This window comes from Hyla sarda, chromosome 8 (genome assembly GCF_029499605.1).
Source record: "Hyla sarda isolate aHylSar1 chromosome 8, aHylSar1.hap1, whole genome shotgun sequence".
Lineage (NCBI taxonomy): Eukaryota > Metazoa > Chordata > Amphibia > Anura > Hylidae > Hyla > Hyla sarda.
Window position 1 is genome coordinate 222,831,740 of NC_079196.1, and position 66,818 is coordinate 222,898,557.

The 66,818-nt window shown below is 44.8% G+C and overlaps 3 protein-coding genes across 6 annotated transcripts in view; all 3 read left to right on the plus strand.

The window, feature by feature from the left end:
- The window catches only part of RABEP2 (rabaptin, RAB GTPase binding effector protein 2), an 18,406-nt gene extending 4,344 nt beyond the window's left edge, over window positions 1-14,062 (plus strand). For all 3 annotated transcript variants that reach the window (XM_056533744.1, XM_056533742.1, XM_056533743.1), the window contains 8 exons: window positions 2,070-2,186; window positions 2,269-2,367; window positions 4,193-4,324; window positions 5,781-5,919; window positions 8,861-8,916; window positions 11,308-11,406; window positions 11,882-11,998; window positions 13,723-14,062. In XM_056533744.1, coding sequence (XP_056389719.1) covers window positions 2,070-2,186; window positions 2,269-2,367; window positions 4,193-4,324; window positions 5,781-5,919; window positions 8,861-8,916; window positions 11,308-11,406; window positions 11,882-11,998; window positions 13,723-13,824 — 861 coding nt within the window. In that variant the 3' untranslated portion in view covers window positions 13,825-14,062. The remainder of the gene's footprint in view (window positions 1-2,069; window positions 2,187-2,268; window positions 2,368-4,192; window positions 4,325-5,780; window positions 5,920-8,860; window positions 8,917-11,307; window positions 11,407-11,881; window positions 11,999-13,722) is intronic.
- Window positions 14,063-29,775: 15,713 nt separating this feature from the next.
- On the plus strand, window positions 29,776-36,948 carry LOC130284045 (uncharacterized). Of its 2 annotated transcripts, XM_056533971.1 has the most exons (5): window positions 29,776-29,999; window positions 31,386-31,506; window positions 34,367-34,440; window positions 35,171-35,586; window positions 36,879-36,948. In XM_056533971.1, exons 1-4 carry the CDS (start codon window positions 29,786-29,788, stop codon window positions 35,542-35,544), a joined length of 783 nt encoding a protein of 260 aa, XP_056389946.1. In that variant the 5' UTR covers window positions 29,776-29,785; the 3' UTR covers window positions 35,545-35,586; window positions 36,879-36,948. The 2 variants fall into 2 exon arrangements, with proteins under 2 accessions (XP_056389946.1, XP_056389945.1); XM_056533970.1 differs by lacking the exon at window positions 36,879-36,948 and having other exon boundaries at window positions 35,171-35,815.
- A 1,498-nt stretch (window positions 36,949-38,446) lies between these two features.
- LOC130284046 (uncharacterized) lies at window positions 38,447-60,721 on the plus strand. Its single transcript, XM_056533972.1, has 4 exons — window positions 38,447-38,844; window positions 46,188-46,311; window positions 46,508-46,581; window positions 60,108-60,721. Exons 1-4 carry the CDS (start codon window positions 38,532-38,534, stop codon window positions 60,446-60,448), a joined length of 852 nt encoding a protein of 283 aa, XP_056389947.1. The 5' UTR covers window positions 38,447-38,531; the 3' UTR covers window positions 60,449-60,721.
- The last annotated feature ends 6,097 nt before the right edge of the window (window positions 60,722-66,818 follow it).

The following is a 66,818-nucleotide window of genomic DNA, read 5'->3' on the forward strand; positions in this document are numbered from 1 at the left end:
TGGCCGGGGGGGCATTATCCTCCTAAAAGAGGCCACAGCCATTAGGGGTCCGGCTGGTGTCCTGTGGTGTCTGCACCAAGAGCAGAAGATCCTGTAAGGAAGTGATTCCTAACCAGGGTGCCTCCAGCTGTTGCAAAACTACAACTCCCAGCATGCCCGGACAGCCGAAGGCTGTCCGGGCATGCTGGAAGTTGTAGTTTTGCAACAGCTGGAGGCACCCTGGTTGGGAAACACTGGTATATCAGTAAGAATTAGAAGACCGATGGAAGGGAATGTGACTGCAGGATCAGACTACAGAGCATGATTGTTGTCTGTTACCACGGAATGGAAACGTATAGTCTTGTATAGGAGCTGCAGATGGAGAATGATAGGAAATTGTTAGTTAAAGGGGTACTCCGGTGCAAAACGTTTATTTTTTATTGAACTGGTGCCAGAAAGTTAAACAGATTTGTAAATGACTTCTATTTAAAAAAAATCCTTACCCATCCAGTACTTATTAGCAGCTGTATGCTACAGAGGAAATTCTGTTCTTTTTGAATTTCTTTTTTTGTCTTGTCCACAGTGCTCTCTGCTGACACCTGATGCCCGTATCAGGAACTGTCCAGAGGCAGGAGAAAATCCCCATAGCAAACCTATGCTGCTCTGGACAGTTCCTGACACGGACAGAGGTGTCAGTAGAGAGCACTGTGGACAAGACAAAAAAGAAATTCAAAAAGAACAGAATTTCCTCGGTAGCATACAGCTGCTAATAAGTACTGGATGGGTAAAGAATTTTTTTTTTAATTTTATTTTTTAATATTCAAAAAGGGTTTTTATTATAGTAAAAACAGGAAAGTACAAACCACAATATAACAAATCCAGCGCAGTGGAATCGCCATACACGCGTAGAGTTGCTCAACCAGGAACAATACAATATCAAAGTAAAAAAAAACATCCATGGCGAGATGAAACAGCAGTCAACGTCCGCAGTCAGGTAAGTGAAGTGAGGGAGCAAAACTGGGACTGTTTAATGGGCAGCACTGGAGTATAACCGGAAAGGGCAAAGATGGAGGAAGAGAGAGTAGTCACTAGGGGAGACCGTAAGGGGGACAGGAAGGGGGGGAGGCTATGAGAGCCGAAAGAAGGGGGGGGGGATGGGAGGGAGAGAGAAGGGGACAATAAAAAGTAAGTATGGGCAAGAAACTAACCTGTCGGACACCAGCCACCATTGCCTCGGTCTTGACCATACGCCAACTCCTCGCAACTCCAGCGAACAAGTTCAGAGAAGAGATCCATGTAATACTAGTCATCATCCCTCTCTATACAGGGGGGTCTCAAGGAACACTAGCCAAGGTCTCCAGGTCACCACATATGTTTCACAGCAAACTGAAGAGTCAGCCATTAATTCTTCCATGCGGCAGATGAAAAGAATTTCCTGGTACCATTCTGAAACTGTGGGGGGGGAGCGGTTCCTTCCAGTGCCTAGGAATCACCGATCTTGCAGCCATGAACATAAACTGCTAAAGCTTTAGACGGTGATGTCCGAGCTGCTGGCATGATGGATAGTAGGACGATCTTCGGGTCATTGAGAGAGGTCACAGTCATAATACGGGAAATCACCACCAACCAAAATGTCTGTAGAGCTGGGCAGGACCACCAGATATGGGTCATATTACCCTGGCTCCCCCGCATCGCCAGCACGGTTCCGATACCTGTGGGTACATTTTATGTAGTAATGCTGGGACTCTGTACCACCTCTGTACCACTGGAGGAGGGCCGCAGACCAGTCTGAGGGCGCAAAGGAAGTATGTAGCTCCCTCTCCCAGGCCGTCACAAACTCAGGGGGGCTCTGAGCTGCCGGGTAAAGATTTTTTAATAGAAGTCATTTACAAATCTGTTTAACTTTCTGGCACCAGTTCACTTATAAAGACCCAAAAAAAAGTTTTCCACGGGAGTACCCCTTTAAGACTATTTGTTAGACGCACTGAACCTTGGTTGTGATCGGTATGGGGGGGGGGGGGGTGTGGATGGGGGCACCAAGAGCAGCATTGATAAGGTCCGTTGCCCTTTTCTTCTTCTTCTTCATGCAGTTTGCACAGCAGAAGGCGGCTCTGCAGATCACCACGGAGCGTCTGGAGAAGGTGACGCAGGAGAAGGAGACGTTACAGGAGGCCCTGAGATGCAGCTCGGAGGAGTGTGCTAACCAGGTGGGACATTACATCGCTGTATCGCACCATATATATATATTTCTGTATATTCACTTGTTATAAGCTGCCGGGTCTCATGCAGGTGAATCAGCTACTGGAGCAGATAAAGAATTCTGAGGAAATCCTACAAAGCCTGCAGAAAAACCTGACCGACACGCAGCAGAAGACCGCACAGAAAATGGTGAGAATTATTGGAATCACAGTTTATATAAAAGAACAAACAAGAGTCCAGCGTGGTAGTTCAAGCAATGCTCAGGAATTTATTCAGCCATTAGCCAACATAGATAACAGGTGACGCGTTTTGGCGACGGTGTGCAGCCTTAGTCATACCTAGGCATGACTAAGCTGCACACCGTGGCCCAAAACACGTCACCTGTTATCTATGTTGGCTAATGGCTGAATAAATTCCTGAGCATTGCTTGAACTACCACGCTGGACTCTCCTTTGTTCTTTGCTATTTTCCTGGACTGGGGTCCGGTCCCGTCCGTGTCGTGGTGAGGGCGAGAGGGTGAGCTGTGTCTACTACATCTGGCGAATCACAGTTTATATAGTATCAATTAACCCTTTCCCATCGTTTTACATTATGGGGCCGCCAGGTTTGAAGCAGGATGGAGTCAGGATTCCGCTCCATACTGGGCGACCCCCTGGCTGATTTAAGTATTAGCAGCCATTTCTAGTAGCCGGCATGCACCATCTTAACGGGCTTTAGAATGTTTGTTGGTGTTGCAGAGGTCTGGATCGATTTCCCCTTCCTAAGGGCATTTTCGTGGGCTGAGGGTGATTATATATTGATAATTAAAGGGGTACTCCGGTGGAAAAAAAAATTTTTTTAAATCAACTGGTGCCAGAAAGTTAAACAGATTAAATCTTTTTCCTTCCAGTACTTATTAGCGGCTGTATACTACAGAAGAAATGCTTTTCTTTTTGGATTTCTCTTCTGTCACGACCACGGTGCTCTCTGCTGACCTCTGCTGTCCATTTTAGGAACGGTCCAGAGCGGGAGAAAATCCCCATAAGTAAAAATATGCTGCTCTGGACAGTTCCTAAAATGGACAGCAGAGGTCAGCAGAGAGCACTGTGGTTGTGACAGAAGAGAGATCCAAAAAGAAAAGCATTTCCTCTGTAGTATACAGCTGCTAATAAGTACTGGAAGGATTGAGATTTTTTTTTATAGAAGTAATTTACAAATCTGTTTAACTTTCTGGCACCAGTTGATTAAAAAAAAATAATAATTCCACCGGAGTACCCCTTTAACCCTTTTCCACCATTGACGTATATTTACATTATGGGACTGCCAGGTTTGGAGCAGGATGGAGTCAGGATTCCGCTCCATACTGGGCGACCCCCTGGCTGATTTTAGTACCACAGGCCACCTCTAGTAGCCGGCATGCACCATCTTAATGGGCTTTAGAATGTTTGTTGGTGTTGCAGACTCTGGATCGATTTCCCCTTCCTAAGGGCGTTTGCGTGGGCAGAAGGTGATTATATATTGATGATTAACCCTTTTCCTCCATTGACGTATATTTACATTATGGGGCCGCCAGGTTTGGAGCAGGATGGAGTCAGGATTCCGCTCCGTACTGGGCGACCCCCTGGCTGATTTTAATACCACAGGCCACCTCTAGTAGCCGGCATGCACCATCTTAATGGGCTTTAGAAGGTTTGTTGCAGAGGTCTGGATCGATTTCGAACCCTCAGGGCCTTTGTGTGGGGTGGGGTGATCTGTTGCCTTGGTAACCCCCAGAATACCCCTTTAACCCTGTAATGTCTGGTTTGCCTCCTGGATTGTCACTGCTAATTTGATGCTTTACACTGGCTGCCTGACATTGAGCTGATAATCCAGAGCACTATATTTCTTTGAGAGTTATGTCAGATAACCGTGACCATTTTTGATAATTTAGCAGTGGGGCACAAGGGATGAACCCCAATAATTAATCTCTGCCATTTATTATCCATTCTCTTGTTTTCTGGGTTTCCTGCTGTTCCTTATCGTGTCTTATCCCCAGGCAGCCCTTACAGCCTCCTTCAGCCGCCTGTGTCAGGAGGTGAACTGTCTCAGTGAGGAGAACGAGAAGCTACGGACACTAAGTTTACAAGTTCCTCCCCCAGGACAGACCTCACAGGTTTCCTCTCCTCAGGTATACAGAGAGATCTTCTTACTGTATGCACAGTGTCAGTCAGCAGCTACGCAAGTCTGCAAAGTGTTAACATGTAGAAATTATATAGCAGTGGTTTTACTTTGGCTGTCCGGGCATGCTGGGAGTTGTAGTTTTGCAACAGCTGGAGGCACACTGGTTAGAAAACCAGTGCAATATGGGCTTTAAAAATATAACTGCATTCTTCCAGGAACAGCGCCGCTCTTCAGTTTGCATGCAGTATTGCAGCTCAATTTCAATGAAGTAAATAGAACATAGTTGTAATACCATAGACATCCTGAGGACAGGCGTGGCACTGTTTTTGGAAGGAAGCAGCTGTGTTTTTCTAATCCTGGATAACCTTTATAACCCCCTTAAAGACACAGTCAGATTAAATGTTTGCATTTTTGTTTTTTCCTCCTCGCCTTCAAAGAGACTTAAAATAACATAAAATAACTTTTATTATTCTATCCACAGAGCCATATGAAGGGCTTGTTTTTTTGCGCGACCAATTGTACTTTTTAATATAACCTTTCATTTTACCGTGAAATATGAAGCGCAACCCCAAAAAATATTTTTAGGGGGAAATTGAGAAAAAAAGAAAAAACACAATTTTTGCTAATTTTAGGGAGTTTGGTTTTAGGCAGAGCAATTTGGCCTTTTAAAATTTTTATTTTTTTTACATTTGCGTAATTTACCTTATGGGATCATAAACATTATGTTTGAATAGTTTGGGCATTTCCACACGCGGCAATACTAAAAATGCGTTACTAAAAATGTTTACTTTATTTTTTCTTTATGGTAAAACTGACATGTAACTTTTTTGACAAAATCAGTAAAATTGTCCTCTTCTGACCCTATACATTTTTTTATTTTATATATATATATATATATCAGGAGTTATGAGGGTAATTTTTTGCGCTGCGATCTGTATTTTTTATCGGCACTATTTTTGTTTTTATTGGATTTTTCAGTGTTTTTCTGATAAATGATCAGCAATTTGGCCTTTTTTAGTATTTATTTATTTTTTTTTTTTTTTACCTTTACATAATTTACCCTATGGGATCATAAACATTTATATTTTAATAGTTTGGGCATTTCCACACGCGGCAATACTAAAAACGTGTTCTTTATATTTACTTTTTTTTTTTCTTTATCATTAAATGTAATTGTTTGAACTTTTTAAGCCCCTATAGGGAAGACTATTATATGCAATCATTAGATAGCGTTACTCATTGTTATCGGTGATCGACTGGTACAGTCTGGTTCAGCAGATAGGACTGGGGACCTGCACGGAGCATTTACATCCCATGTCCCTAAAGGGTTAAAGATGGCCATTTTGGTTATTATAAAGCAGTGTAATACTTGGCATTTTGTCATCATCCTTGGAGCTTTGGCAGGAAGTGTTCCTCGGCTTTTTCGCCCTACAGGAAGTTTTATATTGTTTTTTTTTTCCCAGAGAGCCGCACAGCACAGACAGGAGCGACTGTGTATCGAGATCGTCTCCCTGCAGGAGGAGCTGAAAGCCGAACAAGTGGCCAAACAAGATCTGGAGGAGCAGCTGAGGAGGGCGAATGATTCCCACACCGAGGAGAGGGGTGAATGAGAACAATCTGTAGGCTCGGTCCTGATCTCCACCTATAGGAAGGCTTTAAAGCTGATACGTTTCAAAAAAAAAAACTGTGCCACCGAGTCCTCAGGCTGTGTGTGGTATTACAACTTGGCTCCATTCAATTTAGGGCAACTGATATGCAATGCCACACACGACCTTGATAACAGGGGTGGCGCTGTTGTGAAATAAACTCTGTTTTTCTAATCCTTGATAACCCCTTTAAAACTATATCTATATTTACATATATATTTTTTTGTTTTTGTACTACTCAAGTCAAACTTTTTTTTTTGTCTTTACAAAATCAGGAGGCTTAACCCCTTAAGGACTCAGGGTTTTTCCGTTTTTGCACTTTCGTTTTTTCCTCCTTACATTTTAAAAATCATAACCCTTTCAATTTTCCACCTAAAAATCCATATTATGGCTTATTTTTTGCGTCGCCAATTCTACTTTGCAGTGACATTAGTCATTTTACCCAAAAATGCACGGCGAAACGGAAAAAAAAATAATTGTGCGACAAAATCGAAAAAAACCCGCCATTTTGTAACTTTTGGGGGCTTTCGTTTCTACGCAGTGCATATTTCGGTAAAAATTACACCTTATTATTATTCTGTAGGTCCATACGGTTAAAATGATACCCTACTTATATAGGTTTGATTTTGTCGCACTTCTGGAAAAAATCATAACTACATGCAGGAAAATTTATACGTTTAAAAATGTCATCTTCTGACCCCTATAACTTTTTTATTTTTCCACGTACAGGGCGGTATGAGGACTCATTTTTTGCGCCGTGATCTGAAGTTTTTATCGGTATGATTTTTGTTTTGATCGGACTTTTTGATCACTTTTTATTCATTTTTTAATGATATAAAAAGTGACCAAAATACGCTTTTTTGGACTTTGGAATTTTTTTGCGCGTACGCCATTGACCGTACGGCTTAATTAATGATATATTTTTATAGTTCGGACATTTACGCACGCGGTGATACCACATATGTTTATTTTTTATTTTTTTTACACTGTTTTATTTTTTTTATGGGAAAAGGGGGGTGATTCAAACTTTTATTAGGGAAGGGGTTAAATGACCTTTATTAACACTTTTTTTTTACATTTTTTTTGCAGTGTTATAGGTCCCATAGGGACCTATAACACTGCACACACTGATCTCTAATGCTGATCACTGGCGTGCATTAACACGCCTGTGATCAGCATTATCGGTGCTTGACTGCTCCTGCCTGGATCTCAGGCACGGAGCAGTCATTCGTCGATCGGACACCGGGGAGGCAGGTAAGAGCCCTCCCGGTGTCCGATCAGCTGTTCGGGACGCCGCGATTTCACCGCGGCGGTCCCGAACAGCCCGACTGAGCAGCCGGGTCACTTTCACTTTCACTTTAGAAGCGGCGGTCAGCTTTGACCGCCGCTTCTAAAGGGTTAATACCGCACATCGCCGCAATCGGCGATGTGTGGTATTAGCCGCGGGTCCCGGCCGTTGATTAGCGCCGGGACCGACGCGATATGATGCGGGATCGCGGCGCGATCCCGCTTCATATCGCGGGAGCCGGCGCAGGACGTAAATATACGTCCTGCGTCGTTAAGGGGTTAAAGGGGTACTCCGGTGGAAAACTTTTTTTTTTGTTTTGTTTTTTTAAATCAACTGGTGACAGAAAGTTTAACAGATTTGTAAATTACTTCTATAAAAAAATCTCAATCCTTTCAGTACTTATTAGCTGCTGATTACTACAGAGGAAATTATTTTCTTTTTGGAACACATAGCTCTCTGCTGACATCACGAGCACAGTGCTCTCTGCTGACACCTCTGTCCATTTTAGGAACTGTCCAGAGCAGCATATGTTTTCTATGGGGATTTTCTCCAACTCTGGACAGTTCTTAAAATGGACAGAGATGTCAGCAGAGAGCACTGTGCTCGTGATGTCAGCAGAGAGCTCTGTGTTCCAAAAAGAAAATAATTTCCTCTGTAGTATTCAGCAGCTCATAAGTACTGGAATGATTAAGATTTTTTAATAGAAGTAATTTACAAATCTGTTTAACTTTCTGGCACCAGTTGATTAAAAAAAAAAAAAAAAAAAAAAGTTTTCCACCGGAGTACCCCTTTAAAATCACCCTAATATGCCACCTATAACTTTTTTTTATTTTTCCGTATACGGGGCTGTATGTTTTTAGAGTACTGCTCCTAAATGTTTGCTCAGCCAAAAGCTATTTCTCCTACTTCCTACATACACATGCACGCTCAGCTTGGTTGAGTGTGCGTTAATTCTGAATGGGGACAAAAGAGAAAGTGATGTGTCTGGCAGTGGCTTATAGTCAGGCATCATAAAATCCAATTGCCCCATCCTTATCGGGATTCCCTCTTGCACGATATATAGACGACGTATTCGTGCATATGACTAAAATAGGGGTCAGTAGAGATCCTATCTGCTGTACAGTAGACTGCTGCTATATGCTGCTCACCCATACAGGAGCCGTACTGTTTCGGATCCTCACACTAGAGATGAGCGAATTTACAGTAAATTTGATTCGTCATGAACTTCTCGGCTCAGCAGTTGATGACTTTTCCTGCATAAATTAGTTCAGCTTTCAGGTGCTCTGGCGAGCTGGAAAAGGTGGATACAGTCCTGGGAAAGAGTCTCCTAGGACTGTATCCACCTTTTCCAGCCCACCGGAGCACCTGAAAGCTGAACTAATTTATGCAGGAAAAGTCATCAACTGCCGAGCCGAGAAGTTCATGACGAATCGAATTTACTGTAAATTCGCTCATCTCTACCTCAGACTTTAGTGAATTAATGTTATCTTTTCCTTCTCTTCCCCCTGTCGTCCTGACCGTGACATTAGAGATTATGGAAGGTAAGTGCCGTGTTCTGGGCAGGGGCCGTCTATGGTCGAACGTGGCTTATTGTTTTTGGTTTTTGCAGCCACCCTCTCCAGCCTGAGGACAGAGATGGAGCGGATACAGCAGGACAGGAAGCAGGTGAGCGGAGGAGGATGGGAGTGAAGCGTTGGCCTTCACACTGTGTTCGCTCCTTGGTTTCCTGTCGGTCATCAGTCACACATGGGCCACCAAGGAGTTACATCTATGTATATGCTCTACAGCAGTGGTCTCCAAACTGTGGACCTCCAGCTGTTGCAAAACTACAACTCCCAGCCTTTGGCTGTCCAGGCATGCTGGGAGTTGTAGTTTTGCAACAGCTGGAGGTCCACTGTTTGGAGACCACTGCTCGACGTAGAGGTGACTTTACTGTTTATAAAATCATTTTAACTAGTGCACCTCACACTGAGCCATCATATTTAACATTTTGAATGTGTTTGTTCCCCCCCAGTCCCCTCATCTCTCCCTGTGTCACAGTTATTAGTGTCCCCTTATGTCTCCCTGTGTCACAGTTATTAGTGTCCCCTTATGTCTCCCTGTGTCACAGCTATGTGTCCTCTCATTTCTCCCTGTGTGTCAGTCATTAGTGTCCCCTCATAGCTTCCTGTGTCACAATCATTACTGTCCTCTCATCTCCCCCTTAGTCATATTTACTGTCCCCACATCTCCCCTGTGTGTCAGTCATTAGTGTCCCCTCATCTCTCCTGTCATTATTGTCACCTTATGTCTCCCTGTGTCACGGTTATGTGTCCTCTCATTTCTCCCTGTGTCACAGTCATTAGTGTACCCTCATCTCTCCTGTCTGTCATTAATGTTCCCTTATGTCTTCCTGTGTCACAGTTATGTGTCCTCTCATTTCTCCCTGTGTGTCAGTCATTAGTGTCCCCTCCTCTCTCCCTGTGTTACAATCATTAGTGCCCCCTCCTCTCTCCCTGTGTCACATTCATTAGTGTCCCCTCCTCTCTTCCTGTGTCAGTCATTAGTGTCCTCTCATTTCTCCCTGTGTCACAATCATTAGTGTCCTCTCATTTCTTCCTGTGTCACAATCATTAGCGTCCTCTCATTTCTCCCTGTGTGTCAGTCATTAGTGTCCTCTTATCTCTCCCTTTGTCACAGTCATTACTTTCCTCTCATCTCCCCCTTGTCACAGTCTTAACTGTCCCCACATCTACCCTATGTGTCAGTCATTAGTGTCCCCTCATTTCTCATGTCATTAGTGTCCTCTCAGGTCTCCCTGTGTCAGCCATAAGTGTCCCCTTATCCCTCCTGTTTGTCTCAGTAATTAGTGTCCCCCTTTTCTATTCCCTGTGTCTCAGTAATTAGTGTCCCCCTTTTCTATCCCCTGTGTCTCAGTAATTAGTGTCCCCCTTTTCTATCCCCTGTGTCTCAGTAATTAGTGTCCCCCTTTTGTATCCCCTGTGTCTCAGTAATTAGTGTCCCCCTTTTCTATCCCCTGTGTCTCAGTAGTTAGTATCCCCCTTTTGTATCCCCTGTGTCTCAGTAATTAGTGTCCCCCTTTTCTATCCCCTGTGTCTCAGTAATTAGTGTCCCCCTTTTCTATCCCCTGTGTCTCAGTAATTAGTGTCCCCCTTTTCTATCCCCTGTGTCTCAGTAATTAGTGTCCCCCTTTTGTATCCCCTGTGTCTCAGTAATTAGTGTCCCCCTTTTCTATCCCCTGTGTCTCAGTAGTTAGTGTCCCCCTTTTCTATCCCCTGTGTCTCAGTAATTAGTGTCCCCCTTTTCTATCCCCTGTGTCTCAGTAATTAGTGTCCACCATCACTCTCCTGTATGTCTCAGTCATTAGTGTCCCCCTTTTCTATCCCCTGTGTCTCAGTAATTCAGCAGCAGATATCACATGACTGCTGCAGCCAATCAGCAGCCTTGAAGATCAGGCTATGTACTCCGGAGAGCATGACCGCCAAGGCTGCTGATTGGTGACCTGGTGCTGGGATTTCTCAAGCCCTGGATTTCCTGCTCTCAGTCCCACATACTTTACACTTCAGCTTTGCTTTTTTTTAGAGATTACCTGTTAACTACAAATCTGCTTTAAAGGGGTACTCCGCCCCTAGGCATCTTGACTGCGGCACCCCAGAAATCCGGCGCACGGAGCGAACTTCGCTCCATGCCGGATGACTGGCGATGTTAGGCAGAGGCTCGTGACGTTACGGTCATGCCCTGATTGTGATGTCACGGCCACGCCCCCTCAATGCAAGTCTATGGGAGGGGGCGGGACGCCCCCTCCCATAGACTTGCATTGAGGGGGCGTGGGCGTGACTTCATGAGCAGGGTGCGACCATGACATCATGAGTCTCCGGCCCTGCACCCGATGCTATAAACGAATGCTGGGTGCAGCAGGGAGATCGTGGGGGGGGGGGGGGGCCCCAGCGGTGGGACCCCCATGATAAGATGTCTAGAGGCGGAGTACCACAAATACAAATAAAATTGCAGTTGCAACAAAGTTTGATAGCACTTTCATTCCTTTACTCTCTTCAGGCCGAGGTTCAGCTGCAGGAGTCGGAGAGTCAGGTCCAGAAGTTGTGGGAGTCTGCTGGAGACCAGGAGAAGATTCTGCAGAAAGAGCGGGAGGAGAAGGTACAAGAAGCTATACATCCTCAGTTGACTACTTATGCCAATATGGCCGCCATGACAGGAGTTGTCATCTAGCTTTCCTATAATCCTGATGCTATTAAAGGGGTACTCCGGTGCTCCAGCGTTCGGAACATTTCGTTCGGCCACACGCCCCTCGTGATGTCGCACCACGCCCCCTCCATTCATGTCTATAGGAGGGAGTGTGTCGGCCGACACGCCCCCCTCCCATAGACATGAATGGAGGGGGGGTGGCGTGACGTCACGATCACTGGCGTTTATTTAGAATGCCGGGTTCTGCGGGAGACTGCTTTAAAGGGGTACTCAGCCCCTAGACCTCTGAGGGGATAATATGTCTAGGGGCAGAGTACCCCTTTAAGAAGTGATAGTTCTAGATAGCTCTACGGACTACAGTGTCCGTCTGACCCAACTTTCCCAGAAATAGATATATAAAAGTAATTTGTCTGTTCCTTGTCCCCAGGCCTCTCTCGAGCTCGCCCTGAGCGATGAGAGGAACAAGGTGTTAAGATTACAGGCCGAGCGCAAAACCACTGAGGAGGTGCAAAGGGACTTTGTCCGGTTATCACAGACGCTGCAGGTAATTTACCATAAGGGTGTGTGAGTGAGGACTGAGAAAGGACTGCAGGATCTACATAATAACCTTATAATAGTGCCGGAGCGTTATAAGAGGATATCAGTCATATATGATGTAATATATAGAGGATATATCAGTACTGGAGCGTTATAAGAGGATGATATCAGTCACATATGATGTAATATATAGAGGATATATCAGTACTGGAGCGTTATAAGAGGATGATATCAGTCACATATGATGTAATATATAGAGGTTATATCAGTACTGGAGCAATATAAGAGGATGATATCAGTCACATATGATGTAATATATAGAGGTTATATCAGTACTGGAGCGATATAAGAGGATGATATCAGTCACATATGTAATATATAGAGGTTATATCAGTACTGGAGCGTTATAAGAGGATGATATCAGTCACATATGATGTAATATATAGAGGATATATCAGTACTGGAGCGATATAAGAGGATGATATCAGTCACATATGATGTAATATATAGAGGTTATATTAGTACTGGAGCGTTATAAGAGTCACATATGATGTAATATATAGAGGTTATATCAGTACTGGAGCGTTATAAGAGGATGATATCAGTCACATATGATGTAATATATAGAGGTTATATCAGTACTGGAGCGTTATAAGAGGATGATATCAGTCACATATGATGTAATATATAGAGGATATATCAGTACTGGAGCGATATAAGAGGATGATATCAGTCACATATGATGTAATATATAGAGGTTATATCAGTACTGGAGCGTTATAAGAGGATGATATCAGTCACATATGATGTAATATATAGAGGATATATCAGTACTGGAGCGATATAAGAGGATGATATCAGTCACATATGATGTAATATATAGAGGTTATATTAGTACTGGAGCGTTATAAGAGTCACATATGATGTAATATATAGAGGTTATATCAGTACTGGAGCGTTATAAGAGGATGATATCAGTCACATATGATGTAATATATAGAGATTATATCAGTACTGGAGCGTTATAAGAGGAGCGGATGATATCAGTCACATATGATGTAATATATAGAGGTTATATCAGTACTGGAGCGTTATAAGAGGATGATATCAGTCACATATGATGTAATATATAGAGGTTATATCAGTACTGGAGCGTTATAAGAGGATGATATCAGTCACATATGATGTAATATATAGAGGTTATATCAGTACTGGAGCGTTATAAGAGGATGATATCATCATATATGATGTAATATATAGAGGATATATCAGTACTGGAGCGTTATAAGAGGATGATATCAGTCACATATGATGTAATATATAGAGGTTATATCAGTACTGGAGCGTTATAAGAGGATGATATCAGTCACATATGATGTAATATATAGAGGTTATATCAGTACTGGAGCGTTATAAGAGGATGATATCAGTCACATATGATGTAATATATAGAGGTTATATTAGTACTGGAGTGTTATAAGAGGATGATATCAGTCACATATGATGTAATATATAGAGGTTATATCAGTACTGGAGCGTTATAAGAGGATGATATCAGTCACATGTGATGTAATATATAGAGGTTATATCAGTACTGGAGCGTTATAAGAGGATGATATCAGTCACATGTGATGTAATATATAGAGGTTATATCAGTACTGGAGCGTTATAAGAGTCACATGTGATGTATATATCTACCGCACTCTTCAGTATCCTGTGATCACATGACAGGTCAGCTTGGAGAAGATCCGACAAGCTACTTCTATGAAGGACGTCCACGACATATTGGAAGCGACTTGTCTCACAGATGTCAGCCGGCTGAGCGACACCTGACGGTCACCATTCACATTGTGGAGGAGCGGCGATGACATCGGAGCACATGTTGTATACTGTGTATATAGAGTGTGATATATAGGACACTAACCAGTAGTGAGGAACGTAAGCACCGCGTCCTCATAGATTCTATAACATTACTGATCTGCACTGGGAAAACTGGAATAGAAGAGAACGTGTTATTTTATGTTACTAATGGCCACTTACTGCTCATATACTTTATTAAAGCCTCTTTTATGCTAGATGTATACGTGTCCTGTGTCTTGCATAACATGGGGCCATTGGATACTTTTATAACCTTCATGTCTATGGGAGGGGGCGTGACGGCTATGGGAGGGGGCATAGACATGAATGGAGGGGGCGTGGCCTGACGTAGCATCCCCAGTCCCGGAAACCTGGAGGTTTCCGAAACTGGAATCGCAGCCCCGCATAGAATGCGGGTGCTGCAGGGAAAACGTGGGGGGTCCCACCAGCGCCCCTCCCCCCCACGATCAGACATCTTATCCCCTATGCTTTGGATAGGGCATAAGATGTTTTTGCCCGGAATACCCCTTTAATACAAGTTATTTAATAAACTTATGTAGCCAAAAAACATGCCACTGAAAAAACGAATGGATGGTGCACAACATTGAGTCACTCAAGGTTATACCCTGTTATCACCCTCTGTCTAACCGCCTAAATTAACCCTTTGTTAAAAAAGCTTCCCTTTTTTTTTTTTTTACCCCTTTTCGTTTTTTCACTTTCGTTTTTTCCTCCTCCTCTTTTGAAAATGACAACGCTTAAAATTGTGCACTTACAGACCCATATAAGGGCTTGTTTTTTTGCGTCACCAATTGTACTTTGTAATGACATCAATTACTTTATAACAAAATCTGCGGCGAAACAAAAAAAAATTATTTGTGGAGTGAAATAAAAAAAAAACATGCCATTTTGTAAATTTTTGGGGGCTTCTGTTTGTACACAGTGCACTTTTTGGTAACAATGACACCTTATCTTTATTCTGTAGGTCCATACGGTTACAAGGATACCCAATTCATGTAGGTTTTATTTTATTTTACTACTTTAAAAAAAATTACAACTACATGCACCAAAATTATTATGTTTAAAATTGTCATTTTCTGACCCCTATAACTTTTTTATTTTTCCGCATGTATGAGGGCTCATTTTTTGAGTAGTAGATTTTATTGGTACCATTTTTATTTTGATGGGACTTTTTGATAGCTTTTTATACTTTATTTTATACTTTTTTTTTCATTTATTTATTTTTTGGTATATGAAGTGACCAAATATTCACAATTTTGGACTTAGGTATATTTTTTTTATGTGTACGCCATTGACCATGCAGTTTAGCTAACCTTTTTATATTTTAATAGTTTGAACATTTACGCATGTGGCGGTTCCACATATGGTTATTTTTATTTCTTTATTAAAATTTTTTTTTTAAATAAGAAAAGGGGGGATTTATACTTTTATTAGGAAGGGGTTAATTTCACTTTTATTAACACACATACACATATATATATATATATATATCTCAAAGGCTGACTTGTGAGTCGCTCACCCTGTGCACGCCCACCTCGCCACCTGTGCCGTAGACCATCCAGTACCGCTCACTTGTGAAGGAAAGAACACGGTCCGGCACTAGGTTGCAGGTAAAAACTTCTTATTTCTTTATTTGAAGATTCTGCAGTACAGGGTAGAAAGTCTGACGCGTTTCGCTAAAGAGCTTAATCATAGACTCAGTCTACTATTAAGCTCTTTAGCGAAACGCGTCAGACTTTTTACCCTGTACTGCAGAATCTTCAAATAAAGAAATAAGAAGTTTTCACCTGCAACCTAGTGCCGGACCATGTTCTTTCCTTCATATATATATATATATATATATATATATATATATAATATTTTTTTTTTTTTTACACAATTTTTTATAGCCCCCATAGGGGACTATTACATGCAATCCTTTGATTGCATACACTGATCAATGCTACGCCATAGCATAGCATTGATCAGTGTTATCGGTGCTCGCCTGCTATGCGGTTTCCCCGCTATGATCCCAGCTCCGCTGAGCTACTGGGAAACTTTTACTTTCGGTTTAGACGCCGCAATCAACTTTTAAAGGGTTAATGTCAGCAGTCGTGACCCATGGGGTTTGAAGTGTGCTCAGCTCGTGAGCGCTCTTCAAACCCTGGTAACGGGACCAGGGCGTACATGTACGCCCTTGGTCGCCAACAAGTTAATAGTAGTACAATAATTAAATAAACTATGTAAACATGGGTATCATTGTAATTGTATTGACCCACAGAATAGAGAGATGTCAATTTTACCATAAAGTGCACTGCGTAAAAACGAAACCTCCAAAAAGCTGCAAAAGTGCGTGAGGTATGTACTGTCTGTATTATCTTTCCAACCTAGTCTGCCCCTTTTTTTATTTCATTTTATCCAACAAACAAATTCAGAGTCATGGGAAGCCAATACATCAGGTATTAGTTTGCTTGTGTTATATTCATTTCCGCTTTTATAAACACATTTTATTGAATGGAAATAACTTTATTAACAATCTGTCGTCATAAACATTCAAGCAGCGCACAAGCATCAACTGGTGCCAGAAGGTTAAACAGATTTGTAAATTACTTCTATTAAAAAATCCCAATCCTAGTAGTACTTAACAGCTGCTATATACAGTGACCCCCCGACCTACGATGGCCCCGACATACCATATATATACAGTGACCCCCGACCTACGATGGCCCCGACATACCATATATATACAGTGACCCCCCGACCTACGATGGCCCCGACATACCATATATATACAGTGACCCCCCGACCTACGATGGCCCCGACATACCATATATATACAGTGACCCCCCGACCTACGATGGCCCCGACATACCATATATATACAGTGACCCCCCGACCTACGATGGCCCCGACATACCATATATATACAGTGACCCCCCGACCTACGATGGCCCCGACATATCATATATATACAGTGACCCCCCGACCTACGATGGCCCCGACATACCATATATATACAGTGACCCCCCGACCTACGATGGCCCCGACATACCATATATATACAGTGACCCCCCGACCTACGATGGCCCCGACATACCATATATATACAGTGACCCCCCGACCTACGATGGCCCCGACATACCATATATATACAGTGACCCACCCGACCTACGATGGCCCCGACATACCATATATATACAGTGACCCCCCCCGACCTACGATGGCCCCGACATACCATATATATACAGTGACCCCCCGACCTACGATGGCCCCGACATACCATATATATACAGTGACCCCCCCCGACCTACGATGGCCCCGACATACCATATATACACAGTGACCCCTCGACCTACGATGGCCCCGACATACGATCATTTCAGCATACGATCACTCTCAGAGGAGATCACATGGTGAAGCTTTTGTATGTCGGGGCCATCGCATAAACGGCTATCCGTCAGCGCAGACTGCTTCAGCTGCCACCGGATAGCCGTTTACAGTGCCCCGTGTGGCCCGCTGACGATCACTTACCTGTCCTCGGGGCTCCGGCGCGTCCTCTTCGGGATCCCCTGCATCGTCGGCGCTCTCCATCGTCGTCATCACGTCGCTGCGCACGCCGTCCCGTCATCCAATAGGAGAGGCGTGCGTAGCGACATGATGGCGGTGATGTAGCGCGAGGATGCCGGGGAAGCAGAGGCCTTGCCGGAGCGTCGGGGACGAGGCGACAGCGATGGAAGGCGACATCCAGGGCAGCGGTGACGTTCCGGAGCGGCAGGGACAGGTGAGTACAACGTCCTCTAACAGTGGTCTACAACCTGCGGACCTCCAGATGTTTCAAAACTACAACACCCAGCGTTTGCTGTCCGGGCATGCTGGGTGTTGTAGTTTTGCAACATCTGGAGGTCCGCAGGTTGTAGACCACTGTCTTATACTTTACATTGCACGGATCCCTCAACATACGATGGTTTCAACAAACGATGGTCCGTTTGGAACGGATTACCACAGTACTACAGAGGAAATTCTTTTCTTGAATTTCCTTTCTGTCTGACCACAGTGCTCTCTGCTGACACCTCTGTCCATTTTAGGAATTATCCAAAGTAGGAGCAAATCCTCATAGCAAACCTATGCTGCTCTGGACAGTTCCTGACATGGACAGAGGTGTCAGCAGAGAGCACTGTGGTCAGACAGAAAGGAAATTGAAAAAGAAAAGAACCTCCTATGAGGTAGATACCCCAATGAAGTACTTTCCCTAATAAGTACCCCCCCCCCCCCCCCAAAAAAAAAAAAAAAAGAAAATAATAAAATTCCCCACTGAGGCTCTGCATCTGGATATTGGAGCGAACGATGAAGAGGTCTCAGCAGCGCGGGAGGGAAGGGAAGGTGAAAGGGATTTTTGAATGGTCTGCAGGAGGTAATGGGGATGGGTATTGGGGACATTTACAATAGTACAAGTGTCTGTACTGGGACATCCCTATTTTTATACAATGTATCCATAAAAACAATATAGTAATAAATGATCACTCTAATGCATGTACCTATCTGTGACCAGGGAAGATCTCTGTGTTGTCATCACATTTCTTGTTACCAGGCGAGGTTATTGGCAATGTTATAACGGGAAATTCCAACATTCTAAGTAGCGGAGGAAATGTTTTGTTTTTATAAAGATTAACCCTGAACAGCGTCACCTTAGAGTTCACAGATTAAACAATTCTGAATAAAGGTGTACAACGTGATAGGATAAACCACTCAGTGAGATACACAGGAGCTGAAAGGGTTAATGCCAAGTAACCAGATCATTTTCACTTTCGATCTGAATCAGTTTCCAGTAAATAAAGTCAGAACAATTCTAGGTGGGTCCATGACCTATACAACAAGATGTTTTGTGAGGACAAAAAAAAAAAAAAGCCAAAACACTGGTGGCAGAAAGTTAAACAGATTTGTAAATTACTTCTATTTAAAAATCTTAATCCTTCCAGTACTTATCAGCTGCTGTATGCTCCACAGGAAGCTCTTTTCGTTTTTGAATTTCTTTTCTGTCTGACCACAGTGCTCTCTGCTGACACCTCTGTCCATGTCAGGAACAGGAGAGGTCAGACAGAAAAGAAATTCAAAAAGAAAAGAACTTCCTCTGTAGTATACAGCAGCTGATAAGTACTGGAAGAATTAAGATTTTTAAATAGAAGTCATTTACAAATCTGTTTAACTGTCTGGCACCATTTGATTTAACAAACATTTTTTTTTCCAGTGGAGTACCACTTTAATACACATGACGCTCACAAAAGAGAAAATGAACCTGGCCGCACATCCACAACTGTCACACGCTGTACCCTTTTAATATATTAAGGCCACACACTGTACCCTCTGAATATAAAACTGCCACACACTGTACCCTCTGAATATAAAACTGCCACACACTGTACCCTCTGAAGATAATACCACCACACAACTGTACCCTATGAATATAATACTACCACACACTGTAACCTCTGAATATAATGCTACCACACACTGTACCCTCTGAATATAATACTGCCACACACTGTACCCTCTGAATATAATGCTACCACACACTGTACCCTCTGAATATAATACTGCCACACACTGAACCCTCTGAATATAATACTACCACACATTGTACCCTCTGAATATAATACTGCCAGACACTGTACCTCTGAATATAAAACTGCCACACACTGTACCCCTGAATATAATACTACCACACACTGTACCCTCTGAATATAATACTGCCACACTGTACCCACTGAATATAATACTACCACACACTGTACCCTCTTAATATAATACTACCACACACTGTACCTCTGAATATAATACGGCCACACACTGTACCTCTGAATATAATACTGCCACACACTGTACCCACTGAATATAATACTGCCACACACTGTACCCCTGAATATAATTCTACCACACACTGTACCTCTGAATATAATACTACCACACACTGTACCTCTGAATATAATACTGCCACACTGTACCCCTGAAGATAATACTACCACACACTGTACCTCTGAATATAATACTGCCACACACTGTACCCACTGAATATAATACTGCCACACACTGTACCCCTGAATATAATACTGCCACAAACTGTACCTCTGAATATAATACTACCATACACTGTACCTCTGAATATAATACTACCACACACTGTACCCTTTTAATATATTAAGGCCACACACTGCACCCTCTGAATATAAAACTGCCACACACTGTACCCTCTGAATATAATACTACCACACACTGTACCCTCTGAATATAATGCTACCACACACTGTACCCTCTGAATATAATAATGCCACACACTGTACCCTCTGAATATAATGCTACCACACACTGTACCCTCTGAATATAATACTGCCACACACTGTACCCTCTGAATATAATACTGCCACACACTGTACCTCTGAATATAAAACTGCCACACACTGTACTTCTGAATATAAAACTGCCACACACTGTACCCCTGAATATAATACTACCACACACTGTACCTCTGAATATAATACTGCCACACACTGTACCCACTGAATATAATACTACCATACACTGTACCTCTAAATATAATACTGCCACACACTGTACCCCTGAATATAATACTGCCACACACTGTACCCCTGAATATAATACTGCCACACACTGTACCCCTGAATATAATACTACACCAAACTGTACCTCTGAATATAATACTACCACACACTCTACCTCTGAATATAATACTGCCACACACTGTACCCCTGAATATAATACTACCACACACTGTACCCACTGAATATAATACTGCCACACACTGTACCCTCTGAATATAATAATGCCACACACTGGGCTCCTGGTATATTACTGCCACATACTGTACCTCTTAATATATTACTACCACACATTGTGCCCCTGAATATAAAACTGCCACACACTGTGCCCCTGAATATAAAACTGCCACACTGCGCCCCTGGTATATTACTGCCACACACTGTACCCCTGAATATAATACTGCCATACAATGTGCCCCTGAAATAATTCTGCCACAAACTGTGCCCCTGGTACATTACTGCCACACACCATTCTGCTGCAATATTACTGCCACACGCTATGCCCCCAAATACATTTTCGACAAACACTGTGCCCTGTACCTACTAATTGTACCTCTGTGCCCCAAACAATTATTGATGCCACTGTGCCCCCAGTATTAATTATGCCACTGTGCCCCAGAATTAATTATGCCACTGTGCCCCTAAAATTATGTCACTGTGCCCCCAGAATTAATTATGTTGCTGTTCTCATAATTAATGATGCCGCTGTGCCCCCAGAATTAATGATATCCCTGTGCCCCTACATGGACTTTGCCACTGTGACTCTCCAGCTGTTGCAAACTACAACTCCCATCATGCACAGACAGAAGGTCATGATGGAGTTGTAGTTCTAAAACAACTGGAGTGTCACACGTGGGGGAACACAAATTTTTACCTGAGCTTTGGCTCCCATACCAGGTCCCGCGCTGCTCTGCTGCTCTGGCCTCTTCTAGTCAGGCCTGGTCAAAGCAGATGATGCAGGCAGCGCTAATTGCACCACCTGCATCACAGGAGAATCATCGGGCGGCCGGGCAGGGAGCATAGCATTCCCTCGCTCCGGGCCGCGGCTATTCATTTGTATAAGTGTCTTAGAGACACTTATACAAATGAATGAGGGGAGATCTGGTAGGTGGACCAGATCTGGATTGCGGTCCGCCAGTAGAATACCCCAGATCTAAAGGCTTCTCAGCATAATTTCAGGTTGTTAGTTTATCTTTTGATCAAAATGTGCAAGTCCACTTGCCTCGTCCAGGCCACCTGATAAGAGTAAGTCCCTAAACTAATGCTAGTGTAGTGCCGGGCGGCGACCACCACAGCTGTGACACCAAGCCCACAGGGGAAATGACCCAGTGGCCAGGCAGCCCCATTGCTATCCAACCAAGCCCCTGGCTCTGGGCCACCCCAAAAGTACTACAGCATTCTCCCAGCCGTCTGAAAGGGGGCACATGTTAGGTGTTCACACTGGTGTGGTACTCTGCAGCGGCCATTGTTGCTGTGATGCTTTGTGGGGTGGGGCAGTGTGGCCCAGAGCCAGGGGCTTGGTTGTGCTGCCTGGCCACTGGGTCACTCCCCTTGTGGGCTTCGTGTCACAGCAGGGTGGTAACCGTCCCGATCTACGATAGTTTAGGGACCCACTCTTACTAGTTGGCCTTGACGTAGCAAGTGGGCTTGTACTTTTTGATCAAAATGTATAATAACAACCTGTTAGTTTTTGAAATTATGCTGAGAAGCAAGTAGATCAACTACTACTGGGAGTTGTAGTTTTGCAACAGCTGGAGGCACCCTGGTTAGGAAACACTGGGATAGGTAAATAAGGCTGGGTTCACACTACGTTTTCAGCAATACGGGACCGAATGCAGCTGGGGGAGCGAAAACCGGGCGCTCCCATATCCCAGCCGTATGCGTAACGTATGTAATTCATTTCAATGAGCTGACCGGAGTGAAACGCTGACTCCGGTCGGCTCATTTTTGCCCCATATGCGGTTTTCCCACTGGACCTAGTGTACCATGGTTTTAGGTCCTGTGGGAAAACCGCATATGGGGCAAAAATGAGCCGACCGGAGTCAGCGTTTCACTCCGGTCAGCTCATTGAAATGAATTACATATGGGCCGCATACAGCAGGGATACGGGAGCGCCCAGTTTTCGCTCCCCTTAGCCGTATACGGTCCCATATTGCTGAAAACGTAATGTGAACCAAGCCTAATATTTGATCAGAGGGGTTCCGTCTCTCAGCACCCCTGCCTATTAGCTGATTCAAGAGGCCACTGTGTTTATGAGCTTTCATACCGGTCACTACTCTGTACATTTGGTAGCAGCTGTGTCTGGTATTGCATCTTGTAACATTTACTTCAATGGGACCAGAATGTATTAAACAATCCGGGATCAGTCCGCTCTCCCTCTCTCTTTCCTCAGGCGCACCTTAACCTCTTACTAATGCTGCGTGTCAACAGCCCAAACAAAAAAATGGCTTTCCAGGGAATCCAATAAACCTACATTTTTATTAGAAGTCCATATAAAAGCATGGTAGTACAAGAAAAAACAATGTCACGTAAGAATAGAACGGCTTTATGTGTTACTGCTTATGATTAAGGAGTAACCCTCCACCAAGACCCCTCAAGCCTTTCTATTCTTATGTAACATCTTTTTGTACTAACGTGCTTTTTTATGGACTTCCAGATAAAGTGAAGTTTTATGGGAATCCCAGTTTCTTTGTTTTGGACTGTATAAAAGTACAAAGTCTTTTGGGCTGTCTAATGGAGCTAGAGTGAAACTCTTAAGCAGGGACTTCTTCCCACTCATTTTCTTGATCGTTGGAGGTCTTAGCACTGAGACCCCGATCATTAAAAACTTTTGACATGTCTCTGTGACAGTTACCCCTCAATATCCCTATAAATCCCCAGAAATCTTCAGCCATATTTGTATGAATATCAGAATACAGCTTATATAGTACCCAAGCATCAGTCGCTGTAACCAGGAACTTACACAAGGGTCGATTTAAAGGGGTACTCCAGTGGAAAACTTTTTTTTTTTTTTAATCAACTGGTGCCAGAAAGTTAAACAGATTTGTAAATTACTTCTATTAAAAAAAATATCTAAATCCTTCCAGTACTTATTAGCTGCTGAATACTACAGAGGAAATTCATTTCTTTTTGGAATACAGAGCTCTCTGCTGACATCACGAGCACAGTGCTCTCTGCTGACACCTCTGTCCATTTTAGGAACTGTCCAGAGCAGGAGAAAATCCCCATAGAAAACATACACTGCTCTGGACAGTTCTTCCTAAAATAGACAGAGGTGTCAGCAGAGAGCTCTGTGTTCCAAAAAGAAAACCATTTCCTCTGTAGTATTCAGCAGCTAATAAGTACTGGTAGGATTAAGATTTTTTAATAGAAGTCATTTACAAATCTGTTCAACTTTCTGGTACCAGTTGATTAAAAAAAAAAAATAAATAAGTTTACCACCGGAGTACCCCTTTAATGGTAATACAAGGATTATACAGCAGGAAGCAGCTTGTTTTTTTTTTTTGCACGCTTTCCAGAACTTTGACATTTTATTGCCTTTCATGCAAATCCTACATGTATATTATGTGTGTTCCGGTAAGTTCTGGGAGCTGCGGGTTTCTCCAGACGGACAGGTAAGTGCAGGACTTAAATGTCATGTTCCTGGAGACTGTGTGTTTGCTTGTAGCTTAGTACTCTTGTAGCACTACAAATCCCAGTGTGGTAGCCACAGGGATGATGAGCATTATGCGGCAGGTTGGCTGGGAGTGGTAGTACCCAGGATATGTTCAAGGCTCAAGTCCAACAGGAACGAGTGGGAACTAAGTTCCTCCACTTTTTCCACAGCAGGAACTCTGTTCCCATTGGCAGGAGTCCTGCAGGGCCAGCCCAGAGTGGAAATCTTGGGTGAGTTCCTGCACTTTTTACCCAGGACTTGACCCCTGGATATGCCACAGGGCAGGGTGGTGTAACTATCCTAATATTCCCTGTGAACCCAACTCACTTTTGTCAAGGAGGTTGTTCCCATATACAAAGTGCAGGAATGAGACTCCTGGACACAAGAATTCTGTGGCAAAACTTTTAAAGGGGTACTTCACTGCCTCAGCGTCCGGAACATTTTGGGTGCAGTCAGCGAGGGTCGTGACGTCATGCACACGCCCCCTAGTGATGTCACGCCACGCCCCCTCAATGCGAGTCTATGGGAGGGGGCGTGGCGGCTGCCACGCCCCCTCCCATAGGCTTGCATTGAGGGGGCGTGGCGTGACGTCACTTGGGTGGGGTGTGCATGACGTCACGACCCCAGTAACCCGCACCCAGCCTTCAGAACAAAATGTTTCGGACATTGGGGCAGTGGAGTACCCCTTTAACTTCACCCCTAAAGGTTTTTACGTTCTCTCTGTATTGTAACTCGATAATCCCCAAACAAACAGCATTTTACCTAAAAACATTTAATACATGACAATGACATGTAAGACAATAACGAAAAACAAAATGGAAAAGCATAGTAACAGATAAACAACTATGAAATAAAGTATAGAGATACTAACAGTCAGCTGTCTAGTTAATAAACTAATGTTAACTACGGTAAGTAACTTCACTCCTTGCTAGACAATGGCCTGTACAACATTTTTACCATTCCCATAACCCTCTTGTTACGCCGAGCGCTCCGGGTCCCTGCTCCTCCCCGAAGCGCTCGCGGCGTTCACCTTCTTGCAGCGCCCCGGTCCGACCCGCTGACTGGGAGCGCTGCATCAATGTTACCGGCGGGGATGCGACCCGCGTAGCAGGACGCGCCCGCTCGGGGCTCGCATCCCAGTCACCTCACCCGTCCTGTTCCCCGACGGCTCAGTCCCGGCGCTCGCAGCCCCGCTCCCTAGGGCGCGCGCGCGCCGGCTCTCTGCGATTTAAAGGACCAGTGCGCCACTGATTGGCGCCTGGCTCAATCAGTGATCACACCTGTGCCCTCTCTATATAAACTCCCTTCCCCTTCCCAGCATTGCCGGATCTTGTTGCCCTTGTGCCAGTGAAAGCGTTTCTTGTATGTCCCAAGCCTGTGTTCCAGACCCTCTGCAGTTGCCCCTGACTACGATCCTTGCCGCCTGCCCTGACCTTCTGCTACGTCCGACCTTGCTCTTGCCTAATCCCTTGTACCGCGCCTGTCTCAGCCGTCAGTTGGGGTTGAGTCGCTATCGGGTGGAACGACCTGGGGGTTACCTGCCGCTGCAAGTCCATCCCGCTTTGCGGCGGGCTCTGGTGAAAACCAGTAACCCCTTAGACTCCATTCCCCTGGTACGGCCCACGTCCTCACCCCACTGACACAGAGGATCCACCTCCAGTATCCTCACAGTATTCCCATCTGGATCCTGACACCTCTTCATATATGTTATCTCAAAAATTCTACCACTATGCACTGTTCCCTCAATAATGATGTGTGTGTGTGTATGTATATATGTATATATATATATAGATATTTATTTACTGTACATCTATGTTTCAATTAGAATAAAGAATTCAGAGATTCCCAATGTACTTATGTTATGCTCTTTGTCCTGGAATGTGAACCATTAAACCATTCTTATAGACAACTCTGCTATTTAAAGTATACAACTTCTTCAGGGTCCTGTACAATACACACAACATCCTAAAAAAGTAGCATAGAGCCACTAACCCTGCCACAGGTAAAGAGTAATACAGAACATGTAATACCTCCCTGTACTGTAGGGGGCGCTACCAGACACCAGTCAGTGCATACACTTCAGTAATACAGGTAAAGGGTAATACAGAACATGTAATACCTCCCTGTACTGTAGGGGGCGCTACCAGACACCAGTCAGTGCATACACTTCAGTAATACAGGTAAAGGGTATACAGAACATGTAATACCTCCCTGTACTGTAGGGGGCGCTACCAGACACCAGTCAGTGCATACACTTCAGTAATACAGGTAAAGGGTATACAGAACATGTAATACCTCCCTGTACTGTAGGGGGCGCTACCAGACACCAGTCAGTGCATACACTTCAGTAATACAGGTAAAGGGTATACAGAACATGTAATACCTCCCTGTACTGTAGGGGGAGTTACCAGACACCAGTCAGTGCATACACTTCAGTAATACAGGTAAAGAGTACATAACATGTAATTCCTCCCTGTACTGTAAGGGCGCTACCAGACACCAGTCAGTGCATACACTTCAGTAATACAGGTTAAGAGTACAGAACATGTAATACCTCCCTGTACTGTAGGGGGTGCTACCAGACACCAGTCAGTGCATACACTTCAGTAATACAGGTTAAGAGTACAGAACATGTAATACCTCCCTGTACTGTAGGGGGTGCTACCAGACACCAGTCAGTGCATACACTTCAGTAATACAGGTAAAGAGTTCAGAACATGTAATACCTCCCTGTACTGAAGAGGGCGCTACCAGACACCAGTCAGTGCATACACTTCAGTAATAAAGATAAAGACTAGTATAGAACATGTAATACCTCCCTGTACTGTAGGGGGCACTACCAGACACCAGTCAGTGCATACACTTCAGTAATACAGGTAAAGAGTACAGAACATGTAATACGTCCCTGTACTGTAGGGGGCGCTACCAGACAGCCAGTCACTGCATACACTTCAGTAATACAGGTAGAGTACAGAACATGTAATACGTCCCTGTACTGTAGGGGGCCCTACCAGGCACCAGTCAGTGCATGCACTTCAGTAATACAGGTGTTTTACCAGTGAATGTCCATTCTATATGGTCAGCTCTTCTGGCCATTGACAGGTTTCACAGATCTGGACTGTCTGTACATTGTATATTGAGTCTGGTTTCAAGTTACAATGGTCCAGAAAAGACCATTGTATGTTTAAACTATTGTATGTTGAGGCCATTGTAAGTTGAAAATATTGTATGTCGAGGGACCACTGTGTATACATAAACATAAATACATTCTAATATCAATAAATGTGATGGTATTTTCTCTTCCACACTGTATACAGCCATAAAAATATATGATACTGTTACACCGACTATCCTTTTGTCACTTGTGTTGTTCTCTTAGTGCAAAGTGCAGGAATGAGACCTCTGGAATTCTGTAAAACAACTTTAACACCTTCCTGAAACTTCTGGTGCAATTCCAACACAACACAGTCTCTTTCTCACGTTGTAGGATATTACAGCTTTTGAGCCTAGATGAATGGATATTTGGTCACTGTCCCTTAAAATGTTACCTCAGCAGATAAGGTGCCATTAGCAGGTGTGAGTGTAGTGACTTATGCAGATATAAGCAGAATACAGATTCTACACAGTCCTGATAATTTGTTCTCTACTGATGAGCTACACCGGTCAGCTCACTGTGGTGCAATACGATACATGGAGGGATGTACGCAGAAATTTTCAAAGATGTGTGATCCATCCAGCACTGACTCTGACCACAGGTCACTGAAGAGATTAAAGGGGTACTCCGCTGCTCAGCGTTTGGAACAAACTGTTCTGAACGCTGGAGTCGGGAGCTTGTGATGTCATAGCCCTGCCCCCTCTTGGCCGTCACGCCCCCTCCCATAGACTTACATTGAGGGGGCGGGGCATGACATCATAAGGGGCATATGATGTCACGAGCTCCCGGCTCCAGCATTCGGAACAGTTTGTTCCAAACGCTGAGCAGCGAAGTACCCCTTTAATGTACTGCAGAGGGACCCTTGTTCAGCTGTTATTCTCCTCTGCCAAAAATGAAAACTCCTTCTTGGAGCTGAAGACTTGAAGCACTTTGTCCTCACAGCATGGACTGGAACAGAACAGTGACTTGCTTGTAGAATAGGATTTTACCTAGAGACTCCTGAGCCTAGGCGTAGGTATGTCTAGCATGTGCAAAAGCTAGGAGCTATTTCTTGGAGATGTTTCTCTTGCCAAAGTCAGACCTAGAACTGACTAGCAGGTATTAAATCCATCCCTGCTCTTGAGAAAAGAGGAACTTCTCCCAAAGCCATTGGCTTAGGGAAGATCATGTGACCAATGCATCATTCATCTGATACAATCAATATTCGGATTTTAACCCCTACGCTTTTGCTTCCCTTAAGTGTATGCCGTTATTGCAGTGCACCATAACAGCTTTGCAAGTAACCTCATACCATGGAAGACTTTAAAGGGGTATTCCGGTGGAAAACTTTTTTTTTTTTAAATCAACTAATGCCAGAAAGTTAAACAGATTTGTAAATTACTTCTATTAAAAAATCTTAATAATTCCAGTACTTATTAGCTGCTGAATACTACAGAGAAAAATCTTTTCTTTTTGGAATACAGAGCTCTCTGCTGACATCACGAGCACAGTGCTCTCTGCTGACATTTCTGTCCATTTTAGGAACTGTCCAGAGTAGCATATGTTTTCTATGGGGATTTTCTCCTACTCTGGACAGTTCTTAAAATGGACAGAGATGTCAGCAGAGAGCTCTGTGGTCATGATGTCAGCAGAGAGCTCTGTGTTATAAAAAGAAAATAATTTCCTCTGTAATATTCAGCAGCTAATAAGTACTGGAAGGATTAAGATTTTTTAATAGAAGTAATTTACAAATCTGTGTAACTTTCTGGCACCAGTTTATTTAAAAAAAATTAAAAAAAATAAATAAAAAAAGTTTTCCACCGGAGTACCCCTTTAAGGTCAGTTCACATGTCAGAATTTCAGCATGGAAATCTGAATGGAAATAATGAATGTGTTTACAGTCTTATGAACTTCCGCAGCCCCATTCACAAGGCAGAATTTTCGAATCGGTCTTTCCATTGCGGAAATTCCATATTTTGCATAAAGAAAGGCCCTGTCCTAAATTTTAGAGGAATTCGGATGCAGAAGACCATTAAAGTGAATGGGGCTTTTTTTCTCTTTGCAAAATGCGGAAGTGATGGGAATTACGTATAGAATTCTCATGGAATTTGTTCGGATTCTGCACGAAATTTAACAAAAACGATTAAAGAAAAGCCCCATTTTCGGTGCAAGGAGAATTCATGCGGAATTCACGTGAATTTCCGCATAGATTCTGCAGAAATTCCGCATGTATGCAGAAAGATGCAGAATTTCGGGTCTGCATCATTTGGCCGGAATTCAGCATCTTTATGCATAATTTACGACTAGTGAGAATAGCCGAACACATTAGGTGCTGAGGTCAATCTGCTGATAGTGTTAACAATTACGTGATACGTTTTATTGTATTGATTGGTTTACTCCTTGGTCCGTAGTTTTTATGATTTGTCATCTTTTTCAGTGTGCGAGATGGCGCTCCTGGTAAACGATGACTTATTACTGCAGAAGCTCCGTCTTTACAACCCGCCGTCTGAATATGAGCGGGTGAGCCTGCAGTTATTCGGGATGCTGGGACACGGTAAATCCTCCATTATTAACACGTGCGTGCAGATCGTCCATCAAGCGGACTTTAAGAATGTTGCCGGATCTGGGAAGTCTAACTACCCCATCACGATGGACAGAACGGACTACGACCTGACGTCTCATGTAGTCATCAACGACAACCGGGGGGTGAATAAAATGAGCCCGGAGGAGCAGGAGGAGGTGGCCGCTCAGATGGGTACGTCTTATCCTCTGGATTCATCTCTATGTAAAGGGAAGCTCCGCCTATTACTTTGCCTATATTTATATCTATCTGTGCCAGGTGGAAACCATCCACAAGCAGGCCGGCTGGCATTAAAAGAGATGTATCATGGGGAAAAAATGTATCCCCTATCCAAAGGATAAGGGATAAGTTATAGATCGCAGGGGGTCCCAGCCATCTCCTGTATGGGGCCCCGGCATTGGCGCATCACAACCTCCGCATGAAGCGGCGACCAACACGCCCCGTCCATATATCTCTATAGGAGAGCCGTTCGGCTGTCTTTGACTCTCCCATAGAGAGGGGGTCGTAATGTGCGAGGGTCATGATGCACCGCTCCTAGGGAGAGCAGTACTGGAGATTGTGTAGGGTCCCAGTAGTCGGACCCCCCTTGATCTAAAACTTATCATGCCCCCTTCCATAGTCTTGCATAGCGGGGGCGGGGCGGGGCGTGATGTCACACGGGGGCGGAGTTGTGACGTCACGATACCCAGGCTCCGTGGTCGCCACACGGCAGATTCTGAGCTGACAGCGCGGCGTGCAGCTCCCCGAGGTGGGTGCTGAATGCAAGATTTCGGGAGTCCTTTAGAGAGGGGATAAGATGTCTTAGGGCCAGAGTACCCCTTTAAGGCAGTGTTTCCCAACCATTGTGCCTCAAGCTGTTGCAAAACTACAACTTCCAGCATGCCCGGACAGCCGAAGACTGTCCGGGCATGCTAGGAGTTGTAGTTTTGCAACGGCTGGAGGCTAACTGGTTGGAAACACTGGATTAAAGGGGTACTCCAGTGGAATTTTTTTTTTTTAAATCAACTGGTGCCAGAAAGTTAAACAGATTTGTAAATCACTTCTATATAAAAATCTTAATCCTTCCAGTATTTATCAGCTGCTGTATGCTCCACAGGAAGTTCTTTTCTTTTTTGAATTTCTTCGACCACAGTGCTCTCTGCTGACACCTCTGTCCATGTCAGAAACTGTCCAGAGCAGGAGAGGTTTGCTATGGGGATTTGCTCCTGCACTGAACAGTTCCCGACACGGACAGAGGTGGCAGCAGAGAGCACTGTGGTCAGACAGTAAAGAAATTCAAAAAGAAAAGAACTTCCTCTGGAGCATACAGCAGCCCCTAAGTACTGGAAGGATTAAGATTTTTAAATAGAAGTAATTTACAAATCTGTTTAACTTTCTGGCACCAGTTGTTTTAAAAAATAAAAAATAGAATATGTTTTCCATCGGAGTACCCCTTTAAGGAGTGATTGAATAGGGGTTTATTCACAACAGGACATTCTACATACAGACACATAATAATAATAATAATTGATCCATCAACAGCAGCTTTCTAAGGATTTCCATTTCTATCTCCGTTTACAGGTCAAATGCGTGGACAGAGTACAGTAGAATGGGACCGAAGCGTAAGGGGAAAACTAAACCTGATTTATCAGCAATTCAACTATCGGCCCATAGAGATCACTGTCCCGGTGTTTGTATACAGGTATTTTTACCTCAATTTTGGATTTTTTTTTTTGTAGATTTACATAAGAACCACCCACAGCGAGGACGCGTGACAATCCAGAGTGATAAATCCCTGTTGGCAGATTTGACTAAGATATGGGGCCATTGGTCTTTACAGTCAAGGATCGGCATACTGTGACCGCCATTCACAAAACAGGTTGTGGAGGATGATAGGAAAGACAGGTAAATGGGGCGAGAGGCAAAGGAGAGCGCCACACTTTCTATTGGACAGTTTTGCTGGTCATTTTAGTTCACAAAATACAAACGCGTATAGTTCCAAGACAATTCTGCCGTATACAGCCAACATAATAAAATCGTATAGTATCTAAGTAATATGCAGCGTCTAATTAATACTCTTAGGCTGTGTTTACACGCGTTTGTTTTGGAAAACCACCACTGCAGTTTTTGAGCCAAAGCCAGAATTGGATCTATAAGGAAGGGAAATGTTAAGTCTTTCCTTTTTAGGGTGCGTTCCCACAGGGCGTATACGCAGCGTATTTTACGCAAATTTTACGTCAGCAGCGGGAAATACGCTGCGTATTCCTCGCTCACTATACACACAGGGCTTTCCGGCGGCAGCCCTATGCGTGTAGTGAGTTTTGGAGGCGGGGCCATGTGCCGGCGTGTCTGTGATGCGCGACTCCGCCTCCAAAACGCACTGCACACACAGGGCTGCCGTCGGAAAGCCCTGTGTGTATAGTGAGCAAGGAATACGCAGCGTATTTCCCGCTGCTGCCATGCATTTTGCGCACCGTCAAATACGCTGCGTATACGCCCTGTGGGAACGCACCCTTAGGGTGCGTTCCCACAGGGCGTATACGCGGCCAATTTGACGCTGCGCAAATTTTACGGCAGCAGCGGGAAATACGCTGCGTATTCCTCGCTCACTATACACACAGGGCTTTCCGACGGCAGCCCTATGCGTGTAGTGAGTTTTGGAAGCGGGGCCATGTGCCGGCGTGTCTGTGACGCGCGACTCCGCCTCCAAAACTCACTGCACACACAGGGCTGCCGTCGGAAAGCCCTGTGTGTATAGTGAGCAAGGAATACGCAGCGTATTTCCCGCTGCTGCCATACATTTTGCGCAGCGTCAAATACGCTGCGTATACGCCCTGTGGGAACGCACCCTTAGGGTGCGTTCCCACAGGGTCTGTACGCAGCGTATTTGACGCTGCGCAAATTTTATGGCAGCAGCGGGAAATACGCTGCGTATCCCTTGCTCACTATACACACAGGGCTTTCCGGCGGCAGCCCTATGCGTGTAGCGAGTTTTGGAGGCGGGGCCATGTGCCGGCGTGTCTGTGACGCGCGACTCCGCCTCCAAAACTCACTGCACACACAGGGCTGCCGTCAGAAAGCCCTGCGTGTATAGTGAGCGAGGAATACGCAGCGTATTTCCCGCTGCTGCCATACATTTTGCGCAGCATCAAATACGCTGCGTATACGCCCTGTGGGAACGCACCCTTAGGGTGCGTTCCCACAGGGCGTATACGCAGCGTATTTGACGCTGCGCAAATTTTATGGCAGCAGCGGGAAATACGCTGCGTATCCCTTGCTCACTATACACACAGGGCTTTCCGGCGGCAGCCCTATGCGTGTAGTGAGTTTTAGAGGCGGAGCCGTGTGCCGGCGTGTCTGTGACGCGCGGCTCCGCCTCCAAAACTCACTGCACACACAGGGCTGCCGTCGGAAAGCCCTGTGTGTATAGTGAGCAAGGAATACGCAGCGTATTTCCCGCTGCTGCCATACATTTTGCGCAGCGTCAAATACGCTGCGTATACGCCCTGTGGGAACGCACCCTTAGGGTGCGTTCCCACAGGGTCTGTACGCAGCGTATTTGACGCTGCGCAAATTTTATGGCAGCAGCGGGAAATACGCTGCGTATCCCTTGCTCACTATACACACAGGGCTTTCCGGCGGCAGCCCTATGCGTGTAGCGAGTTTTGGAGGCGGGGCCATGTGCCGGCGTGTCTGTGACGCGCGACTCCGCCTCCAAAACTCACTGCACACACAGGGCTGCCGTCAGAAAGCCCTGCGTGTATAGTGAGCGAGGAATACGCAGCGTATTTCCCGCTGCTGCCATACATTTTGCGCAGCATCAAATACGCTGCGTATACGCCCTGTGGGAACGCACCCTTAGCATTCCTTTTGAATACACTGACTATACAATGGCTTTGGCTCAAAAACTGCAGGGGCGGTTTTCTAAAAAAAAAAAATAGAAAAAAAAACTGCCAAGTGTAAATGCAGCCTAAACATTTATATGACAGCCTCATATAGTTGTCAACAGAAAAATAAAAGTCATGGCTCCTAGAAGGCGAGGATGAAAAAAACACTAAAATTGGCTGTGTCTTATGGGGTTAAAGTTCCTACATAATACTACCATATAGAGCACACATAATACTGAAATATAAAGGAGTAGTGCAGTGAAACATTAACTTATTCCCTATCCAAAGGATAGGGGATAAGTTATAGATCAAACGGGCCTCGGCAGTCTGCTGGAAGTGGCAGTTCGGACCCCCCCCCCAGGAAGCCGCGGCTGACACGCCCCCTCCATGTATCTCTATGGAATACATGGAGGAGGCGTGATGCCCCCTTCCAGCAGACTGCCGGGGCCCTGTTTAGGAGACCTTTGGATAGGGGATAAATTATATTTCACTACCGAACTCCTTTAATTACCAAACTCTTTCTAGAAACATAGAAGATGGTCGGCAGAGTCATTCCTTTCAGGGGCCCCCTAGAAAACAGGGTCCCTAGTCAGTTGCCTAGTTTGACAACGCAGAAGGTCTGCCCCGATGACAGGTCCCTGAAGGCACTAATGGCTTTTTAATTTAATTTTTCAGTGTAGAGAGTTTACTCACAGACGAAAGATACGAGGAAATAGAACCTTTCATTCGAGAAGCTCACAAAATCACAGGTAAAATATACAGAAATTCCATCCAGCTTTGTAAGAGCAATCAATGGTGCATCAATACATATCTAGTCTGTATGCCAGGGGTTCTCCGGTTGAAAACCTTTATTTATTTATTTATTTTTTTAAATGCCCAGGTCCTGAAGGTGAAAATGGGCTGGGTCATGAAGGGGTTAATCAACTGGTGCCAGAAAGTTAAACAGATTTGTAAATTACTTCTATTAAAAAATCTTAATCCTTCTAATACTTATTAGCTGCTGAATACTACAGAGGAAATTATTTTCTGTTTGGAACACAGAGCTCTCTGCTGACATCATGACCACAGTGCTCTCTGCTGACACCTCTGTCCATTTTAAGAACTGTACAGAGTAGGAGAAAATCCCCATAGAAAACATATGCTGCTCTGGTCAGTTCCTAAAATGGACAGAGATGTCAGCAGAGAGCACTGTGGTCATGATGTCAGCAGAGAGCTCTGTGTTCCAAAAAGAAAAGAATTTCCTCTGTAGTATTCAGCAGCTAATAAGTACTGGAAAGATTAAGATTTTTTAATAGAAGGAATTTACAAATCTGTTTAACTTTCTGGCACCAGTTCATAAAAATTAAAAAAAGGTTTTCCACCGGAGTACCCCTTTAAGAAGCCTGGGAAAGTAGGGTGATGACTCGTGTGGGATCGCTTGGGGTAGTAGCATGTGTTTTTCTGCTTTGAATTTTAGGTCTGTATATTATTTTCTTGTAGGTATCTATCCCATCATTGTGCTGACCAAGGTGGGAACCCACAGAGATATGGCGGATGAGTGTTACGACAAGTTTAAGGCTCTGGGAGCCAATCACGTCTTCCAAGTAGAGAACTACACCGTGGAGCAGCATGAGCATCACCCAAAGACACAAGCCGAAGTCCTTAAATTCCTGGACACCTGTCTGAAGGAGGTGGATGAAAGTATCGCAAGGAGGGCAACTGAGGACCCTCAGAAGAAGTACATGGATCTCGCTATGGACGCTGTCCACAACATCATACAGAAAGAAAATGAGAAGAAAGAGATCAAGATCCAGATTATTAAAGAGAAGTGCGAGAAGAGTAAAGAGGAAATAAGACGACAGAAAAATGTGTGAGAAGAAAGATCGAGACCTGCAGAGGCTGAGGAGGAGATCCAGGTGCACGGTGATGTGAACATCTCCTCTTAAAGGGGTACTCCACCCCCAGACATCTTATCCCCTATCCTTAGGGGATAAGATGTCTCATTGTGGAGGTCCTGCCGCTGGAGACCACCGCGATCTCGGCTGCGGCACTCCAGACATCCGGTGCATGGAGCAAACTTCACTCCGTGTCGGATGACTGGCGGTGCCAAGCGGAGGGTCGTGACATCCCCTCCCATAGACTTGCATTGAGGGGGCGTGGCCGTGACATCACCAGCGGGCATGACCGTGATGTCATGAGCCTCCAGCGCTGCACCCGACGCTCTAAACAAAATTCGGGTCCCCAGAAGCAAGAAGTACTGGAAGGATTAAGATTCTTTAATTGAAGTAATTTACAAATCTGCCAAATATCAACTAAGAAAGTGTAGGGAGAGCACACATGGGGGAAGGCCAGTGCGAAACTGCCGGCGTTGCCTCTGAGCGCCACCATACACCAGCGCCGAATGCCGTGACCCGGCTACCCGATACCGAGATGCGACAGTCATTACCTTGCGGTGAGTGCACCTACGTTCTTTATTGTTGCTCTATTTGATACTTCATTTCTTGTACGTGCACCCCGCAGGTGACTGTTATTGGAGGTCACCGCAGACCTCGCTGCAGACGCCATCAGGTGATATTGTTCCCCCATGTGTGCTCTCCCTACACTTTCTTAGTTGATATTTGGCAGATTTGTAAATTACTTCAATTAAAGAATTAGTACTTATTAGCTGCTGAATACTACAGACAAAATTATTTTCTTTTTGGAACACAGTGCTCTCTGCTGACATCATGACCACAGTGCTCTCTGCTGACACCTCTGTCCATTTTAGGAACTGTCCAGAGTAGGAGAAAATCCCCATAGAAAACACATGCTGCTCTGGACAGTTCCTAAAATGAATAGAGATGTCAGCAGAGAGCACTGTGGTCATGATGTCAGCAGAGAGCACTGTGTTCCAAAAAGAAAAGAATTTCCTCTGTAGTATTCAGCAGCTAATAAGTACTGGAAGGGTTAAGATTTTTTAATAGAAGTAATTTACAAATATGTTTAACTTTCTGGCACCAGTTGATTAAAAATTTTTTTTTTTTTACCACCGGAGTACCCCTTTAAAGACACCTGTCAGCTCTTCTGATGTGTCTGTATAAATATGTAAAATGTAAATATTTGTTCCTCTGTTACTCCGCCTGGAAATGTATGAATAAATTTGACAAGCGATCATTACTATTTCTTATGTCAGTAGGGTGTGTCCCCTACACGTTATATGTCAGCATAGATTGGACAGTATAAGGACCCTTGCACACTAAGGAAATTCCGATGATCCAATGATCGAGAGAAGAACCCGCCTCCTCCTGTCTCACTTCCAAGATAACAGGTAGGACCTTCTCTGCTCCCCGGAAAACCCCTTTAAAGGGGTACTCCACTGGAAAACATTTTTTCTTAAATCAACTGCTGCCAGAAAGTTAAACAGATTTGTAAATTACTTCTATTAAAAAATCTTAATCCTTCCAGTAGTTATCAGCTGCTGTATGATCCACAGGAAGTTGTTTTCTTTGTACATTTCCTTTCTGTCTGACCACAGTGCTCTCTGCTGACAACTCTGTCCATTTTAAGAACTGTCCAGAGTAGGAGAAAATCCCCATAGCAAACATATGCTGCTCTGGACAGTTCCTAAAATGGACAGAGGTGTCAGCAGAGAGCACTGTGGCCAGACAAAGGAAATTCAAAATGAAAAGAACTTACTGTGGATCATACAGCAACTGATAAATACTGGAAGGGTGAAGATTTTTTAATAGAAGTAATTTGCAAATCTGTTTAACTTTCTGGCACCAGTTGATTTAAAAAAAAAAAAAAAAAAAATATGTTTTCCACCGGAGTACCCCTTTAATCTTAACGTTCCAAGCATGAAGGCGGCGCAGGTTGTCTCCACACAATTCAAGGACATATTTACTGTGATAACAATCTGCTTTATTCTATTATGTCAATTTAATATACCAATGTAATGTGCACTGATGTGAATAAAATTAATGTTTATACCATATCAGTATTTCTAGGGTGACTATTTTGTAAATCGTGCTTTCTCGTGCTCAGGTAAAGCTTTTGACTTTTTGATTCTATATGAGAGATGAGTTTGCACTGTGGACTAATGTTTTCCTCTATAATCAGGCTATAAGGCAGTGGTCTCCAACCTGCGGAACTCCATATGTTGCAAAACTACAACTCCCAGCATGCCCGGACAGCCGTTGGCTGTCCGGGCATGCTGGGAGTTGTAGTTTTGCAACATCTGGAGGTCCGCAGGTTGGAGACCACTGCTATAAGGGGCAATTCACACAGAATGGAAATGCTGCCGATCTGTGCACAGACGATGAGATGAATGAAGAGCTGAATATGGATGACACAGAGAGGGGCTGAGGTGCAGGAAAGGCCGCAGGCACTATGGGTGGAAGCAGTGCTTGGCGCTGTCTGGGACCTGTGTAGGTGAGCAGGGCTGCGATGGGTGAGCAGGGCTGCGAGGCTGAGCGATGTACAAGTCAGGGGCAGCAGGAGGAATTGATAGCTGTGAGTATAATGTAACCAGAGGACCCGACTAGAAGCCAAAACATCCTCCTGTAGTAGGGAGGTCTCACTTGGGATTATTTATGCTTCACCCTGAACCGGTCCCATCTCTTGTGATCTACAACCACGCAGGGATGTTGAAAACATTGGGATATTTTTTGAATCAAATTAATTATGAAATGATAAAGCTGTGTATATGTGAGAGTGGTTGGTCCCTTTAATTGTGGGCAGAACTGCTCCACGTCCTTTGTTCTCTTTCATTTTCTATTTCACCGTTATACTTTCAGATATAGTTTGTTGCACCATTCTTCACCTTCTCCTCAGCCAGGTGGCCATCATTCTCCACAGTCTGTACCCCAGTTATACTGTAACTATGATGACTCAGCGGGCTGAAGACATTCGAGAGAGGATTACCCAGTACACTACTGGTAATGTGCTTGGGTATGAGCGGGTAGCTCTGCAGCTCTTTGGGATGACGGGGCATGGGAAGTCATCCCTCATAAACTCGTGTGTGTGCGTGGTGAGGAATGAGGAGTATCAGAACCTGGCCGGAGCTGGTGTATCAGATGGATCAATGACGACCAGCAGACATGAACATGTGCTTACAGACTCTCTGGTTATGGTTGATAACCGAGGATTCCATAAACTTAAGTGGGAGGAGATCGTGGAGGCCTGCGCCCAGCTCCGTAAGTTCTGCTTAGAGTTATTAGGACTGATATAAATATCAAACCTTAAAGGGGTACTCCGCCCTAGACATCTTATCCCCTATCCAAAGGATAGAGGATGTCTGATAGCGAGGGTCCCCAGCAACGAGATCCCGGCTGCGGCACCCCAGACATCTGGTGCATTGAACAAACTTTGCTCCGTGCCGAATGACTGGCGATGCCGGCTTGTGATGGCTATGCCCCCTCAATGCAAGTCTACGGGAGGGGGCTGTGATGTCAAGAGCGGGGCGCGGCCGTGACATCACGAGCCTTAGGTGCTGCACCCAGACACTCTGAACAAACGCCAGGTGCAGCAGGGAGATCGCGGGGGTCCCACCGCGCTCAGACATCTTATGCCATATCCTTTGGATTGGATAGGGCGGAGTACCCTATTAAAGTGGGAGATTTAGCAAAACCCGTGTAAAGGAAAAGTGGTGCAGTTGCCCATAGCAACCAATCAGATTGCTTTTTAAAAAAAAATAACGTATTCGCCTTTATTAAAATGAAAGAAGCAATTAATTGGTTGTTATAGGCAACTTATTTTTGAAAGCCGAGGTATGTGCTCTCAAATCACCTAACGCGTCTCGGAAAGTAACGCTTTCCTTCATCAGAGATGGATCCATCTCTAATGAAGGAAAGCGTTACTTTCCGAAACGCGTTAGATGCTTTTTGGCTTTGCGCTCTCCCTGTAGTAGTGACGTCACTCGCAGCGCTAGGTCACAGAACTCCGTAATCCACTAACAGTACAGCAAGCCGGTGAGGTGCCACTGGCCGGGGCAGATCTCCCGGCTGATAGGCTAACTGGAACCACGGACTTCTGTAAACTACTCCAAGCAGAAAAAGCAAGTATAACGGGACAAGCTCCATACTATCAAGGACGCGGATTTACAGCTTTGCAGGATTTTTAAGTGGAGACAAGAACTTCCCTCTGGGCAGAGATTCTGAGTACACTCCCCATTAGAATTTTAGTAAGTGAGCCTCTATTACTATTTATAGTTTTTATTATTAGAGCGCCGATACACATTTATATATATTGTATAGAGATTCTCTGATTTACTGGCTCCCACTAATGGGCGGCACAGGAAATGCAGCTCACTTATATTTCAGGATTTCACAATTCCCATTATGCCCAGACAGCCTTTGGAACAGGATAAACCTACGTATCGGCAGATAAAAAAAACATATAGTCTGCCCAATATTCTGAATACTATAAATAGTCCCTGGCCCTATCTTAAATGAAGGAAATCCTTATGCCTATCCCTATCTTATATGAAGGATAGCATTATGTCTATCCCATGCATGGTTTAATTCATTCACTGTATTTGCAGCTACCACGTGTACAGGAAGGCTATTCCATGCATCCACTACTCTCTCAGTAAAGTAATACTTCCTGATATTACTGCAGAAACCTTTCCCCTCTATATAACACTATGTCCTCTATATAACACTATGTCCTCTTGTGGTAGTTTTTCTCCTATATAAATCTCCTCTTCTCCTTTGCCATGTTGATTCCCTTTATGTATAAAAAAGTTTCTATTATATCTCTGTCTTGTCTTTCTTTTATATACGTTAAGACCCTGAAGTTTTATCATGTAACCCATGTACTAGTTTAGTATCTTCTCTGAACTCTCTCCAATCTATATCCTTCTGGAGATACAGTCTCCTGTAGTCCATGTATTCCATGTGAGGTCTCCCCAGTGCTCTGTACAGCGGCATGATTACTTCCCATTCTACTACTAATACCTCTCCCTATACAACCTCCCTATAGCAATTCCCTCTCTATTGCTAATACTTTTCCCTATACACCCATGAGCACTTCCCTCTCTACTGCTAATACCTCTCCCAATACACCCATGAGCACTTTCCTCTCTACTGATAACTCTCCCTGTACACCCATGAGTGCTTTACTTTCTATTGCTAATACCTCTTCCTATACACCCATGATCACTTCCCTCTACTGCTAATACCTCTCTCTATACACCCATGAGCACTTCCCTCTCTATTGCTAATACCTTTCCCTATACACCCATGAGCACTTCCGTCTTTACTTCTAATACCTCTCCCTATACACCCATGAGCACTTCCCTCTACTGCTAATACCTCTCCCTATACACCTATGAGCACTTCCCTCTCTACTGCTAATACCGCTCCCTATACACCTATGAGCACTTTCCTCTATACTTCTAATACCTCTCCCTATATGCCCATGAGCACTTCCCTCTATACTGCTAAGACCTCTCCTTATACACTCATGAGCACTTCCCTCTCTACTGGTAATACCTCTCCCTCTACACCTATGAACACTTCCCTCTCTGCTGTTAATACCTCTCCCTATACAGCCATGACCACTTCCCTGTGCTGCTAATACCTCTCCCTATACACCAATGAGCACTTCCCTCTCTACTGTTTATATCTCTCCCTATACACTCAAGCATTCTGCTAGCATTTCCTGCTGCTATATTACACTATCTCCCTATCTTTAAAGGGGTTATACAGGAATTTCTTAGGTTGGGTTTGGTTCTGCAGCTCAGTTCCATTGAAGTGAATGGAGCCAAGTTGCAATACCACACTCAACCTGGGGACAGACGTGGATCTTTTTTTGAAAGAAATTAGCTCTGGTTTTCTATTCCAGGATAACCCTTTAACCCCTTAACGACCATGGACGTGTATACACATCAAGGTGAGATGCACGTTCCCGCACCTGGATGAGTATACACGTTCATTGATCTTGTGGCTACTGCCCAGTGTACCCTCGAGATCGTGGCGGCTGTATCACACAGCCGGGACCGAAGTAAACTTCGCTGCCTGCCAGTGTTAATGAGACTGCTACAGACAGTATATGGTGGCATCCCTTTTTTAGACATGACAGCAGACACCTCTAACATACTGCAGAAATGTATGAATAGGGACTGTGACACTGCCCCCCCCCCGTAACAAAATAAACATCAGTTTTTTCTTGATTTTGTTTTTCAACACCCAGTGATGGATATATTCGTCATGAGTGGGTGCTTAGTCCCACAACATGAGGGATATATCCATCAGGAACTGCAGATGTTTTTGCGGACAGCTGTGCGGCACTGCTAGCCAACCAAGGAGCGATCAGAGCGGTCCCTGGTCCAGCTAATACAAATCTTGAGGTCTACGTGAGGTCACTTGTAGGGGTGCGGTATCATTCTGAAAGCTCTGATCCTTTGCAGGCATGGAGTGGGGTCTATTATTCATATCATGATGCCCTGAAAGCCAAAGGGGCTCCTCTCCTTCTGGGCCCTACCAGGCGGTCAGGCTACCAAATATGGCCTAAGTGGGGGTACTGCTCAGCCCAAGACACACAGCGTAATAAAATATGGGCCGTATTTCCTCCATTTCAGAAGCGATGTACCAAAATGATGTCCCACAAATGAAGCATTTGTGGGGAAAAAAGCACATTTGAAATTTTTTCCACTGACATTGAAATAATTCCAGCCACACAATAAGGTCTCAATGTATCCACTTTTGCCCTAGGTGAATACTTTAGGGGGTGTAGTTTCGAAAATGGGGTCACTTCTGGGGGTGCGGTATTGTTCTGACAGCTAGAATGCTTTGCAGGCATGAAGTGCGGCCTATAATTTGTATAATGATATCCTGAAAGCCAAATGGCGCTCCTCTCCTATTGGGTCATGCATGTGGTCACGCAACTAATTATGGCCTAATAGGGGGTACTCCCTAACATGAGACAAGCAGCATAATAAAATTTGGGGTGTATTTCATTTATTTCAGAAGCTATTTTTTTTTTAAAAGTATCCCACAAATGATGCATTATGTGTAAAAAAAATTTTTTTAAATAGTTTACACAGACCTATGCTAATACCCTCAACACAAAAAGGCCTAAAAGAACGCACTTGTAACCCAAGTGAATACATTTGGGGGTGTAGTTTTTAAAAAGGGGTCACTTGTGGTATGGGGCGTGTGGTATGGATCTACCAGCTTCAATCCTTTTCAGGCATGGAGTGGGGCCTATAATGTTTTATAATGATGTTCTGAAATTCAAATGGCGCTCCTCTCCTTTTGGGTCCCACCATGTAGCAAAGCAACGAAATATGGCTTAAACAGTGGTATTTCCAAACACGGGACGAGCAGCTTAATAAGATATGGGGTGCATTTCTTCCTTTTCAGACTGAATGAACAAAAAATACATCCCACAAATTATGCATTTGTGAAAAAAAAGCGAATTTAAATTTTTTCAACTGACTTTGTAACCATTCCAGCCACACAAAAAGGACTCAAAGTACTCACTTTTGGTCTAGATGAATACTTTAGGGGGTGTAGTTTCCAAAATGGGGTCACTTGTGGGGGTTCTGGCAGCTAAAACCCTTTGCAGGCATGAAGTACGGCCTATAATCCATTCAGTCTAAAATGATGTCCTGAAAGCCAAATGGTGCTCCTCTCCTTCTGGGTCCTGCCACGCGGCCAAGGAACCAAATATGGCCTATTTCCGAACACAGGACGAGCAGATCAATAAAATATGGGGTGCATTTCCTCCTTTTCAGTGGCAAAGTACAAAAAAAGCTAATTGCAATTTTTTCTACTGACTTGTGTAACCATTCCAGCCACACAAAAAGGACTCAAAGTACTCACTTTTGGTCTACATGAATACTTTAGGGGGGTGTAGTTTCCAAAATGGGGTCACTTGTGTGGGCTCTGTATGGTTCTGGCAGCTAAAACCCTTTGCAGTCATGAAGTGCAGCCTATAATCCTTTCGCCTATAATGATGGCCTGTAAGCCAAATGGCGCTGCTCTCCTTCTGGGTCCTGCAACATGGACAAGGAACCAAATATGGCCTTAGTGGGGGTATTTCCGAACAAAGGACAAGTAGCTCAACAAAATATAGTGTGCAATTCTTTCAATATCAGAAGTGATGTACAAAAAATATGTCCCACAAATGATGCCTGTGAAAAACACTGACTTTGTAATAATTCCTGCCAAAAAACTATAGTGTTAAAATACTCACTGTACCCACTAATGAATACCTTGAGGGGTCTAGTTTTTAAAATGGGGTCATTTGGGCCGTCTCTAGGTTTCTGCAAACCTAGCATAGCACATAAAAAAAATATGTACCTTTTAAATTTCCCAAAATTTCAAGTAAAATTTTTAGGCTTCATATAAAATGTTAATTAAAAAAATATATATGTTTTCAAAATAAAGTAGACATCTGAAAGTATAAGTTTCCTAAACTATTTAAGCATAAATATATGAACATATTAGTGTTTAAACAGCAAAAAATCTTTTTTTCCCCCCAAAATTTCATGTTTTTGTGCATTGTAAAAAAAAAAACTACAAATGATATTGGCTTACTTTTATTATGTACAAGAAGTACAACTAGTGACAAAGAAAACAATGACAGAATTATCATGATTGGCAAAACGCTACCAGTTATTCTCTAATAAAGTCAGACATCTCCTGAAAAAACAGGCTTGGTCTTTAAGGGGCGTACAGACCTAATTGTCTTGGTCCTTAAGGGGTTAAGTCTTCTGAAATAATAACCCTTAAATCCCTTTCCTTAGATACTGATACCGGCGGGGCTGGGATTTGCATCGCAGGACGCGCTCGCATGTGAATCCCAGCCCGTCACTTACCACATTCCTCTGCCACCTCCTCCACTGTGTCTCAGCTCCGGCGCACGTCTACCCGTCTCCTAGGGCGTGTGCCGGAGCTCTGCAATTTAAAGGGCCAGTACACTTATAATTATGTGTAACATCTGACACTACTGTATAAAGTCCCTGCACCTCACACACTTCCCTGCCGGATCTTCAGTGCCCCTAGCCTGAAATTGAGCGTTCCATATTGCCAGTTGCCTTACCCATGTATCCAGACCTTCCGCTACGTTATTTGACTTCGCACCTTTGCCGCCTGCCTTGACCTTCTTCTACGTTTGACGACGCTACTACTTATCCTTCGGTACCTTGCCTTGCCCAGCTACCTGCGTGGTCGAGCCGTGTCGGGGTAGCAACCTGGGTGTCGCCTGCCGCAGCAAGCCCATCCTGCCTTGCGGCGGGCTCTGGTGAAGACCAGCGGCACCTTAGACTCCGCTCCCTGATACGGTCCGAGTCCTCAGCCACACAGGTTAGAGGATCCGTAACAATCCCATATTAAATATTCAGTCCTTTGGTTTATATGCTCCAGGTGCATTATCTTGCACTTATCCACATTAAGGCTATGATCACACAGCGGAATTCTGCCAGAAATTCTGCTGTAATATACTGCTTATTGTTTAATCCTATAAAATATAGGATTAGTGTGGGATTCTACGGCAGAATCCCATTGAAGTCAATAAGGCTTACATTTGCGCAAATTCTGAACACACCCTTAATGTCAGGTTCCAGAGTTCTGACCATGTTTCTAGTGTAACTTTATTCTTTTCCATTTGGCGTATCCCTCCAGGAATTTCAACCCTGTTACTTTTATTAAAGCTTTGTGTCATCAGCAAAAAGATCAACACCTTACCATTGAGACCTTCTGTAATATCACTGATAAAGATATTAAACAAGATGGGTCCCAGTACAGATCCCTGAGGTCCCCACTGATAAAATGACCATGGTCTGAATATTCTCCGTTAACTACACCCTCTGTTGTCTTTCCTTCAGCCACTGCCTAATCCATTCTACAATATGGGAGTCCAAGCTCAAAGACTGCACTTTGTTGGGAAGTCTTCTATGTGGGACAGTGTCAGTAGCGTTACTAAAATCTAGATAAGCGATGTAATCTAGCAACTGATCATGGGGGATCCAAGTGCTGGGATCCCCTGCGATCTCCAGAACAGGGCCCCGAATCTCCCAGTGCATGAAGCAGCGTGCCGGAACATGCTCTATGGACTGTCTATAGGAGGCGCTGGAGATGCATGGACGCTGTATTTGGGTATCTCTGCAGCTCACAAAGTATGGATTGCTGGTGGATGATGGGGGCACTAATGCTGGTGGGGGTATTGCTGGTGGAAGATGAGGGGCACATGATGGGGGCATTATATGTGAGGGGTGCATGATGGGGGCATTATATGTGAGGGGCGCATGCGGCCCAGCCTCACCCAGCCGCTACCTCCAGTGGCTCCTAGATAATTTGAGTTTGAGACCACTGGTATATAGTGTTAATGATATGTATTGAAATAGGACTTACATTCAAATATTAACTATTTATTAAAGATTTCCAGTTTTGCCATACAAAAATGACATCTTATCATAATTTTTGGCTGAGTTTTCTAGAAATATATATCAATTCAGGCAGGTAGCCCTGGTTCTCATAGATTTTCTCCCACAGTCCATAATTTTCAATGCAATTGTTTTTCGCTCTCATAGGCTCCTTAAGAGACATTGGAGAAGTGTCCTGGAAAAGGGACAACCTGGAAGAGACCTTAAGACAGCTTCCAAGCAAGTACACAAATCGTCCTGCAGATTTCATTTTGCCAGTGTTGGTCTACAGGTATTATACATGGATATACATTTGTCACAACATAGTCTGGGCACATCGATAATCAATGGGACGGTGTACGGTAGCAATATAGCCATAAGTGAAATATCAATTTAACTTTGTAGGTGAACAGAGAAGAGCAGTGTACAGTAGTATGAGTTACATATATATATATAGATTATGATTTACGTGTTTTATTTTTTTTTAGGGCGACCTTTATTTTGAATTCTGAAGACCTTTCCGCCATAGAAAAACTGATCACAAATTCCTTCAAAATTACAGGTTTGTCTCCAGCGACAACAGTTTATGATTGTGGCATGTGAAGAATGCTGCTTTCCTGCGGCATCAGCCTTGGCACCTCTAGCCCGTTTCCATGGTAGCTGGTAGTCTATTGAAGGCCTCAAAACTTGCCAAGGGTTTCTGTGTACCTGGCTGTGTTGTATGCATGGCCGGGTACATTGCCTGTCAGCGTAATGCTGACAGGCAGAATACATAGCACTAGTATACTAGTGCAGTGTATGATACCAGCGATCTGGTGATTGCTGTCAGTCCCCTTGAGGGGGACCAGTGAAAAGTTAAAAACAAAAATAGAATTAAATGTACATACAATTAAAAAAATCCCCCCAAAATATATTTTTTCCTTTATATACCATCTTATACATATAACATAAAAAATAATATAAAAATATACATATTCAGTATCGCCAAGTCTGTGACAACCGGAACAATTACATTATTTTATTATTTATCCTGCAAATCAAACACTATAAAAAAATATATCCCATGATTGCAGTATTTTGATGATCGGCCTCCCAAAAACAGGAAAGAAAATTATCAAAAAGGCATTTCAAGATTTTACCAATTAAAATTTCCAAGTTTTTCCGTAAAAGATGAGCCCTATCATAGTGCCGTCAGGCGAAAAATAAAACATTTATGGATCTTGTAATGTGGCGACACTAATAAAAGGAGTACTCCACTGCCCCAGCGTTCGGAATTTTTTTTGACTTCACAGCCACACCCCTCATGATGTCACGCCACGCCCCCTCAATGCAAGTCTATGGGAGGGGTCGTGGCAGCCTTTGGATAGAGGATAAGTTGTCTACGGGCAGAGTACTCCTTTAACCCCTTAAGGACACAGCCCATTTTGACCTTAACCTCTTAATTACGCAGGGCATTTTCCGTTTTTGCATTTTAATTTTCCTCATCACCTTCTAAAAATCATAACACTTTCAATTTTGCACCTAAAAATCCATATTATGTAGGGATCGACCGATATCGTTTTTTTAGGGCCGAAACCGATAATCGGTGCAGGTTAGGGCCGATAGCTGATAACTTATACCGATATTCCGGTATAAGTTATCGGCTATTTAATCCCCTGCGACACCGCTGCAGATCATTGATTTAAAGCGGGCGCTTTAAATCAATGATCTGCAGTGGCTTTTGCGGGGCCATAGGCCGCCGCCGCCACCCGCTTCTCTCCCCCTATGGTCCAGGCCATCCATCCATCATTCCTGTAGTGTCCGGGGGCGTTCCGGGTGGAGGGTGAACTGGTCCGGGCTGTCCTTCTTCTCCGGCGGTCATCTTCTCCACTCCGGGCAGGCTCCGGCCTAGTACGCTGCATAGACGCCGCTGCGCAGTGACGCCCTTGCGCAGCGACGCACCTGACGTCACGGCGTAGCGACGTCTATGCAGTGTACTAGGCCGGAGCCTGCCCGGAGTGGAGAAGATGACCGCCGGAGAAGGACAGCCCGGACCGGTTCACCCTCCACCTGGAACGCCCCCGGACACTACAGGAAGGAAGGAAGGATGGCCCGGACCACCCTGAGAGGTAAGTTTAATTTTTTTATTGACTCGGAGGGTGGGGGAGGGGCCCGACTGGTATAGCGGTATGGGGAAAAATCCATACCGGTATACCGCCCAGCATCACGGTGGGGGGTGCGACGCGGTGCGGCGGGTCGGGGGGGTGGTGGTCACGGTGCGGGGCATTATCGGCTTATCGGCAAGATAATTGCCGATACCGATAATGCCCAAAATCGTGATTATCGGCCGATAATATCGGCCATACCAATAATCGGTCGATTCCTAATATTATGGCTTATTTTTTGTGCCACCAATTCTACTTTGCAGTGACATTAGCCATTTCACCCAAAAATCCACGGCGAAACGGGAAAAAAAACTAATTGTGCGATAAAATTGAAGAATAAATACCATTTTGTAGGCTTCCGTTTCTACGCAGTGCATTTTCCGGTAAAAATGACACCTTATTATTCCGTAGGTCCATACGATTAAAATGATACCCTACTTATATAGGTTGGATATTGTCGCACTTCTGGAAAAAATCATAACTACATGCAGGAAAATGTATACGTTTAAAAATGTCATCTTCTGACGCCTATAACTTTTAAATTTTTCAGCATATGGGGCGGTATGAGGGCTATTTTTTTGCGCTGTGATCTGACATTTTTATCGGTATCATTTTTGTTTTGATTGGACGTTTTGATCGCTTTTTAAACTTTTTTATGGTATAAAAAGTGACCAAAAATACGCTATTTTGGACTTTTTTTACTTGTACGCCATAGACCGTGCGGTTTAATTAACAATATATTTTTATAGTTCGGACATTTACGCACACGGTGATACCACATATGTTTATTTTTATTTACACAGCCTGTGACCCCGCGTTCTATCGCGGGAGCCCGCTCATGACGTCCTGTAGCGGGAAGGGGTTAAGGACACAGGCAATTTTATTTTTGCATTTTCGTTTTTTTCTCCTTGCCTTCTAAAATCTTTTATATTTCCATTCATAGACCCATATCAGGCTGTACACTTTACGGTAAAAAGGACATGTTTTCTTTATTCTCTGGGTCAATACGATTAAAATGATTCCCATGGTTACGTACATTTCTATTATTGCACTGCTTTTAAAAAAGCTTTTTTTTTTTTTTTTTTTACAAAGTCAGTACGTTTAAAATTGCCCTATTTGGACCACCACTAACTTTCTTATTTTTCTGTATTCAGGGATGTGTGAGGGCAAATTTTTCCGCCATAATCTGTAGTTTGTTTTAGTACCACATTTGCGCATATGTGACTTTTTGATCGCTTTAGAAAGTTTTTCTGTTTGAAAAAAGCTGAAATGTTGGACTTTTTTTTCCCGCTTACCCCGTTCGCCATAGGGGATCACTAACATTATATTTTTATAGTTTGGACATTTACGCACGCGAGGATACCAAATGTTTATTATTTATCGTTTTTTTACACTCTTGTGTAATAATATAGGGAAAAAGGGTAATTTAAAACTTTATTGGGGGAGGGGCTTTTTCACATTTTTTTTACATTTATTTTTTCAACCCCATAGGGCATAGCATTGATCAGTATTATCGGCTATCTTCTGCTCTGGTCTGCTGGAAGGCAGATCAGTGCAGAAGACCCCGGGAGATGGACAGAGGCAGGTGAGGGGACCTCTGTCCGCCATCTTGGCTGATCTGATCCCCACGGGAGATCAGATCAGCCGTTTTAAGTGCCGCACTGCTGCAGATGCCGTGATCTGTACGGCATCTGAGGGTTTAATGGTAGACATCAGTGCAATCGCTATGTCACAACATAGTGTTCGCTGTGCGCGAAGTGACGCAATGTCGTACATTTACGGCGCATGTCCTTAAGGGTTAATATTATTTCTTTAATGTTTCTATAATGACAGTTTAGTAAAAGAAAACCTATATAAATGTAGTAAGCTGTAATCGTACTGACCTGCAGAATAAAGCTATAATGTTATTTTTACTGTATGGTAATGACAAAATCACATTTTAAGGCTTTATGTGCGTCTTTCCAAATTTTTCTGAATCACACGACTAAGCATTGGGACAAAGACTGCATCATGAAACCACAACATGACAAAAAGTTTAGTTCTTTCAGGTCAAATAAATTCACAAAAGAAGCATAATATTGGTCAGATCCTTGTATGATCTCAGGTCTAATGGCCTGAACTAGCAGTTAGTGTTGAGCGAACTTACAGCTCGGCTGTTGATTACTTTAGTCTGCATAAATTAGTTCAGCTTTCCAAGGACTCCAGTTGCCTGGAAAAGGTGGATACAGACCTAGGAGACCTAAGACTGTCATCCCGGACTTTTCCAGGCAATCACAGCCCTTGGAAAGCTGAACTAATTTACGCAGACTAAAGTAATCAACAGCCGAGCTGCGAGGTTCGCTACGAGCCAATTTACTGTAAGTTCGCTCAACTCTACTAGAAGTGTTGTAGAAGATTCTTATACACCACCCCAAATTATAACACTACAAACATGCCTTACTACCCCAGGGGCTTATGCATGTTTGTATGGTATTTTGCTGGGACTTTGCATTTCTTTGACTACATTATGCACTTTATTGATGTATTTGCATACATATGAATTGAGACTGCGCTATTTATTATTATGTGATTTACTCAGCCTTCCTCGGCTCTGTTTTCCTGTATAAACTGATTTTGTTGCTTACCTATGTCTACACAGATTTGTGTTGGTTATTTCAGAATTATTGCCTGTTTTCTATTGTTGGAGGCTAAGATTCTTATACAGTAGAATCTCCCAATAGCAGACATTTACGGGGGGAAAATGTGTCCGCTACTCTACTGTTCTCACTCCAGGGTATAAATACCTATAAAACATGATAAAAAGAATATTACAGTAGAAACTCCCAGTGCCGTTTAACCCCTTAACGACGCAGGACGTAAATTTACGTCATGGTGAGCTGGCACATAGCGCACCAGGACGTACATTTACGTCCTATGCATAACCGTGAGCATCGGAGCGATGCTCGCGTCATGCGCGGCAGGTCCTGGCTGCTGATAGCAGCCAGGGACCCGCCCGTAATGGCGGACATCCGCGATCGCGCGGTTGTCTGCCATTAACCCCTCAGATGCAGTGATCAATACAGATCACAGCATCTGCAGCATCGCAGTACTTTAAATGGATGATCAGATCGCCGACAGCGCTGCCGCGATGATCCGATCATCTAGCATGGCGGCCGGAGGTCCCTTCACCTTGCTCCGGCCGTCTCCCGGGTTCTTCTGCTCTGGTCTGCGATCGAGCAGACCAGAGCAGAAGATGACCGATAACCCTGATCAGTGCTATGTCCTATACATAGCACTGAACAGTATTAGCAATCGAATGATTGCTATAAATAGTCCCCTATGGGGACTATTAAAGTGTAAAAATAAAAGTAAAAAAAGTAAAAAATAAAAGTAAATAAAATGTGAAAAACCCCCTCCCCCAATAAAAACGTAAATTGTCCCATTTTCCCTTTTTCACCCCCAAAAAGTGTAAAAAAAATTATCCGAACTATTAAAAATTATCCGAACTATTAAAATAAAATGTTAATGATACCGTCCGGTGAACGGCGTGAACGTAAAAATTAAAAAAAAAAGTCCAAAATAGCTGCTTTTTTATAACATTTTATTTCAAAAAAATGTATAAAAAAAAGTATTAAAAGTTTTATATAAGCAAATATGGTATCAATAAAAAGTACAGATCACGGCGCAAGAAATGAGCCCTCATACCGCCGCTTATACGGAAAAATGAAAAAGTTATAGGTCTTCAAAATAGGGGAATTTTAAACGTACTAATTTGGTTAAACAGTAAACGTTTTTTTTAAATGCAACAGTAATAGAAAAGTATATTATCATGGGTATCATTTTAATCGTATTGACCAAAAGAATACAGTAAATTGTACGGTGTGAAAACGAAACCTTCCAAAATTAGCAAAATTGCGGTTTTCTTTTTAATTTCCCCACACAAATAGTATTTTTTTGGTTGCGCCATACATTTTATGGTAAAGTAAGTGATGGCATTACAACGGACAACTGGTCGCGCAAAAAAAAAGCCCTCATACTAGTCAGTGGATGAAAATATAAAAGTAATGATTTTTTGAAGGCGAAGAGGAAAAAAACGGGCTGAGTCCTTAAGGGGTTAATCACCCCCCTGTACCATTTCATTTCTCCGTGCCATTTTATTCCCCCTCTTGATCCCTTCATTCCTCCCCCTTGAACCCCCTGTGCCACATCATTCGCCCCCCCCCTCCTCTGATCCCCCAGTGACCCTTTATTCCCCCTGTGGCAAATCATTCCCCCCTTTATTACCCCCTTTCCACATCATCAGTGTCGGCAGCCGCTGTGATTCACAGTCAGTGCATCGCAGAAGACGTCAAGCCTGCTGAAAGCCCATGCACTTGAGCCTGCTGGCCAGGTAAGAAGAACAACAGGGGAAGGGGAAAATGATGTGGCACAGGGGGTAATAAAGGGGAGATGATTTGGCACTGGGGAAATAAAGTGGGAATGAAATAGCACGGGGGGATAAGGGGGGAAAGAAATGGCACAGGGGGGTGGTAAAGAGGGGGTGATGAATTTGCCCAGAGGGTATTAAAGGGGGAAAGAAATGGCACAGGGAGGATCAAGGGGGAATCATGTGGCACAAGGGGTAATAAAGGGGGGATGATTTGGCACAGGAGAAATAAAGTGGCACAGAGGGAACAGTGGGCAGGCGTATGAAGCAGCGGATGTACAGAAGCAGGGTCTTTTGCTTCTGTGCTGGGGCTGCTGCATAGGGGTGCGAGGGAGCCCGGGCCCCTTACTGGGTGGTGGCTCTGTGTACAAGGTAGGGCTGGCACATAAGCTTGGTTGTCCACTATTGGGAGTGTGTTGCTCAGCACGGGTGTGTTCTTATCTACTATTGGGAGTGTCCCTATTTGAAGAGTTCAAATATATCACGTTTTATGGGACTATGCTGGGGAATAAAAAAACTGTCCACTATTGGGAGGTGTCTCCTATTGGGAGGTGTCTCCTATTGGGAGGTGTCTAAGGTTCCACTTGTTTTTTTTGTGGCCCAAAAAACGCAAGAATAAAATGTCAGAATAAACGCCACAGCATTTTCCTGCATTTGGCGTTTTTTTCTAGCGTTTTAGCCTTTGAGCCTTTACGTTTTTTCAAAATTTGTTCGGTACCCAAAAAAAAAAAAAGAAGGGATGTAGTAGTGATGGAAAAGATGTATTTAACAAAATTTATATTTTTTTAAAACAAAATTTTTATAAATTTTTAAACAGGGATCAATTTATGTGGGCGGCCAGGGCACTAAAAATGTAGCAGACTTCTATTAAAAAATCTTTACCCTTCTAGTACTTTTTAGCAGCTGTACTGTATGCTACAAAGGAAATTCTGTTCTTTTTGAATTTCTTTTTTGTCTTGTCCACAGTGCTCTCTGCTGACACCTGATGCCCGTATCAGGAACTGTCCAGAGCAGCATAGGTTTGCTATGGGGATTTTCTCCCGCTCTGGACAGTTCTTGATACGGACATCACGTGTCAGCAGAGAGCACTGTTAACAAGACAAAAAACAAAATTGAAAAAGAAAAGAATTTCCTCTGTAGCATACAGCTGCTTTTTGTGCCCTGCCCTGATCCCTGTTTAAAAATGTAGAAATATTATGTTACAATTTTTTCCATCACTACTGTATTTTTTTTTTTTTATTATTATTTTTAATGATACCCTATGAAATGTTATTAAAAAAAGTATCTCCAACAACGCCAAAGTTAAAACCTAGACTTCTATGGGAGAAAAACACCACGATTTCAGGGAAAAAAACAGCAGAGGCTCAACACGCTGCGAATTTGCAAAACCGCCAATGATCTGGAAAACGCCAAAAAAGAGTGAAAAAAATGACAAAAGGATAAAAAAAAACCCCCACCAAACTCAAAAACGCGAAGTGGAAAAATAATTTTCTCTATCGGCTCCATTGGGGGACACAGTCCGTGGGGACACAGACTGTGGGTGTATGCTGCTGTCTCTAGGAGGTGTGACACTATGGCAACAAGAAAGTCGGCTCCTCCCAGCAGGATATACCCGCCTCCAGGCCCTGAGGTAATCAGTTTAAGCTTAGTGTCTGAAGGAGGTGGACATGGTCTGGATTTCTCCAGACCAGGTCTTAGGTTTTATTATTTTCCTAGTTAGGGAATGTGTTAGTTTTTTATTCCGTTTTCTTTCACGTTTTCAGGTGGGGACTCAGGAACTGCGGCTCACTGTTGCCCCAGTAAGGGGGCACAGACATTGCGTATATGCGCTGTTCACCCCCTCTAGCCAACGGTCAGCAACTGGGGTTGTACCTCATGGGTTCAGGTCCCCCTAGTCCCTGCTCGCCTCGCTCGCACATGGTAGCTCGGCATGATGCAGGTAACAGAAAGCTGACTGAAGACCTCACAGAAGACTTCATGAGGTAAGTTCTTCTGACTGAGGTGAGTATATATTCTTCTACCTTTAGGTGCTGACTTGCAACATCTGGAGACCCTCATTTTGTGGCCCACCTTTCAGGGTCCAAGGGGCTGGCCTGTGTTAGGGGCTCTATTTTTTATTCTAAAAAGGGGGAGCAATGGCATATTGGGGAATGTATGGTTTACTTTATTATGCACATGTGTGTGTGAGTGTGTGTTATACTATGCGGCTTACAGCCGCGGCGCTTATTATGCGGCTGACAGCCGCGGCGCTTGTACTGTTCAGGCGCATGAAGCTCCGACTTGCTTTCACTTTCGGCAGCAGACGGCGGATATGTGTATCGCCCGCTCACTTCCCCGCGGGCGCATATGCGGCTAACATATGCGCTCGGGGCAAGGAGCGGGCGCCATTACTGTGATTCTTCTCGGCGGCCGGGGCGCTATAGCTTCGTCCACAGGGCCGCCGGAGCTTCCTGGAGGCGCGATTTGCCCTCCAATCAGCGCTGTGCGCGCGATTCAGGTGGCAGGGGTCTGTTCTCCTCTCTCTCTGCATACAGCGGTGTTTCCTCTCAGCAGGGACAGAGTGTCACAGTGTGGGGTTAAAATCTTTACTGTCACAGGGAACACAAATATGTTCCTCCCTCTTAACTGACAACTAGACTGCTAGTCTTCTATTTTGTCTGTATGACATATTATTCCAAAAATGCCTGGTTCTGCTTAGCTCACCGGCTCTGCCTGCTCCACTGCTCCCCCAGACCCCCTAGCTTCCCCGGATGTTACAGTTCCGGTGGATTCGGCTGCCCCTCCAGCCTGGGTTTCTTCCTATCCCAGTGTATGGATGACTTGACTCAAGTCTCCCTTTCGGTGGCTGATTCCTCCCGTGACATGGTGTCTACCTTGAAGAGGTCTGCCCTGCGCCGGCCCTCTAGTGGGTCCCGCTCCCCTTTTCCACAAGCCTCACGCTCTCACAAGCGTACTAGGGGTGCTTTTTCTGACTCTTACATTGAGTCTTCAGGTAGACGTGGGTGTCCCCCCGTGGGTCTCGCCCCCCCCCCCCCCCCCCCCGTGTCATTTGGTCACAGACGTCGCTCCTCCAGAGGACGTTCCTGGAATCGTCGCTCTGCCTCACCAGAGCCGCGTACCCGGTCAAGGTCACCCCCCTCCAGGGCTGCCTCCACTCGTTCACATTCTCCTGGTGAAGTGGCGGATGAGGCTTCCGAATCGGCATCTGACTCAGAGGACCGCTCGGATACAGTTGAAACGGTGAACTCATTGGTTGAGGCCATAAGAGACACCTTTCACTTAGAGGACCCAGGATCTTCGGACGTGACTCCTGAAGTATCCTTTCATCGTGCTCAACCAGCACCTCAAGGGTTGACCTCTCACACTGAATTTCACATTCTTCTGGAATCTGCATGGAAACATCCGGACAAGAAGTTCCCGGGAATGAAGAGGGTTCAAGTGCGTTACACATTCACTAAGGACCTTGCCTCTAAGGTGGTTTCCCCTCTCTCTGTGGATCCACCAATTTCCCGCCTCTCTAGGCTACTACACTGCCGCTAGCAGATTCGGCTGCCTTCAAGGACTAGACAGACAAGAAGGTGGAGTCCTTAGCGAAGTTTGCCTCTGAAGCAGCAGGCTCTTCTCCGCTTCCCACCTTTGCCTCTGCATGGGGGTCCAAGGCCCTTTCGGTGTGGTGCTCAAAACTCAGTCAGGGTATCCTGGCAGGATTCCCCCCCAGAGGATCTTTTTTGCTTTGGTTCTCCAATGCTCTAAAGCTGGGGACTTTCTGTGCACAGCTTCCATGCAGTCAGTCCGTTGTGCTGCCTTGGCTGTGGGTCTCCTAGCGGCCCTCCGCCGCTCCATGTGGCTTAGGGCGTGGGATGCAGATGCCGCCTCCAAAAGGTCTTTTACCAAGTTTCCTTTTACTGGTACCCGTCTTTTTCACAAGCGCCTTGACGAGATTATCTCTGAGGCGACGGGGGGTAAGAGTTCCTTGTTGCCTCAAAATAAGGCTCACTTTTCTTCCCAGGGGAAGTCCTCTTCCTTTCGGTCCTTTGGCCCCAATAAAGGGTCTGGGTAGGCGCCTTCGTGGGACAAGAGGTCTCCCCCATTCTGGGCGCGTTCGTCTTGGAAATAAGGACACCAACCGTTCCGGCCGTTTTGCGGCCAAATCGGGTAACCGCAATCCCACTTCCGCATTGGAGTGAAGCCACCACCCGCAGGTTTTTCTCGGGTGGGAGGTCGTCTCTTACTTTTTCGAGACAGCTGGACCACACACATTCAGGAAGTCCCGAGCCCCCCGGTCTCCTTCACTGGCGAAGCAGTTTCGGGGGGCCCTCCAGTCCCTGCCCAGGGAGGCATTGTCCCCGTTCCTCCAGGGGAATGTTTTCAGGGTTTTATATTCCAATTTTTTTGTGGTCCCCAAGGAAGGCGGTTCTGTGCGACTGATTCTGGACCTCAAGGTTCTCACCGTCATTTCTTTCTTCGTTAGTCATCAAGGATGCCCTCCATGTTCCATTATTTCCCGGCCATCAGCGTTACCTCCGCTTTGCGGTTCCGGAGGGGCATTTTCAATTCATAGCCCTCCCCTTTGATCTGGCCTTGGCTACTTGAGTCTTTACCAAGATCCTTACGCCAGTAATAGCCCTGCTGCGGTCGAGAGGAGTCTCAATGATCCCTTACCTGGACGACCTTCTCATCAAGGTTCCCACCAGAGTCCAGACTCTAGAGAATGTGGATCTCACTCTCTTGACCCTGAATTGTTTAGGGTGGATGGTCAACCGACACAAGTCTGTCCTCTCTCCCGCCCAGTCTCTGATTTTTCTTGGGACTTCAATTCAACTCGGCCTCTGCCCGGAATTGCCTTCCGACGGACAAACGTCTGACGCTCCTGTCAGGAGTCCGCTCTCTTCGGGCCCAGGCCCCAGTTTCCATCCGCAATTGCATGGATGTCTTGGGTTGGATGGTAGCGGCCATGGAAGCCGTACCCTTTGCCCAGTTTCATTTCCGTTCCCTTCAAATGGCGATTCTCTCTCGATGGGACTCTCCCTCGTCGGATCCGTCAGTCTCTGCTCTGGTGGCTCCGCTCCCCCCGTCTTCTTCAAGGGCGATCATTTCTTCCTCTCCACTGGCAGGTAGTTACAACGAATGCCAGTCTGTCAGGCTGGGGCGGTGTGTTCAGGGACTGGAAGGTTCAAGGCCTCTGTTCTCCCCGGGAAGCCCTTCTTCCGATAAACATCTTGGAACTGAGGGCGATTCTTCTTTGTCTTTTTCTTTGGGAGTCCCTGCTTCAGTCCCGCCCTGTCCGCGTCCAGTCGGACAACATCACGGCCGTAGCGTACATTAATCGGCAAGGGGGCACTCGCTGCTCGGCAGCCATGGCCGAGGTGACATAGGTTTTTCATCTGGGTGGAAAACAAGGTTCCGGCCATTTGGCGATTCACATTTCGGGTGTGCTCTTCTGGGAAGCGGATTTCCTTAGCCGGTCCTCAGCCAACCCCTGAAAGTGGTCCCTGCATCCAGAGGTCTTCGCGCAGATCTGCGACCTCTGGGGCATTCCAGACGTGGACCTCTTCGTGTCGGCACAATCGGAAGATCATTCCATTTGTGTCAAAGTTCCGGGACCCACTGGCTCTAGCCGTGGATGCCCTAGTGATTCCTTGGGCGGGGTTTGCTCTGCCCTATCTGTTCCCTCCCCTTCCGCTCCTTCCCAGGGTTCTGAGGAAGCTCAAAGCAGAGGACGTTCCTGCCATACTGGTAGCTTCAGTTTGGCCCCGTAGGTTGTGGCACACCGACGTGGTCAGGCTCCTGAACGACACTCCCCTGCGCCTTCCACTTCGTTCGGACCTGCTGTCTCAGGGTCCTCTTTGCCACCCCATTTTACTGTCGCTGCATTTGACAGCGTGGCGGTTGGGACCGTGGTTTTGAGAACCCGTGGTTTCTCTTTCCAAGTCATTTGCACCATGTTCAAGGCTCGCAAGCCCTCCTCGGCGAAAATTTACCACCGTACCTGGCGGTCTTATTTTCGTTGGTGAGAAGCTCACAAGTCTCCTGTTACCTTTTCTGTCCCCAGTCTTCTTGCAGTCGGGATTGGGACTGAGGTTGTCTTTCAGTTCCCTTAAGGGTCAGGTTTTGGCCTTTTCTATTCTTTTCCAGCGTCCTCTGGCTTCTAATTCTCATGTCCGGACCTTCCTTTAAGTGAATTGGCAGCTCTCTTCTGCCGTTCTCCGTTTCTGGTGATTCACCAGGACAAGGTTGTTTTCCGACCAGATCCTTCCTTTTTGTCTAAGGTTGTTTCGGCCTTTCATCTCAATGAGGACATTTTTCTTCCGTCCTTTTGTCCGCTCCTTCTCATCCTAAGGAGCATTTACTCCACAAACTGGATGTGGTTCGGGCTATTAGGTATTACCTCTCTATCTCCTCTTCGTTTCGTCAGTGTGATTCCTTTTTCGTCCTTACGGAAGGTCGTCGTAAGGGACAACCTGCTTCCAAGGCCACCACTTCTCGGTGAATCCGGTCTGCCATTTCGGAAGCCTATCGCTGTAGGGGGAAGATTCCTCCCTTCAGGGCTGTGGTTCAATCTACCCGTTTCTGTTGGGGCATCCTGGGCTCTCCAGAACAAAGCCTCGGCCTCGCAGATTTGCAAGGCGGCTACTGGGTCATCTTTGCACACTTTCTCGAGGTTCTACAGGGTTCATACCTTCGCATCGGCTGATGCTAGTCTGGGCTGTAAACTGCTGCAGGCGGCAGTGGAACAGCCATCTGCCTGACTGCTTATCTGCCCACCCAAGGGACGGCTTTGGTACGTCCCACGGTCTGTGTCCCCCAATGGAGCCGATAGAGAAAAGGAGATTTTTTAACACTTACCGTAAAATCTCTTTCTTGAGAGGGGGACATTGGGGGACACAGCTCCCGCCCTTTTGGGTTTTTCTTTGCTTCTCTGTCCGAGGGTGTGTTCAGTTATATCTTTTCTTCTGGTTCTCGGACAGTTTGTGTTTTTTCCTTGACCTGTCGGTCTTCTCCTATTGCTCTGGTATGAAAACAGATTAGCTCAGGGCCTGGAGGCGGTATATCCTGCTGGAAGGAGCCGACTTTCTTGTTGCCATGGTGTCACACCTCCTAGAGACAGCAGCATACACCCACGGTCTGTATCCCCACGGTCTGTGTCCCCCAATGGATCCTTCGAGAAAGAGATTTTACGGTAAGTGTTAAAAAATCTCCTTTTCCAATTTCTCATTGATTTACAGCTAACATCTGGCCGCAGCGTTTTTTCAATGAAAAAATGCCATGGTGGTCGTTTTGGCATTTTTTTTGAGGGGGGAACGCACAAAAAAAAAAAAACATGTGGAAACTTAGCCTGGGGGAGATTTTACTGTACTGGTAGTTCTTATCAATAGACCTGCAGTCAGATTAGGACTTGCAGCCATGACATGTAATTGCTCTTGAATGAAAAGGAATCGTGATAATTATATAAAACTGTATTTTTGCGGTAAATACCCTTGCGGTAAATAAGCTGGCTGCTAGGATCATTGATCGTTAATTCTTTGTGTAATAAAACAGGAATTCACCCTATTGTTGTGATCACCGACTGCACCTCAGACAAGACTGATCAAATTATGAAGAAGTTTGGAGCCCTTGGGGTAATGAAGAGAATCTACCTGGAGAACTACACTGAGAACAGCTGTGACCGTACGGAGGAAAAAGATCAAAAGATTCTGGAATTTGTCAACATGTGCATCAAAGAGGCGGAACGTGGCCTGAGGATGAGGCAGAATGAGGATCGTCAGACAAAATTCATCACCCAGGCTACTAATCAGATAAAACTTGAGTCTGATATTTTGAGAAGAGAAATTAAAGACTTGAAAGGTTCTGTGAAAGGGGGCAGGTGTACACAATCTTAAAAAGAGTTCTGCCAAAATAAATTAGGAAAAGCTAAGGGCTAATGTACATGGCGTGTACAGCCATAGGAAGCAAAGGTCAGATTTATTAGCCAGTGGTCTGGTGTCCAAAACTTGTAACTGTTTGTGCTAATCTTAGTGTTCACACCCCATCCGAGAACGAGCCGGGAGAAGAATACACTTAGGCTAGGTTTCCGCACAGGTTTTTCAGATGTTTTTTTGGAAATCTGCCACTGCAGTTTTTGAGCCAAAGTCAGAAGTAGATCCAGTGGGAAGGAGAAGTATAAATCCTTCCTTTATATTTCCCATTCCCTTTGAATCCACTTCTGGCTTTGGCTCAAAAACTGCAGGGGCAGTTTTCTAATAAACATTAGAAAAACCTGAGCGGAAACCTAGCCTGAGGGTCTATTTACACAATAGAAACCCCACACATCTGCACCAATAAGGCTTCCGCATTCATTTGGATGGTTTCTGGCTTGTGTGGATTTTGTGTGGAATTGGTGCAGAATCCACATGCAGAAACTCAGAAGTGTGAATGGGAGTGCAGAAGTCTATTGGGCGTTAATTTGAGGTAGAATTCGAATGCCGAATCTGTGCGGAAATCCGCATGCAAAAATTCTGCCGTGTGAATAGACCCTAAGTGTAGGGCTGGGCGGTATACCGGTTCATACCAAATACTGAAATTTTTGTGCTGCACGATAGGAATTTTAACCCATACCGCAATACCGGTTTGGCCCCTCCCCCTCGGGAATTAATGAATTATCAGCCTAGCGCTGCGCTGTCCCCATCGGGGAACTAATCATATGTGACCTGTGAGCGCTTTTCTGCCCCCCCAATTAATTATCAGCCCAGCACTGCTACTCACATATGTCACCCGCAAGCGCTGCCCTCCTGTTTGTTGCGGCCGCCGGCACTGACATTCTATACCAGTGGTCTTCAACCTCTAGATGTTGCAAAACTATAACTCCCAGCATGCCCGGACAGCCGTTGGTCGTCCGGGCATGCTGGGAGTTGTAGTTTTGCAACATCTGGAGGTCTGCAGATTGCAAACCACTGCTCTATACTGTATACCTATGCCTGGGCTGCAAAAGATAAACAAAATAAACGTTAACTCAGCTACCGTTATATACCGTGCAACCACCATAAGTTACAAAAATACAGCGATATTTAGCCATACCGCCCAGCCCTACCTAAGTGTGTTCTCTCCCAGCTCTGTGTCACGTGACCTGGACAGAATTACACTGTAAGTCTATGGGGCTGTCCAGAGCGGTTCTCGTCATTGGGCAGGGTATAAACACTCAGACCCCGAACAATTAAAACTTTTGACATTTTCCTAGAAAGTTTTAATTAATTGACAGATGAACTTTAACTTCCCCCAATATATCCAATGGAGCATGCTATAATTTTTTTGTGCTAAAAAAAAGACATACATGTACAGATTGGGCTGAATTCTATGGGTGCTGTATCATTGCTTCTTATGACTTGGATCTATTGGGGTATGTTTACATCAAAGGCTTGTTGCAAGAAAATTTTTGGGACTGTAAATCTGTTCCATACCTCTAAACTGGGCTGTTTCTGCAGGATTTGCATAGATTTTTACAAACTACTTTCAAATCTATTAAAATGCGCAGATTTTTTTGCATTAAATCTACCATATGTGAACATACCCTTATGGAGCCATAGCACGACTGTTTACATTAGCCTACCAAATGAAATACTGACTCCACAGCGCTTTATTATTGCACTACTGCATTGTGTACGGCTTATTTCACACCAAAAACATGGCATCCGTTTGCTGTATGCATTGGGAAATCTCCCAGCACATACAGCAAATGTATGTCCATAGTCCCCGATTGACCTGGTTCAGGCCATTTTGGCCTATGTTTGTGTGGTTTCCATTGTGTTTTTCTGCTGGATGGAATAGTGACGACCTCTGTGCTAAGCCGAAATATATTCCCCAGGCTGGACAGCACAAAAACGTGGTGTGAAAGGGGCCTTACTTGTGGCACTACTATATCTTTGCATAAAATAATCATATGAAATAATATATATTGCTTCACAATAGGCTGGCAACATAAAAATACAATAAACAGATACCTAAAGATTCACATTGTATTATTAATTTTTGCTAACAAAAACACTGTTTTATATTTACTTTGCAGTTTAACACTATGCAAGGCGGAGACCTGCACAGTGAGGCCACGCCCCTTCCCTTTGAGAGGAATTCAGACTAGTGAGCTAAATTAAAAGAGTAATAAAAAAATAAATAAAGGTGCTAAACACATAAAAATTAGATGTACATGGTCAGGATTAGGTACTGAGTGATATATTAACAAAAATGTTTTTTTGTTGTTGAATCTGCCAGGTACGCTTTAAGGACCAGAGCATTTTTGCACATCTGACCACTGTTACTTTAAGCATTAAAGGGGTACTCTGCTGCTCAGCGTTTGGAACAAACTGTTCTGAACGCTGGAGCCGGCGCCAGAACAGTGGGCTGTGCAAATGAAAAATGTTATTTTTCATTTTCAAGGACCATTTTTCCAAAAATCTGTCAGACACCTGTGGGGTGTAAATGCTCACTGTACCCCTTGTTACATTCCTTGAGGGGTGTAGTTTCCAAAATGGGGTCACATGTGTGTGTGTGTGTGGGGGGGGGGGGGGGTTCCACTGATCTTGCACCATGGGGGCTTTGTAAATGCACATGGCCTTCAATTCCAGACACACTCTCTCCAAAAGCCCAATGGCACTCCTTCTCTTCTGAGCCCTGTAGTGCGTCAGCAGAGCACTTTACCTCCAGCTGTTGCATAACTACAAGTCCCAGCATGCCCTTCAGCTGTCACTGTATGCCGAGTTGTAGTTTTTGCAACAGCTGGAGGCACACTAGTTGCAAAACACTGGGTTAGGTAACAAACTGTCTTTCGCAACCAGTGTGCCTTCAGCTGTTGCAAAAACTACAACTCGCAGCATGCAGTGACAGCCGAAGGGCATGCTGGGACTTGTAGTTATACAACAGCTGGAGGCATACTTCTACAACTTACAGCATGTCTTTTGGCTGTCTGTGCATGCTGAGAGTTGTAGTTTTTGCAACAGCTGGAGGCACACTGGTTGCAAAAACAGTTTGTTACTTAACTCAGTGTTTTCCAACCTGTGTGCCTCCAGCTGTTGCAAAGCTACAACTCCCAGCATGCCCAGAAAGCCGAAGGGCATGTTGGTAGTTGTAGTTATGCAACAACTGGAGGAGAACAGTTTGGAGACCACTGTGTAGTGGTGTCCAAACTGTAGCCCTCCAGATGTTGCATAACTTCAACTCCAAGCATGCCCAGACTGCCCAGTCATGCTGAGAGTTGTAGTTCGGCAACATCTGAAGAGCCAGATGTTACAGAACTAGTTGTAGTTTTGCAACATTTGGAAGGGCACAGTTTGAAGTTTGGGGGGTGGGGTGGGTGTGTCTAGGGGTGTCTCAGGACCCCCCAGAGGTTTTCATGGGGTACCTGCTGAATGATTTCAGCAGGCATCTCGGTCCAGTCCGCGCCAAGCGGGGAACGGAATTCCCAGGGGCGTACAGGTACGCTCTATGTCCTTAAGGGGTTAAAGCCTTTACTGGGTAAAATATATGGGAAAGAAACAGTGGGGTAGTGTGGGTTACCAGTGTGGATGGTGGATAACCCGGCCCACCAAGTGTACAATAAGATGATCTATGCAGTGGAAGCATTTCTGCTCAGTACAGGAGCAGGGAGTTTGTAGAGAGACAGAAATTTCCACTTTTTTTTTTTTGGCAATAAAAACATCCATTCTGATGCATGGATTTTTTTATTTATTTTTTGTTAAAAAACGCTGCAGCCAGATGTTAGCTGAAAGTCAATAGGGAACTGCAAAATGCTGGAAAATCTTGGCAAAAAAAACGACAAGTGGGTTTTAACTGGCGTTTCTGCAGGTGGGTTATATTCTTTTTTTGGACTTTAGCAATCCAAAAAAGTGATGGAGGTACCTTTTTTTATTACATTTCTTAGGGTACCGTAAAAAAATAAAAAATAAAGATACAATAGGGATAGAAGTTGGAAAAAATTGTATATAAAGAATTTATATATTTTAGAACAAAATTTTTATTAATTTTTAAACAGGGACCAATTTATGTGGGCGGGCAGGGACATAAAAATTTAATAATACATTACTAATAAAAATGTTGTGAAACTTTTTAATAGTAATGTATTTTAAATTGTGTGTTTAATTGTGGGGTTTTTTTTAAACTTTTTTTTCTTACCGTATATACTCGAGTATAAGCCGACCCGAGTATAAGCCGAGACCCCTAATTTCAACCCAAAATCCCAGGAAAAGTTATTGACTCGAGTATAAGCCTAGGGTGGGAAATACCTCATCCCCCCCTGTCATCATCCAGACCCGTCATTAACATCCTCATCATCATCCCCTTGTCATCATCCCACACATCCCCCCTTCATCATCCCCTTGTCATCATCCCACACATCCCCCCTTCATCATCCCCTTATCATCCCACACATCCCCCCTTCATCATCCCCTTATCATCCCACACATCCCCCCTTCATCATCCCCTTGTAATCATCCCACACCCCCCCTTCATCATCCCCTTGTCATCATCCCCACCCCCCTTCATCATCCCCACACCCCCCCTTCATCATCCTCTTCTCATCATTCGCCCTCAGTGGTCTTCAACCTGCGGACCTCCAGAGGTTTCAAAACTACAACTCCCAGCAAGCCCGGGCAGCCATCGGCTGTCCGGACTTGCTGGGAGTTGTAGTTTTGAAACCTCCGGAGGTCCGCAGGTTGAAGACCACTGCGGCCTTCAACATCATCCAGCCCCCTCTCACCCCCTTTAGTTCTGAGTACTCACCTCCGCTCGGCGCTGGTCCGGTCCTGCAGGGCTGTCCGGTGAGGAGGTGGTCCGGTGGGATAGTGGTTCCGGGCTGCTATCTTCACCGGGGGCGCCTCTTCTCCGCGCTTCCGGCCCGGAATAGAGCCGTTGCCTTGACAACGACGCATCTGCGTCGTTGTCAAGGCAACGTGACTATTCTGAGGCCGGGCCCGAAGCGCTTAGAAGAGGCCTCCCCGGTGAAGATAGCAGCCCGGAACCACTATCCCACCGGACGACCTCCTCACCGGACAGCCCTGCAGGACCGGACCAGCGCCGAGCGGAGGTGAGTACTCAGAACTAAAGGGGGTGAGAGGGGGCTGGATGATGTTGAAGGCCGCAGTGGTCTTCAACCTGCGGACCTCCGGAGGTTTCAAAACTACAACTCCCAGCAAGCCCGGACAGCCGATGGCTGCCCTGGCTTGCTGGGAGTTGTAGTTTTGAAACCTCTGGAAGTCCGCAGGTTGAAGACCACTGCGGGTGGGGGAGTTCACTCGAGTATAAGCCGAGGGGGGTGTTTTCAGCACGAAAAATCGTGCTGAAAAACTCGGCTTATACTCGAGTATATACGGTAATTTTTTTTAAGGTACTGTTACTCCCAGTTCTCTTCACACGACAAATTTGTATATATGCCGATGAGAGTGGACCAGATGGTGTTGGCCAATCACCACTCTCAGTGGCTTCAGAACTTCACATCACGGAAGGATACAGTGCGGGCTGGGGACAAGAGAAGTGCGCCGTGCCGCCGGCTTATACAGGAGGATCGCAACGGTGGCAGAAGTGACACCTGTTGCAATCAGTCTATTAATGCAGGTACTACAGCTCCCAGCATTGAGCAGAGTGTTCTCCATGTTGGGAGCTGTAGCACCTGCAGTAAAGGTCAGATCACAGCGGGTGTCACTCCTGACACCCTCTGCGATCGTCCTTCATCCTTCTAAGATGCAGAGCGGCTTTCTTCTGAGCTCCGCATCTCTGCACTATACTCCGGCCGGCCAGTGATGTGAATAGAAATTCCCATCACTCTTTCATATTTGAAGCTGAGAGCGGTGATTGGAAGACACCATCCGGCCAATCACTGCTCTGAGCGGCAAATATGAATCCATGATGTCAATTTCTATTCACATCACTTGCCGGTCTGGAGTTGAGAGCAGAGATGCGAGCACTGTAGAGCCGCTAAGCATCTCAGCAATATAAAGGACGATTGCAAAGGGTGTCAGGAGTGACAGCAGGGCGATCTGTCTATTAGTGCAGGTACTACAGCTCCCAGCATGGAAAAGTCTTTTCCATACTGGGAAAAGTAGTAGCTAAAAAATTTAAAAATAAAGAAAAAAAAGTAAAAGCACAAACACATTTATTAAACACATAATTATAATACATTACTATAAAAACTTTTGCAAAATTTATTATAATAACTATATTATTTTTATACATATAAAAATGTTAATTTTTAATATTGTCGGCTACATTTTTAGGTCACTGCCCAATCTC

Coding starts and splice junctions, on each gene's coding strand:
- LOC130284045 (XM_056533971.1), top strand. CDS start 29,786: ATGCTGGGACACGGTAAATCCTCCATTATTAACACGTGCGTGCAGATC. Junction 31,507..34,366: donor GTCCCGGTGTTTGTATACAG/GTATTTTTACCT, acceptor TTAATTTTTCAG/TGTAGAGAGTTTACTCACAG. Junction 34,441..35,170: donor AGAAGCTCACAAAATCACAG/GTAAAATATACA, acceptor ATTTTCTTGTAG/GTATCTATCCCATCATTGTG.
- LOC130284046 (XM_056533972.1), top strand. CDS start 38,532: ATGATGACTCAGCGGGCTGAAGACATTCGAGAGAGGATTACCCAGTAC. Junction 38,845..46,187: donor GGAGGCCTGCGCCCAGCTCC/GTAAGTTCTGCT, acceptor TCGCTCTCATAG/GCTCCTTAAGAGACATTGGA. Junction 46,312..46,507: donor TTGCCAGTGTTGGTCTACAG/GTATTATACATG, acceptor ATTTTTTTTTAG/GGCGACCTTTATTTTGAATT.